The sequence below is a fragment of the Jaculus jaculus genome, chromosome X (assembly GCF_020740685.1).
Source record: "Jaculus jaculus isolate mJacJac1 chromosome X, mJacJac1.mat.Y.cur, whole genome shotgun sequence".
Classification (NCBI taxonomy): domain Eukaryota; kingdom Metazoa; phylum Chordata; class Mammalia; order Rodentia; family Dipodidae; genus Jaculus; species Jaculus jaculus.
The window spans coordinates 96,123,496-96,195,584 of record NC_059125.1 but is presented as its reverse complement, the minus strand read 5'-3'; the positions used below and the strand labels follow the sequence as shown (position 1 = coordinate 96,195,584).

The window sequence follows — 72,089 nt, the reverse complement described above, 5'->3', positions numbered from 1 at the left end:
AGTGAGAGAGTGAGTGAGTATGGGCACACAAGAGCATTGTGCCACTGCAAACAAAGTCTAGACTCTTGTGCTATTTTGTGCTTCTGTATTTATATAAGTACTAGAGAATTGAACACAGGCTTTCAGACTTTGCAAGCAAACACATTTGACTGCTATATTAGTCAGGGTTCTCTAGAGGAACAGAACTGCTAGGATGAATTATATTAAAAAGAGAATTTAGTGCTGGAGAGATGGCTTAGTGTTTAAGCACTTTCCTGTCAAGCCTAAGGACCCCGGTTCGAGGCTCGATTCCCCAAGACCCACGTTAGCCAGATGCACAAGGGGCACACACGTCTGGAGGGCCTTTGCAGTGGCTAGAGACCCTGGTGTGCCCATTCTCTATCTATCTATCTGCCTCTTTCTCTCCCTGTCTTTCGCTCTCAAATAAATAAATAAATAACTTTTTTTTTTTTAAAGAGAATTTATTGGATTAGCTTAAGGTAGTCCAATAGCAGTTGCAGACCGAGAATCACGGAACCTGTACCTACTCAGTCCACTTGGCCAGATGCCTCAGCAGTCCCAATCTGGCACTGAAGGCCTGTAGGCTTCCCGAGGAGCCCCTGGATTTTGATGCATGCAGGTCTTCAGTTGACACTGGTCTTCTGTCTGTGCTGGTCTTCAATCCACACTGGAAAGCAGCAAGCAGCTCTGGCAGTCAAGTGGAAGGAAGGGACTTTTTCACCCAGAGCTTCCTTATATAAAGTTCCTATCTGAGAGGGGCCACCAGCTTTGGGGTAAGGGCTCACTCTGGGGGAAGGACTTCCTTCTTCAGCTAATCCTTCCTGGAAGAAACCTCAGGGACCCACCCAAAAAGGATTTCTGTGGATTACTAAACAGATCAAATTGACAGCACCTTAACCATCACAACTGCTGTACCATCTCTCTAGCTCCCAACATATATTTTTACAGTATAATTCATTAGTAATGTATAGCAATTACACTTCTGCATTAGAATACAAAGAGCGTTCTTGAATAAGGATGATTAAAAGAGTTCAAGTGTCACCTAAGTTACAGTAATCTTGAAAGAGCATAATTTCCACCCTGTGTAGGAAGACAGGACAACATAATCAAAATTTGACTTGAATCCATCAGACAAGTTAGACTGAATGCCATGCAGGGATGCCATCTCCAAGGAGACTGGATGCACATACCTGAGTATACCATCATAAAAGGGAGCGCTATCCATATACGTTAGAATAAATTGACAGAATATTTTGATGATTTGTTAATGATGAAGTATAGGATAGTATGGAAGTATGAAATCTCAGAAGTTCTAGACACACATGTGTCCACTGTTATTTTCAAGCTTTTATTGCATGGACATTTTTAGGATTCTCACAAGATGGTTGTGAAACAGGATATGAGATCAGAGGGAACCAAAGTATTCAGTGAATTTGTCACTCCAATATCAGGTAAACATGCTTTGCATGAAAAAGTTGGAAGAAGCAAACCATGATAACAAGAACAAGAAAGAGCCATAGGTACACATCCTCTACAGTAACATTGGAGATTCTACCCTACTGAAGAGACAGTGGCAGAAAACTCATAATCATAAATACAAACCAATAATTTGGTTGACTCATGGAAATGAGACAGTAAAGCTAATATATAGCTCACATTGTGGAGACATACACATGCACAGGTTTTGCTTGTGATTGAACCTGGACCAGGAGAATATAAAATAATCCTCCTATTAGCATCAGGCTAACAAGCATTCTATAGAAGAAAGACATTTACGAATGTAAGAAGTGTGAACATGAGGCAACAGAACCTGCCTGAGGGAATGACATTCAGGAATGATTACAAGTGGAAGACATGGAAGGGACACTCAAAAGCTTTTAGGCTGAATATGGTTGTACAGGCCTGTAACCTTGGTACGCTGTATGCTGAGGTAGGAGGATTTGAGTTGACAACCATTTTACCATGAGACATGACTGTTTTCACGATGTTTCTTCTTAGTCATCAGTCTTACAAGATTTAGGTACTTAAGACAGAGAGCACATGTGCTTGTTGCATAGTATAATGAAAACAATGTTTCCCTTTCCTGGAAAGCATAGTCATGAATGCTAGTAGTCCTTTGTAAAGGATTAGTACTTCCTCTTATCAATGTTCCTCATCCATGATGCAACCTGTGTTCACAGCTCTCATCTGGGACTATGAATAGAAGGAAACAAGCACAAAATATAAATGTCATTCTGTCTGCTGAGTTGTGAAAACAAAGGCTTTTTCTGACCCTGTTGTTTCCTATCTTCTGCCAGAATCTAGTAGACTTCAGCAAAGTAACTGTATAAGTAGAATAAAGTAACATACCCTTGGTAGTTTTTGACAGCTTTAATTATGAAGATTGGATGTTGTCAAAGACATGTTTCAGAAAGAATGCAGGGTAAGGCAATTTTCACAGGTTAAGGGATGTAAATTAGATCCCTAGAAACTTGTTCTGAATAATCTCACCTCAAGTGGTAAGTAAAGGATCTGTGATTAACGATTCTTACCTGTCTGACTTGTAATGTGTGCATCATGTCTGAGAGACAGAGGTAGCCTTGAAACAAGCTGCAGTGAACATGTCATTACTTGGTGCTGAGTCTCTTCTAGGTGAAATGAGCAAGGAATGGTGAAGGGACAGCATGAAATTCATTGTGAATTCCCACCACTCTACACAATTTCGATGCATTTTCTTTGCTTTTTTAACGGCTGATGGTATCTCTTGATAATTTTTTCAATATTGATATGTATAATTTATCTGCTTTCTTCTTATGTAAACTGATTTTTATCACATGCCAAAAAATTATCAATCCACAGTTATGACAAGTACCCCTTGTTTTCTTCTTCCAAAAGATTTTATAATTTTACCTCTTACACATTTCTTTTATCCACTTAGCATTAGTTTTTGGTAGTTGAGACAAAGTACAAGCTTATCTACATTCTTGTGCATATGGATATCCAGCATTCTCAGAAAAATTTGCTGACAAGATTATCCTGTCCTTACAAAGTGGCAATAATATCAATAACTTTATTCTTGAAAATTATTTGGCAATAGGTACAAAGGTTTCCTTTGAGATTCTCATCCAGTTCCATTCTGCTCTATTACATGTCTAATCTTTTAAACCATTGTTTTAATTTCATTATTAGTAATTTGTATTTTTCTTTCAAAAATGAGTTTATGTAGAGTCTTCAAGATTCATGTTTTCAGATAGATTTTTATATTTATGAAAAAAAGAATCGTTGGCATTTGGTTTTGATTGCAATGAATCTATAGATGGCTTTGTGTAGTATTGAAACCTAAAAATTATTATATTTCCCTGTCCATGAATAATTATTAATAATTTATTACTTCAAAGTGTTTAAGAGGCTGCGAAGGTGAGTTTTTGGGTAAGAGTGTTTGCTGCACATGCATGGGGCCAGAGGGTGCCTGACTTGCCCATACTTTGATTCCTAGCACACACATAAACCCCTGAGTATGGAAACGCATAATTGTCACCTCAGTCCCATGGTGAACAGAGACTCAAACTTCTGGGACTTGCAACAAATGACAGCTCAGCTGTCAGAAACATGATGATGAGCATTAAGAGGAAACCCATTGTTCTCTGGCCTTTGTTCATACAATGAGCATGCATGTATCTGCACATACATATGCATACAGCACACACACACACACACATGCACCATGCCATACATAACACACACACATGCAAAAATGTTTAAATGCATTCAGAATAAAAGCGATTAACTCCATTGTTTTTTTTTCCACTACTCTATTATTTTTATTATTCTTCTGTAATCTTGATTGTGAACTTAATGGGTTTTAGAATTATCATGAAACAAATATCTGGGTATGTATGTGGTTAGATTAGGTTAGATTAGGTTAGATGATGGAAAGATCCACCCTAACTTTAGTCAGCACTGTTACATGGGCTGGAGTCTTGGAACTGAATAAGGAGAAAGCCAGCTGAGCATCAGCATTCATTGTCTTAGCTTCCTAACGAAAGATAAAATGTGCCCACCAGATTTATGCGCTTGTCACCATAACTTTCCCACCATAAAGAACTGTAATTTCAAAATATGAGACAAAATAAACCCCCCTTTTTTAAAGTTGCTTTTGACAGCATTTTGTAGCAATGAGGAAAATAACTAATACACAAAATTAGGGATATATGAAAAGGGGGGGGGCTAGGAGGAGGGTTAATCAAACCTAAAGATGTTATGAATAAGCCATATGGAAACCCACTTATTTGCTACTTAAATATTATATATGTTAATAAAGAGAGTTTATACAGAAGTACCCTGTGGGGGTGAATAATGCTAGGTCCAGAGTCCATACCCTGTTACAAAAAGCTTTCAGTGCCATTGGTGGGATATCTTCAAGGGATGCCCATGATGCCTCCAAAATATTATATACAATTGCCAAGGCTCTTATTTTACCACCAGAACTAGGTGGATAAGACCCTATTCCTGAAGACACACATGCTTTGGCTACAGGTCACTGAGAAATCAAGTTGTATCTCAGATAAAGGTCCCTTTCCTGTTAACTAGCTGTCAGGATGCTGCAAAGACCTATGCAACTTGTTGGGGAAGAAAAGTTATCAATAATCTTAACCAGCAATGGACCCGATAAGCTTTACAGATGGATAGCATAGCCAGATCAAATATGATAGCTGTTGCAATAGTGGCATGTATGGTCTGGGGGAAAACTGCTCTCTGACTGGATCTGAGACCCACTTCATGGGAGGGAATTCATGTCAGTTACTGAGATCCTAATCAAAAGCCTGTGGCTGGAATCATGAGCCACAGGAGGGAAGCTACTACTGTTGTCTGGATAAATAGATGTATTATGTCCACCAAACTTCCCTCTGCATACGTAGGTTTATGCTGATATATTAATATACCTCTTGCTTTTGGTTAAAGAAGCTTCTCTTTTCATATGGTAGTGACCACTAAGGAGACTCTAAACTCACCAAAGAGCTGAGAATCAATGACACTGGAATATTCAGTACTAAGTGAGATATCTCTATCACACCCTCCAAAACTCAGGGACCATTGCAGAAGAGGTGGTAGAAAGAATGTAAGAGCCTAAAGAAGAGGAGGAATGCCTTGCATGTGTCTTCCAGACACAAAGTGGCTGTGGTATTCATGGTCTCCCAAGGACTGACACTACCTACACATGACCTGCATACTAGGACAGGAAAATATGGACATCAAAATAGAAGAGAAACTAGTTGGAAAGAAGATTCAGTGGAGGAGAGGCTTGGGAGGGGGAAAAGAGAGGGTAGTGGGAGGGGATTATGATCATGTTATATTGTCATTAAAAAATTTAAAAAGAAAAGAAGGGCTGGAGAGATGGCTTAGCGGTTAAGCACTTGCCTGTGAAGCCTAAGGACCCCGGTTCAAGGCTCGGTTCCCCAGATCCCACGTTAGCCAGATGCACAAGGGGGCGCACGCATCTGGAGTTCATTTGCAGAGGCTGGAAGCCCTGGCGCGCCCATTCTCTCTCTCTCCCTCTCTCTGTCTTTCCCTCTGTGTCTGTCGCTCTCAAATAAATAAATTTTAAAAAAAAGACTTTAAAAAGAAAAGAAAATTAGTACCAACAAGTAAAGCCATTGCTCTGATAAAACTGACTTTGTGGTTCATAGGCCTTCAGAATTGTATGAGGAACCTGGAAGAGTTTGGAAATTTGAGCTACTAAAGCCCTAGAATGCTATAAATATAGCTTAATGGGTCAGTCTGGTTAGAGTTGGGATGACCAGAATTCTGAGATGAATGCAGACACTAAAGGCTTATAGCATGAGATTTCAGAGAATTAAGACTCGTTTTAAAATTTTCTTGATTTTATTTGTATTCACAAGCAAAGAAGTGGGGAGGGAAGGTAGAGAGAGAGAGGATGGGAACACCAGGGCCTCCTGCTGCTGTAAACTCCAAACACGTGTGCCCCTTAGTATCTGGAGAATATCAAACTCAAGCCATCAGATTTTATAAGCAATTCCTTTAACCACTAAGACATTTCTCCAGCCCAAGACGCTTAAGAGGAATTAGGTTACAGGTAATTCTTGCTACATTCTGGATAATAACCAACCTTTATTTAACAAGTGAAGTGAAACTTCAGTGAGGATGAAATGAAAAGTACCTGACTTGTTGGTTTGGGTGACTGGAACAATCTCAAGGCAGCATATTATTCAAAGTGTGGCAATGTTACTGGTTAGTGTTCTTATTGATCTATAAGAAGAGCAAAACTATATGAAAATCTGGGAGTTTTGTAAGAAAAATTTGGTGATCAAGTTTAAATTCAACTTAAGATAAAAATAGATAGTAATGAATTTATAATTAAAAGAATCAGCAACATTAAAAAAGAAACTACTGCTCTTTCCTGAGACAATAGGAAAAGTGCCCTGAGACTTAGACCATACCTATTGAAAAATACATTTTATTAAAATCCAAAGTCTTATGAAAGGAGAAGAGAATGTCATTAAAGGTGGTCCCTGATCAAAAATAACCACTGAGGAAAGGATTTCCCCAGGGTCAGCATTGATTGTAACTATTGTCCAAAGGGGGCAGACTCCATCTTAAGCTAGTAGAACTTGGCTTCATTGTCCACATGATAGTGATTTTGCAGGCACAAAAGTTGCAGAGATGAGGAGGTCATGGACTATTGTGCCACAATTTAACAGAGATACTGAAGTCAAGCAATGTGTGTCAAGGTCATAGTACCAGTAAGGAGGCCCTAAAGAGACATTGCATAAAGCTAATAAGGTGTAACCTAAGTGGCAATGATAAGCCTAGGATATTGGAGATGCCAGGATATTGACTGAGGAAAGCTGCATGAACAGAGTGGAGAAGACACAAGGCCTAGGCTGCGTGCAGAAAAGGAGAGAGGGGTTAGCTAGTCCTTTTGACCCAGGTGATTCCAGCTTGAGCCCTATTTTCCAGGTATCAACTTGTAGAATTTTGTGTTTTCTCTACTGTGTTTCAGTCTTACTTTGGTCTGACTTGCCATTGCTATACCTCCATTTCTCCATTTTGAAATGGGAATATTTACTCTACCATTGTATGCAACTCTTAAATTTTTAATTGGGCTCTTAGTTAAGCTTTTATGTTTGGACCTTTGAAAAAAGTGTTTGGACTATTAAAGACTTTAGGATTATTTTGGGCTGAGCATATGGCCCAGTCATTAATGATGCTTCCTTACAAAGACTTTTTCCCTGGGTTCAATTTTCAAACCCATACAAAGCTACATGGACAAAATGGTACATGTATCCGGAGCTCTTTGCAAAGAATCCCTGACATTCTCTCTCTCTTTCCCAAATAAATTAAAAATTCCATTTACTACAAGTGTTTTATTATGAGAAGATTCCAAACTTTAGTCACTGATGTAAATGTTTACATCCCTTCTATTTTTTTTAATTTTTTTTCTTTGTTTATTTATTTGAGAGCGACAGACACAGAAAGACAGATAGAGGGAGAGAGAGAGAATGGGCGCGCCAGGGCTTCCAGCCTCTGCAAACGAACTCCAGACGCGTGCGCCCCCTTGTGCATCTGGCTAACGTGGGACCTGGGGAACCGAGCCTCGAACCGGGGTCCTTGGGCTTCAGAGGCAAGCGCTTAACCGCTAAGCCATCTCTCCAGCCCTACATCCCTTCTATTTTTGGTTTTTCGAGATAAGGTCTTGCTGTATCCCAGGCTGACACGGAATTCACTATGGAGTCTCTGTCTGGCCTCAATCTCACATCAATCCCCCTACATCAGCCTCCCCACTGCTGGAATTAAAAGCATGTGCCACCATGCTCAAGAGATAAAGAAAGAGAGAGAGAGAGAGAGAGAGAGAGAGAGAAAATGGGTGTGCCAGGGCCTCCAGCCACTGCAAATGAACTTCAAACACTTGTACCACCTTGTGCATCTGGTTTATGTGGGTACTGGAGAACTGAACCTGAGTACTTAGGCTTTGCAGGCAAATGCCTTAACAACTAAGCCATCTCTCCAGTCCCTGTTTTTCTTTTCCTATTAATTTTCTATGCTGCATTAATATACTTTCATGTGTTTTACCATCATTGCACAGTGAATATATCCCCTTTGTCACAATTTAGAATGTTTTCAATATATTGGTGATTTCTTAGTATTTTGTGGAATTTTCTTTACATTGATGTTAATAAAGGATACTGGGCTGTGGTCTTATCTACTAGTGGCCTTGACTACCTAGGGTACAAGAATAATAATAACACATTCAGTTCTACAGAAATTTTAAAAAGTGTCTGTTAATTATTCTTCAGAGCTTTCCTAGTTTTTTCAAAGAAGCCACTGGGTTCATGATTTCCTTTTTTAGGGTTTTGTTTTCTAATTCAGTCCCCTTACTAGTTATAGATTTTTTTTCTATTTTCATTAATTAATGACATTGCTGGTAGGATATATGGGGACAATTAGTTTTTAAAAATTTTTCATGGTCTTTTCTATCTGAAATATTTGCCAAAGTTATTTGTGTTAAAGGATTTACCACTAGGCCTAGCATCTATTGAGAGGTAGTGGGAACTTTTAAGACCTAATGGGAGGAATCCAGGTCATTGAATGCATTTACTTCAAGTGGATACTGAGACTGTGGATACTTAATCAGTCTTTGTGGCTCCTGGCAACTATGAAATGAATCCACCATGTAGTCCTGCTGTGATAAATTTTATGGCCACCACAGAACAAAAACAACTGTGGGCCGGATATGATGACACGCATCTTTAATCTCAGCACTCAAAAATTAGAGGTTGTGATTTCAAGGCCAGCCTAGGACTATATAGTGAATTCCTGGTCAGGTTGAGCTAGAATGAAACCCTACCTTGAAGAATCAAGAAAATCAACTGTGGGATGAGCTTGTTGTATCGTTTTTTTTGTACTGCTGTGTAGAATTCCACTGTGTATATACACCACATCTTAGTTATCCATCCTTCTAGCGATGGATATCTGGGTTGATTCCAGCTCTTAGCTATTATGAATTGAGCTGCTATAAACATGGTTGAGAAAATCTCTCTGGACTAAGGCTTGAAAGTACTAGGGCACATGCCCAGTAAGGGAATAACTAGGTCTGTTGGTAACTATATAGTCACCTTTTTTAGGAGTCTCCATATTGCTTTCCAAAGTGGTTGTACCATCTTACATTCCCACCAACAGTGGATGAGGGTTCCTACTTCTCCACATTCTTCACAGCATTGGTTTTTTTTTTTTTTTTTTTTTTTTTTTTTGATGTTTGCTATCCTTACTGGGATATGTTTGGATCTTATAATTGTTTTAATTTGCATTTCCTTGATGATTAGAGATGATGAACATTTTCTTAAGTGTGTGTTTGTCATTTGTATTTCTTCCTCTGTGAACTGCCTGTCTAGCTCTTTGCCCCATTTTGTGTTTGGCTTGTTTGACTTTTTATTGTTTAGGTTTTTGAGTTCTTTGTAGATTCTAGTGATTAGGCCTCTGTCAGTTGGCTATTCAGCAAATATTTTCTCCCATTCTGTGGATAATCTATTGGCTTTGCTTATTGTATGTTTGTCTGTGAAGAAATTCTTCAGCTTCATGTCATCCCATTGGTTAAGTAATTATTTAACTCCTGTGCTATTGGGGTTTTGTTCAGTAAGTCTTTTTCCATTCCTATCTCATGGAAATTTCCTCCTATATTTTCTTCCAGTAGTAGCCAAGTTTCTGGTCTTATATTGAGGTCTATGATTCATTTGGACTTGAATGTTGTGAATGGCAAGATATCTGGATCAAGTTTCAGTTTCCTGCATATGTTTATTTAGTTTGTCCAGCACCATTTATTGAAGATGATGTCTTTTTTTCCAGCCTTTGTCAAGTAGCAAGTAGCTGTAGTTGCTTGACGTAAAATCCTGGTTCTCAATTCTATTCAATTGGTCTATACTCCTGTTTTTATGCCCGTACCATGTTTTTTGTATTACTATGGCTTTGTAATATAGCTTTAGATCAGGTATGGTGATGCCTCAATAGGTATTTCTTTTGCTGAGGATGTGCTTGGATATCTGAGGCCTTCTGCCTCTCCATATGAATTTTGAAATCATTGAGTACTATTAGCTATGGCCCAGGAGGAATTCATCCACTGTTAGAGGACAGCAATCTATTTTTCTGGATGCTCTTTGAACATGATGTGGTCATTTTTGAGAACTAGAGAGCTCAAAGGGACTAAAACTGTGTCCATTTCCACCATGGGCATCTTACCTTTAACAATTTGGTGATAACCTGCTCTCTGGATGTTACTATATTGGTGATAAATTTAGTGTGTGTATTTCAGTTCAGAACTCCTAGATTTGGTGATCCTTTTCAATTTTTAGAATAGCCAGAAATATAGGAGCTACACACACACACACACACACACACACACACACACATTCCTAATCTTGATGCTAATACACTTGACCAAAAATTGCATGACCTCTAGCTATTTCCTTCCTGTGACCCAGTACTTTTTTAAATGCTCATGTGAGAAAGCTCAATACTGCTATAGAGAATTTTCTGATTTATCCATCTCAAACTTGCTTTAAGGCAGCTAGGACCTTGAAATAGATCTTAGAGAAGTTAATGTAGCAAGTTTATAATTTAAAAATTTTCAATACTTATTGGTATAATTCTACCATCAAAATTTTTCATATAAGGAAATGAGATCCTCTCTGAATTTCAAGCTTTAGGGAAATATTTATTACTTGACACTCAGTCCCTATTGACATAACAGATGTTTTCCTCTCTGAGCCTCATTTCTTTTACTTAGAATTCTATCTGATAGGTTTATCCATATTGTTCAAAATTACAGAAGTTATTTGTGTGAGACCAGATGGAATTCTATCAAGTATAAATACTATACTACAATAATCAAGCCAAAATCACATTATGCATTTACTATTTTAGACACTATGAATAGGAAAATATGTCAAATTATAGCTGCACATTGAAAACAAGATCACATATTTAGAAATTGTGAACAGTCTACCAAATGGGAAGGGTGTTAATAATGAGACAATAGGAAACAGAAAACAACATAGTCTCTCAGGAAACTAATACGTATATTTAATAGAAAATTAAATCTATATTTTCTAGTCTTTGAGTCCAAAACATCAAAAGAAATATATTACCAATGTTTCTTGACACTTGTAATCATTTTACTACATATGTATGCATATAAAATATCATACAGCATAAATATATATAATAAACAAATTTACTAATGAAAGTATAGCCTTAACTACACAAAGAACAAATAATAAATTATACATAGTAAATAGTAAAAACAATTTCATGTATTTGACATTTTGAATGAAATAGAAAAAAATTCTTGAGAGATACAAATAATACAAAAGAATTTTAAACTTTCCACTTCTAACTCCATTATTGAATTACTAATTAAAAATCCTATTAAAGTGGAATATCCCTGTGAATTTTGTAGATCGAATAAATATGGCATAGTTCAGATCTTCCAGGACATAGACATGATCTGATTTATTTGTTTCCTTATTTATTTTTGGTTTATAGAGGTAGGGTCTCACTCTAGGTCAGGCTCACCTGGAATTCACTATGTAGTCTCAGGGTGTCCTTGAACTCACAGTAATCCCCTACCTCTGCCTCCTGAGTGCTGGGATTAAAGTCGTGCACCACCACAACCGGCTTACATTCTAATTTTTAATTCATTACATGAGTCCAGCCTGTCTGTGTAACACAATCAAAGACATTATGAAAAAAATGGCACTCGAGGAGGCTCAAACCTCATCAAAGAAGAAATTAAGAGACTGTTGACATCTCAATATTAAAGTAGACTTCTAATGCACAATCTGAGGCTATGAGAACACTGGAAGGAGAAGGCAGAAAGAATGTAACAGCCAGTGGTGAGAAGGACGACTGTGGGGCATTGTCTTCCCTATAGGAACTGACTAGTAAAATTATGACCCCACAGAGACTACAGACCCACTGAAGAGAGCCATCCAGGAAATGGGGAGAGGGGAGAGGAGACATAAGAGGATACTAATCTGCATTATGTTCACAAATTAAAATTCCCAATAAAATTTAAATTTAAAAATTAGATTACCGCTGGAGTGGTTGCTTAGCAGTTAAAGCATATGCATGTGAAGCCTAAAGATCCAGGTTCAATTCTCCAGGCCCTACATAAGCCAGATGCACATTGTGGCACATGTGTCTGGAATTTGTCTGCAGTGGCTGGAAGCCCTGGTGTGCCCATTCTCTCTCTCTCTTTCTCTCCTCCTTTCTCTGTCTCTAATAAATAAGTGAAACAGATAAATTAAATGTTAAAAAATTAGATTAATATGCTTGTATACAGATGGGAAATCTTCAACAAAACATTAGGAAATTGCATCCATCAGTACATTAGATATAATACACCATCAATTGACTGTTATCCAAGAAATACAATACTGATTCAACTTCTGAAAATTGACCAGTAATTAACTATATTAATACACTTAAGAAAAAAATCATTTAATTTCCTTAATAGACATGGGGGAAAATTGATGACTACCCTTGCACCAAATATTTGGAATAGAATATAACATTTTTGAAACATGGTTAAATTGTGCAGCCCAGTTTTATTTCAAATAACAAGACTGAAGAGATACACTGCTATTCAACCTCTCAAATTTTGTTATTATGAGAATTTTAAGTCCCTTCTTAGCTCATAGGAGAACCAAGGTCATTTATGTATTACCACTTTCAAGTGAATATTCAACGATTAGTAAGTGGAAATCCCCTGCTACTTTCTGCATTCAAGTAGAAAAAATTAGTTCTCTGGCTTGAGAATTGGGCTGGGAGGACTTCTGGGGGATCAGTGTTGTGTTCACTTGCACAGATGTGTTTTGGGATCACTAATCATCTAAAAAGACGTCATCAGGTGTGAGGGCACTGAATCAGAACCTTCTAGAATCTGATGCAGTGGGAACCACCCTCCATTGGGTGGGACAGGAATTGGCCCCTCCCCAGGCAGTGAAAGACCAGAAGAATCTAGACAGGAAGTCACCTGACCCAAGCCCAGCCAATTGGAGTCCTGTAGGGGGGCGTACTTATTTTGTGAGGTTCTGGTTGAGGAGCAGACACCGCCAAGCCTGTGTGGGTGTTTGCGGCTGGCTCGGGTTTGCAAGCAGGAGGCGGACACTGCTGAGTTCCTGGGTGAGTCACAAGGGTTTCCTGTTCCTCACAATTAGGATGGGTTTAACAGTGTCCTTGCATAAATTGACCATGGTGTGGCTGAATCCCCTAGGGCCGAAGGTGAGACACACATAGGGCAAATGACTCAGTGATTCGGGTGCCATGTGTCCTTTTCTCTCTCTCTCTCTCTCTCACTGGCTTGAGGCAACCCATTCACATGGCTTCTGAGGTGTGAGCAGCTTCTGTTGTGGAACAGGTATTTTCTTAGAGTAGTCTTTATCATTGCAAAAATCTCTTTAAAATTCTACAAACAGCTTTTCTTTTCTGATGGTGGGGGAAATGTATGCTGCCAAGCTGGGCATTGTGGCACATGCGCCACAAGAACACCATTTCAGAGGCTGGGCATTTGGAATTCTGTGCGCCTCTCTCGCCGCCCCCCACATACACAATGAGATGCATCTATCCTTCATACTTACTATTATTTCTTTGAGTGTGTATGGGATATGTGTGCTGTGTGATGTGCACAAGATATGTAAAAGCAGGATGTGAGGACTTGCTGAAAACAGAGAACATTCGGGAGCATCTTAAAACAGAAAACATCTGTGCTCTTCCTTGACTCTTTTCTGGTGTTTACTTGAGTAGAACCTCACTGAACTCAATGCTTCTCTTTTCTCCTTTTTATTTATTCATTTGAGAGGTAGAATGAGCATGCCAGGAAGCTCCAGCTATTGCAAAGAAACTCCAAATGTACGCAGCACCTTGTGCATCTGGCTTTAAGTGGTTACTGTGAAATCAAACCCAGGTCCTTAGTCTTCATAGGCAAGAGACTTAACCACTAAGCAATCTCTCCAGCCCTGTTTTCATACGTTCTCCCTATTCAGCAATTCCAAGTGATTCTCCAGTTTCTGTCCCTGTAGAATCAGGGTCACAGACTTAAAACACGTTCAGTTTATGTGGGAGCCAGGGAACTAACCCCCTTATCCATCTCCTCAGCCCTGCATGTTCATTAAATTTTCATAAATCAGTGTTCTCTTTTCTCGCATCTGAGCGTTTCCTGGAGAAGATTAAATCCAAAGCTGCCATTTTCCAGGAAGCCCCATTTATTCTCTGGTCTCTAACCTCAGGGTACTGGGATTACAGACATGGATGATTACATAACCAATTTCTGTGTGTGGTAGAGAACTCAACAACGTGTAAATGCTAATCCTTTGCCTAGTCATCTTGTTCTTGTTAATTTTTCAGCAGCCAGCTTTTTAAAACAAAGACCTTTATGGACTGAACTGTATGGGTAGTTACTTCCCCTTCTACTTATTTAAAAACACTTTTTATATCAGAAGACCAAATACATGTTCATCTGATGTAATTGGTTTCATTTCTTATAATGGTCTCTCTAAAGCATTTAAAATCTTTTAGACATTGTTGCTATATAGTTACAGGTTGGCCTGTTAATTTGTGACCCCCCCCCCTCCCTCAGCCTCCTGAGTGCTGGGAGTATAGGTTACAGGTATATAGCTCCTCATCCTTAGCTTGTTAAATTTTGAAATTGTTACAGGCCTGCAAGAGTATCTTCAGGTTGATTTCCATAGTGTAGTCATGTTATGAAGTCATAGACATTACCAAAATTAGGAGATGACCATTTTGGAATTATTAAAAAGTTATCTACAAGTTTTGATTTAAACTTAATGAATTACTTCAGTAATGTTCTCTTTGTATTCCAGTACCCATTAAGGATACATAATTTCATTTGCTCATCATTTCTCCTTAGCCTCACCCAATGTGGCAGTACCTTAATCTTTACCAGAATTATTATTATTTGAGAGAAAGAGGGAGATAGAGAGAGAAAGGAGGAGAGACTACCTTAAAACATTTTTAAAAAAACGGATTAGAGAAATGACTTAGTGGTTAATGCACTTGCCTGTAAAGCCAAAGGACCCAGGTTCAATTCCTCAGGACCCAGTAAGCCAATTCATCTACAGTTCATTTGCAGAGCTGAAGGCCCTGGAATGCGCTCTCTCTCTCTTTCTCTCTCTCTCTCTCTCTCTCTCTCTCTGTGTGTGTGTGTGTGTGTGTGTCTCTCTCTTTCCCTCACTCTCAAGAAAATAGTTTAAAAAAAACAACAAAACAAACCAAAATAACCACTTCAAAAGAGTATCTTTATGCTGTTTTGATTAATACTGCTCTCACTTTTACTTAGAGAATCTTCTTTTTACAGATGGCAACAAATATGGGGAGATCCAAGAATCATCAAAATGACAAGAAAGGAAATCCCAGTGCTTAGCACTGAAGAATTTATAACATGCTCATATAACTATATACTAAATTTAAAAATCACTGCATCAACAAATTACAAAAGAATTGGACAGCTCACAAAAAGAAGACAATTTAAAAGACCAATAAGGATATAGAAAAATGTTTGAAATCCATAGCCAGTTTTCAAGGCTGTGGGTCTCACTCTAGCACAGGCTGACATGGAATTCACTATGTAGTCTCAGGCTGGCCTCGAAATCACAGTGATTTTCCGACCTCAGCCTCTCAAGTGCTAGGATTAAAGGCATGAATTACCACATCTGGCTGAACTTTTTTTTTTTTGTACTCAGTGAATACAGTAAAGTTGGTACCATGTTAGAATCCTTGCTGTCCTCCCCCCTCCACAGGGACCCTTCTTGTTGGCCTATATGTGTCATGCATTGTGGAGTTAGCCATCAGTTAGGAGGAGGAGGAAATGTCTCTGTGTATCATGACACAACTGTTTTTTTTTAATAAGTTTATTTTTATTTATTTATTTGAGACAGAGAGAGAAAGAGAGAGAGAGAGGGATAGAGAATGGGCACACCATGACTTCCAGCCACTGCAAACAAACTCCAGATGCATGTGCCACCTTGTACATCTGGCTTACATAGGTCTTGGGGAATCAATCCAAGGTCCTTTGGCTTTGCAGGCAGGCACTTTAACCACTAAGCAATCTCTCTAGCCCCTGAAGTGTTTTTTAAAAATATTTTTTTATTTATTTATGATAGAGAACAAAAGACAGACTATAGACATGCCAGTACCTCTTGCAAGTGCAAATGAACTCCATACACATGTGCCACTTTGTGCATCTGGCTTTATGTGGATATTGCAAAGTAGATTTATGGCTTCCCTTTTGGGTCTATGACATTCCAAGTCATACGATTTTCACTTGTGTCTTAAGTACGAGGCGGGAATTCAGTTTCGCTGAGTGAGGCCTCATATCTCTAATCAGAGAGCAGTTGATTACCTCCATAATTTATGTTCTGCTATTGTACCCATGAATACATCTTTTCCCGGCTAGTTGATTTTGTACCTTGCAGGATCCACTGATTATTAAGACTATAGATGACTTCCCCTCCCCCAGCAGCTCATATAGTGCTTTCTAGCATGGAAGCAAGTAGACAGGGACATGGCTTCTGTCTTAGTTTAGTGTGATTTCTCAATTTCCTGTAACTGTAACCTGTAGTATATCAGCAATACGGACTTACCATTTAGTTCTAGTCAGTAACCAAGCATTTGGGCAATGGCCTACATTGTTTTGGAGGCTCATGGGCCTCCATGACCATCAGCTCACTGTAGGTGTTGACCCGTTGCAGGCACTGAGATTTACCTGCAACAAATTATGGATTCATGGTAATGCTTTTCCACTTCAACAAGGTTCATCTGCCTTAACACTCTTTTTAAAAATACATCTTTTTAAATTAGCTAATAAAGTAGGTATCCATGGTACTTATACCATCTTTAGTTTAGTATATCCTTCTCACTCCACTCACATCCTACCCCCCTCATCCTCAAATAGATATTTCCACACCCTGTATTCTGTTCCTCCACTTGCCTGTCTACTATCCCCCCTCCCCTAATCCTTACCTGCTGCTCTCCTTGAGCCTCATTCTAGCAACATGACCACTATAATGATGCTTGCTACAACTTACAAATAAATCTGAACTATATTTTTTCTTCACAGGCCTGTGTTATCTCATATATATATCAAATTCATCCATTTTCCCATGAATTGCATAACTTCATTTTCCTTTACCACTGAATAGAACTCCATTGTGTTTATGTACCACATGTTCAGTATACATTTGTCAGTTGATGGGCATCTTGGGCTGATTCCATTTCCTAGCTGTTGTGAACAGAGCAACAACAAATGTGGCTGAGCAAATGCATCCACAACAAAGTATAGAATCTTGAGTGTGTATGCCTAGGAGTGGTACAGCAGGATTATATGGTAGATAATTGAGAAACTTTCATACTTATTTTTGTAGTGGTTGCACCAGTTTACACTCCCTCCAATAGTGAATAAGTCTTCCTCTTTCCCCTTACCCACACTAGCATTTGTTGTCATTTGATTTTTGCATGGTATGTGTTGTGGTTGAATCAGATATCCCAATGAACACTTGGGTTCTGAATGTTTAGTTCCCAGTTCATGGAAATTTAGAAGATGGAGCCTTGCTATAAGTGGTGGGTCCCTGGTGGCACTCATTGAGGTTTATTAGTCCCCAGCTTGGCAGGGCCAGCTTACCTCCCATGTGCTCTTGTCTTCTACTTGCTGTGGGAAATTGCAATGTCCAACCTGTGCTCATGTCATGCTTTACTCTTGTCATAATGGAGCTTCCCCTCATTTCTGTAAGAAAAAATAAACCCTTTCCTCCCATGAGGTGCTATTGGTCAGATGTTCTATCCCAATAACATGAAGGTAACCATAACAGAAAATTGTTAATAGTTGAGTGAAGTCATTATTTCTAGAAACTTTATCATATGTCTTTAGTATTTTGGAAATAATTCATGGAAGAATTTGGAAGGATTTGAAACCTTAGACTGAGAGACAGTTTGTTGTCCTTTGAGTAGAGTGTTAAGGACTCTTGCGAGAGTTGAAATTCAAAAAGAACTGGACTGTGAGTCTTAGGTTATGAGGGGAAAACTTTGTAGGGCCTAGGCTAGAGGCATTTTGTATGAGAGGTTAGTTGATATTGGCCTGTGTCCTGAGTATCTGAGCAGGGTTACATTTAGAAGAAATGGACTAGTGTTGACAGAAGGATATAGCACAGAAGTAAATGAAAGTTTTGGGCTAGAGACTATAGCCTAGTTCAGCTGTAATTGTTTGAGAGATTATCATCATTGAGTTTGGGCCTGCTGTTATTCATTGGGACTGTAGGAAGAATGCTGTCTCTTGAAAGTAGGGAGCTTGAAGGTAGAATACTGATAAGATTTTTTTTTTTCTGTTCTTCAAAGTTGGCTTTAGTCCCCCAGTTAAAAAAATGGTAGGTAACCTGGTACTAGATTTGAAAGTATAACAAATGCTATAAAGAAGGGGTTGTTGGATTTGCAACACATTTTTTTTTGGAAATGACCACTGGCAATATGAACCTGGATTGTTGTACTCTATATTGAGGCCTTGGGAGCCTTTAATTTGGATTTCAGTGGAGACTCCAGGATTTTGGAGATGCCAAAATGACATAACTATCACCAAAGATAGGTACTGGCTCAAGGTGGAGTTTTCCCTGAACTGTGAGGTTGAAGGGATATGCCACCATGCTTGGCTACCTGTCCCATTTTTGACTGGGTTGATTATTATTTTTTTTCATTGCTTAGTTTTTTTTTTTGAATTCTTTGTATGTTCTACATACTAACCTGGTCAAATACATAGCTGGTCAAGATTTTCTCCCATTGTGTAGTCTGTGTATTGATTTGATTGATAGTTTACACAACTTTCCGATAGCTTTTTAGTTTCATGAGATCCCATTAGTTCACTATTTGTTTTATTACCTGTTCTACTTGAGTTTTGTTCAGAAAGTCTTTACTGATGTCTGTATCTTGAAGTGTTTCTCCTACTTTTTCCTCTAGTTATTTCACAATATTAGTTCTTAAATTGAGGTCTTTCATCCATTTGGAGTTGTTTTTTGTGCAAGGTAACAGAAAGGGTCTACATTGATTCTTTTACATGTAGTTGTTGAAAATACTCTTTTCTCCAGTATGTGTTTTGGGCCACTTTGTCAAAAATCAGGTGGCTGTAGTTACTTGAACTTACACAGGGATCTTTTATTCTATTCCATTGATCTACATGTCTGTTTTTGTTCCAGTACTATGCTGTTTTTGTCACTATGGTTTGCAGTATAACTTGAAATCAGGTATGGTGACACCACCAGCAACATTGTGCTTGCTGAGAATATTTTTGGTTATCGGAGGCCTTTTTGCTTCCATATGAACTTTAAGATTATTATTTCTAATTCTTTGAAGTATAGTGCTAGAATTGTGATTGGATTTGCATTAAATATGGATGGTAGTTTTCATATGATGGTCATTTTCATGATAGCATTTTTTTTTCCAATCTATGAGCATGGGAGACTTTTCCAACTTCGGTTGTCTTCCTCAGTTTCTTTTTCAGTGTTCTTTCACTTCCTTGGTTAGAGACATTCCAAGTTTAAGACATTTGATTTTGTGGTTTTTGAAATGAAAATCTTTCTTTATTTGTTTCTCAGTATGTTATTGGTATATATGAAGGTAACTGATTTTTGTGTGTTAATTTTATACCCTGCCACTTTGCTTAAAAAGACTGTCAACCCTAGGCTTTTGGTGGAGCTTCTAGGGTCTTTCAAGTACAGAATAATATGCGCAAATAAAGCTAGCTTGATACCTTCTTTTCCAATTAGTATACTTTTTGTTATTTTCTCTTGTCTTATTGCTCTAAGACTGCATGTACTATTTTAAATAGCAGTGTGTTGAGTAGATATCCTTGTCTCATTCCAATCCTTAGTGAAAATGCTTCAAGTTTTTATCCCATTTAAGTGTGATTTAGTCTTTAGTTTTGTCTTTTTTGTTTTTCTTTTTCTTTGGTTCTGAGGACCGAACCCAGGGTCTTGGCTTGCTAGGCAAGTGCTCATCCACTGGGTTAAATCTCCAATCCTTAGTTTTGTTATGTATAACCTTTAGTATGTTGAGATATAATTCCTCCAACTCCCATATCTCCACTTTTTAATTTTTAAAATATTTTAATTATTTATTAGCAAGGAGAGAGAAAGAAGACAGACTCTGGGAAAGCAGGCCTTCCATCTGCTGGAAATGAGCCCCAGATATATGTGCCATTTTGTGCATCCATTTTTATGTGGGTACTGGGAAGTCAATCCTATATCATTAGGCTTTATAGGAAAGCACCTTTAACTGCTGTGCCATTTCTCCAGTCCCCCAATATTTTACTTTTTTTCTGAAGAGATAATGAATTTTCTAGAAGGAATTTTCTGCATCTATTAAGATGATCATATGATTTCTGTTTACATATTTTTCATATGTTGAAACAGCCTTGCATCCCTTGAATGAAACCTTTTTGATCAAGGTAGATGAACTATTTATGTGCTCTTTAATTGATTTGTAGGAATTTTATTGAGAATTTTTGTGTCTAGGTTCATCAGAAATACTGGTACATAATTTCTCTGTTTGTTATGTATCTGGCTGGTTTTGGTTTCAGTATAATGTTATCTTCATAGGATTTATGGAACACTTCCTCCTTTTCAGTTTTATGAAATAACATGAGAAGCAGCGGTTTCAGATCTTCTATAAAGATCTGCAAGTATTCAGCAGTGACTATGTCCTGGCCTGGACTCTTCTGGGTTGAGAGATTTTTAATTGAAGGTTTTATTTCATTATTTTTTATAACACTTTAATATTTGTATTTATTTGCAAGCAGAGTGAAGCAGAAGAGAGAAAGAATGTACTCACCAGGGCCTCTAGCCACTGTAAATGAATTCAAGATGCATGTGCCACCTTGTGCATTTGGCTTGCCTAGGAAATAGGGAATAAAACTTGGATCCTTAAGCTTCACAGGCAAGCACATTAACTGCTAAGCCATTTCTCCAGCCTCATAACTCTTATTTACATTATTTATCTCCTCTGCGTTTAACTTTGTTAGATCGTATGTGTCAATAATATTATCTCATTTCTTTTAAATTTTCTAGTTTGGTGGAATATAGGTTTAAAAATATGTCCTTATGATTCTCTCAATTTTATTTAGTCAGTTGTAATATCTTTTTATCTTTATTTTTTAAATATTTATTTATTTGAGAGAAACAGATAATTTCATATTTAATCTTGTTTATTTATCTGAGACAGAGAGAGAGGGAGAAAGAAAGAAAGAGTGCAAGAAAGCATGCCAGGGCCTCTAACCACTCCAGATGCATGTGCTACCTTGTGCATCAGGTTTACATGGGTACTGGGGAATCAAACCTTGGGTCTTTAGGCTTCATTGGGAAAGCCATCTCTCTGGCCCCACATCTGCAATTTTTTTTTGTTGTTGTTGTTGTTTTTCAAGGTAGGGTCTTACTCTAGTCCAGGCTGACCTGGAATTCACTGTGTAGTCTCAAGGTGGCCTCGAACTCATGGTGATCCTCCTACCTCTGCCTCCCGAGTGCTGGAATTAAAGGCATGCGCCACCACGCCCGGCTGCATCTGCAATTTTTAATAGTGTGTCGAGATTGTAAAACCTATGGAGACTTTTGACATTTGAGTGAACATATTTTGCCTTTTGAGATGGGTACGAGTTTTTCAGTTGAAGGGATGGAAGGTTATGGTTTTAAAATGTTAGGCTTGATCCAGGCATGGTGGCACACTCCTTTAGTTATAGCACTTGGGAGGCCCAGATAAGAGGATCACCATGTGCTCAAGTCCACCCTTAGTCTACAGAGTGAATTCCAGGTCAGCCTGGGCTAGAGAGACCCTACCTCAAAAAACAAAATAACTAAATAAAAAGAGCAAAAGAAAGGAAAGAAAGAAAAACCAACACAAAAAAATGTTAAGTTTGATTGCCAAGATGATAAGGGGTAGACTTGAGATGGTTAATCTCTGGTTGTCAATTTGAAAGGATTTAGCATCACCATGGAAACAAATCTCATACTTGCCTGTTAGGAATTATTTTTAGGTTACATTAATTGAGATGGGAAAACATAACCTAACTGTAGGTGGCACCTTTCCATGGGTTGGGAGTGCTTGACTGTGTAAAAAGGAGAAAACTACCTGAGAACCAGCATTCATTACTCTGTGCTTCTTCCTTCCTGAGGACTGAATGTGACCAGTAGCTTAATTCCCCTGCCACCATTCCTTCCATGACACTTTGGATTCTATCACTTTGAACTGTATTGTGACATAAACCCTTTCTTTTTTTTTAAATTTAATTTATTAGTTTTCTTTTCAGTAAATACAGGCAGTTTGGTACCATTATTTAGGGTCATCTGTGATCTACCCCTTCCCATTAGATCCTCCTTGTTAATGAAAATGGGTCGTGCATTGTGGAGTTAGCCCCCAGTTATTGGTATGATAAATGTCTCTGCAAATCATGACCCAACATGTGACTCTGACATTCTTTCCGCCCCTCTTCCGCAAAATTTCCCTGAGCCGTGTTGGGTTCATTTTTGGTCTGCTTCAGTGCTGAGGTGTTGGGGACCTCTGAGGCTCTGGCTCTCTGCTTTGGTAGGAGTTGATTTTTCTCTGCATTGATCTCCTTCCCCTTTGTGCTGGTATCCGGTTCACAGAAAAACATCACCCTTGCTTATTTCGCCAGTTGTCCTTAGTTTCAGTTGGGCCCCTTTTGAGGTATCATAAACCCTTTCTTAAGTTGCTTTTGGTCATGTATTTGATCACATCAGTGATAAAGTAGCTAATAGTGCTTACTCCTGTTCACTGGCTTATTATTCACTTTCTCCTGAATTAGCACGTTTAGCAATGTATGCAGTGAATAATTTTGTTAACTCCTATAAACTTTCAGAAGTTTTAAGTGTAAGAGTTATTTTAAAATTTGATTTTCTTCAGGGTCTAATTGATGTTAACAATATACTAGCTGTAGATTGACTTGTGGAAGCAATGTACAAATTACACAGTAAAAAGAAGACAGTTTAGGGCTGGAGAAATGGTTTAGAGTTTAAGTGCTTGCCTGTGAATCCTAAGGACCCTGGTTCAAGGCTTGATTCCCCAGGACCCATGTTAGCCAGATGCACAAGGGGTCACACACGTCTGGAATTTGTTTGCAGGGGCTTGAGGCCCTGGCGTGCCCATTCTATCTCCCTCCCCCCCCCCCTCTCTGCCTCTTTCTCTGTCTGTCACTCTCAAATAAATAAATAAAAAGAAACAAAAAATAAAAAGAAGACAGTTTGGATGTCTATACATCCAAAAATAATCTGACAATGTTTTCCAAGGCACAGTTTATATGTGTGTGTGTTGCCTTGAACACATAGGGGGGAGAAAAGCAACCTTGGTTAAACTTAAGTTTTCTCCTTTTAATTTTAAAGTTTGAACTACAACACCATTGCTTATTGTTGTCATGATCTTCACATTCAGCAGTGTTCCAAACTTACCTAGAGAGTCACATTACACAAATGATGCCTTGAGTGGATACCCAGTTTACAGCCCCTCCCATCTCATGAGCTGACTAATCCAAGATAATAAATATTATAGTGTGCTGAGGGTGGAATATACTGAGTACATTGACAAGAGAGCCTTCTTTGTAGGAAAAAAATAAGATTCTTGAGGACAATATCTATGAGGATAAATTCAGAGCTAATGATTTCTTCTATATGCTGTTTGTAGTATGTAAGCCACATTAACTTTCTACAGCCACCAGTTGAATTCCACATATTCATATTTAAACCAATAGAATTTCAATATTTGTGGTTAGTTTAATAGCATTTGTTGATGCACTGTAACTTTTCTGTCTCAATTAAAAATTTTTTTTTTCATTTATTTGAGAGCATGAAAAACAGGAATAGTGCAGGAGAGAGAGAGGGAATGTGCATGCCATTGTATCCAGCCACTTCAGACAAACTCTAGACACATGCACCCCCTTGTGCATCCTGCTTATGTGGGTCCTGGGGAATTGAACCTGGGTTCATTGGCTTTTCAGGAAAGTGCCTTAGCTGCTCACCCATCACTTCAGCTCTCTGTCTCACTTTTCTGTGTTAGGTACAGTTATTGCTCTTAAAGCTACTACGGCTGATTTTCCAAACAACCACCACTAAACCAAAAGGTAAAGAAAGAAAGGGTGCATCAATCTGGCTCATAAAAAGCCTCAGTGCCTAACAAATTTAGTGCCTCAATGTCCCACAGATATTCCAATCTTTACCCATAGAATTAAGCTCATCCCATTGCCTATATATATTAGAGAATGCAGACAGATCTCTACTAATGTAATTTTAAAAAAAATCTTGAACTGGGCATGGTGGTGCATGCCTTTAATCCCAGCTCTTGAATTTGGGAGGCAGAGGTAGGAGGATCATTGTGCGTTTGAGGACAGCCTGAGACTACATAGTGAATTCCAGGTCACCTTGTGCTAGAGCAAGGTGCTGATTCAAAACACAACTAAAAAAAAAAAAAAACCCTAAATAAATAAATAAATAAAAACTTGAAAATCTCTCACTTATCTCGGAGAAAGATTAAGTGGTACTGATACTGGAGAGGGTAGAAATGAGACTAGACCATGTAGTATAAACACGTCAGGAAAGGTGTCATTACTGGAACAGGAGCTCATGGATAGAAGGGAGCTGACACTAGTCAAGAAGACAATCAGACTACAGAGGCTTAAAAGGAGAGCAGCAGGTCTTCACTGACTCTTTGGAGGAGGCTAATCAGAAAACATTCTATTAGTCTTGAGTATATTTTTGAAAGATGTTATTTTCAAACCTGATGTTGGATGTGGTCAGGTGATAGGTGCCTAATTTAGGTCAGAAACCGTAGAGTTACTCTCATAGTTGCTACCATTGTCCTTTATATACATTCCTGTCTCATGAGCCTTATAAGTAAACCCGAGGGACTTGTTTCCTGAACTAATTATAAAGGACAATGTTGAAAAAGAAGAAACATATACCAGTTATGATGGGCAATAAGCCACGTAACTCTGTATCATAGTCTTGGATCAATGATTTGAATAATGATGAGCATGTTTATGTGTAGAAGTAAGTATACTCTGGCACAGATGTGATGAAAGCAAAGGCTATAAACACAAAATATGGGGAGAAATGTCAAACTTTTAGCCTATTTTAATAGATAATTAGACATGTGGAAGCTCCAGTAAAGTATTTATATCGAGATCAGCCTTCAAGATTTTGAAAAGTAACCTAAGCTACTGCTATCATACTCCACACAACAGTATTTTTATCTGGTTCTCCAAAATCAGTGATAGTTAAGTTACCAAAGATCTATAGGTTTTACATAGGTTTTTGTTTTTATACTAATAGAAATATTGCTTACGGATGACCTGTATTTTTTTCTGTGACAGACTGTTTAATGTTTCAATTGATTTCAGAAGTTGACTGAGGACATTTTGGGGGACAGCCTTATCTCAATAGTGATCCCATTTATTTTCTTGTCCCTGGTGCTCATTTGTTTGGCCATCTAAGCTTGGTTTAGTCATGAGGAGCTCTTGGTTAAACTTTATGGGCTTGTGACCCAATCCTGTGTTTTATATCAAAGTTGGTGAAGACATAGTTTTAATGATTAACAGGTTAAGGGCCAAAGTTCATTTTCTTTCTGTTTTCTTGAGGTAGCTACTATCCATCTCAGTGTTATGAGCACATATAACAAAATTTGGCTTGACAGGGAATTAGAATTAGATCCTCAAAATCAGTCTTTTGGTGAAAAAGTTGATGCTCAGTCACTATCAATATTGCATAAGCTTTAGTTGAGCATAAATAGCTTAGATTTTATTGTTTTGTATTTTTCATTGGCATGCTGTTCATCCCCATGGAATCAGAGGATCTATATTTGGGGCAATTACCAGATCTTGAAGTAGAATTCCACCCTTAATTATACACTGGTAATTTCTTTTTTTTTTTTTAAATATTTACTTCCAAGGAGAGAGAGAAAAAGAAGAAAGGGAGGGGGACAGGAAGAAAGAGTGAGTGTGTGTGTGTGTGTGTACGCGCGCGCGCGCGCTTGCCACCACAAATGAACTCCAGATGCATGTGTCACTTTATGCATCTGGCTTTATGTGATACTCGGGAATCGGACCTGAGCCATCAGGCTATGCAAGCAAACGTCTTTAACCACTGAGCCATCTCTTCATCACTCATGATAATTTCTAAATACAACTTGAAATATGGTAGGCTCTGTTGCAAATGTTTAGTTTCATTCTTTCATTCTTTACTTATGTACATCCTATAAATCAGTGTCCAGTATGATATCAGATCCACTGATTTATACAAACACCCATTTTCCTTTCTAGTCTTCAATCCACAGCTGTAGTTCCCTGATGTAGCTGTAGAACTATGAGCACCATCAGTTGTTCTCATGGACACAGTCAGCTTTATTTACAATGAAAATTTTTGCCTGATATTTTGGCCTCATTCATGTAATGATGACACATTGAAACACCCTAGCAAGACAATCCCAACATTTTTATAGCATTGTTTGCCTAAACCAATTTCACAGAGAAATGATATTCAGCTTATTTTGGACATATTGCAATACTATTTCCCATATAAATAATCAAAAGAAGTGTTAGTAATATTAAAAACTGAAAAATTCTTGAAATATGCCTTCTCCTTTTCCTTTCTGTGTTGCAACTGGAGAGACATGATATAAACTATGAAATATAACATTCAGGTTTCCTCCATTCATATTTCTTGCAGTTTATGGAAGAGTAGGGTATGATATTTAGTCAGTGTTCCAATATATCTCTTTTCATTGTATTTGTTTGTTTATTTTTTTTGAGGGAAATCAACAGACCGGCCTTTTTTTTTTTTTTGTGTGTGTGTGTGTGTGAGAGAGAGAGAGAGAAAGAGAGAGAGAGAGAGAGAGAGAGAGAGAGAGAGAGAGAGAGAGAATTGGCATGCCAAGCACTCCAGCCCCTACAATTGACCTCCAGATGCATGTGCCCCCTTGTGCTCATGTACAACCTTGCACACTTGCGTTACTTTTTGCATCTAGCTTACATGGGACTTAGAGAGTTGAATATGAGTCCTTGGGCTTCACAGGCAAGTGCCTTAACCACAAAGTCATCTCTCCAGCCCTCTGTATTTGCTAAATAAGGAAATGTTTTCAATGAATACCTGGAACAAACCTCAGCCCCAAAGCCATGTAGGCAAAATACTATGTAAGGTGGTGTGGTGATAATGTGTACTGTTAACTCATGTCTTCCCCTCACCTTATCAGGCTCATTGTTCTCATCACACTGTTCTCAGATGTGGGAAGAGGGTGAATCAAACTCTGTGGATGGGTGCTATACAGCTACAGAGTATGTAAAATCATCATGAGGCAGGCAAAGGCCTTATAGTCAGGGAAGTACCTCAACTAGCCAATAAACACTGTTCTTGAAATCACATGCCACATTACTATCTCAGAAGAAGAGGTTGTCTGAGACCTGTGCTAGGCTGGTTTACATAGTTAACCCCAAGGTTTGGCCTGTTTAGTTTGAGGATGCATATTTGTCCGCCCAAATCTATAGATGCCTATCTTCGGAGCCACAGCCCGTGCCTGGGCCAGGGATGAAATTTGAGCAGATTCCACCTCAGATTCCAACTTTTCTTTGAAGTTTTATGTCCTGCTGACTGAAGATACTAGTTTTATGAGTAGAAGATCCATTAATGGGTACCATAGGTTTACTTACATTTCACTTTGGTTTTAAGGGGTAAGAAAGTAGCTGCTGACATCTGAAGGAGTGAGACAGAGGAGGTTGGGTGGACAGCTGGGGAGGACTTCTTGAATTTCTGCACTCCTAACCCCAAAATAGTGTGTGTGCATTCTGGGTTTGGGGTAGGATGGTAGTGGATGTTTGACCTGATGCTGGATTCACAGGGTGTCTACTTGGCTGCCTACCTCACCTCGTCCATCTTCCATCCCCTACCCTCTCCCTTAAGCCCTACCTGGTTTTCTGCCTTTGCTGAAGTGGAATGCTCCCTGACTATTATTTTTAAGAACACTGGAGGCATTCTAGATTCCAGTTGAGGAAGAGAATGTCCATGTCCTTTTTAAAAACTGCAGAAACATTCTAGATTCCAGTGCAGGCAGAGAATTGATTCCAATTTTAGTCTTAATGATATCTAACTTTTTAATGATTCTATAATGATTGTTGGATTGGAAATATCAAATACTTTAATTTCCTGACATGGTGGTGCTCAACTTTAATCCTAGAATTCTGGAGGATTTTTGTTTGTTTGTTTGTCAGACACAAATGACTATTTGAGTTCTCTTGACAAATTTTCTAACATAGCTTTCTAAATAAAACATTTACTCTGGGGAGGAGCAGTTTCAGGAAGGGAGAAGAGACAGGAGCTGGGAGAGAGGAGAAGAACAGACAGAGGGAGGTAAAAGAGTGATGGAATTTTTTCCAGGTAGGATGTCACTCCAGCCCAGGCTATAATGGAACTCACTATGTAGTCTCAGGATGGTCTTGTACTCACAGGAATCCTCCCCCTTCCATCTCAGTGGGAGCAAGTGCTTGGATTAAAGCCATGCACCACCATACCAGTATATTTTTAAGTACTTGATATTCCCATAAAATTTTCATGGTAGCCATAATGTGAAAATTTTAAATGTATTACACTTAATTTGAAGTTCCTTTATTTTACCAGGTTCATTTGGGAGAGTATTGATAGTTTGTATTCATGATACCAAAGCAGGCTAGCCACATGCTATTTGGTTGCAACTTTCCTTTGATTTTCTAAGCATTTTTGTTTATTTTTAGTTATTTATTTGAGAGAAACAGAGAGGTAGAGAGAGAGAGGGTGCACCAGGGCCTCCAACCACTGAAGATGAATTCCAGATGCATGCACCACCTTGTGCATCTGGCTTTTGTGGGTCCTGGGGAATCAAGCCTCTAACTGGGGTCCCTAGGCTTCACAGGCAAGCACTTAACCACTAAGCCATCTTCCCAACCCTTGTAAGCATTTTTTAGAAAGTATTTATTTATTTGGAAGCAGAGAGAGAGAGACAAGAGATGAGAGTCAGACAGAGATAATAGGTGTTTCAAGGCCTCCAGCCACTGGCACCAGACTCCAGACATGTTCTACTTTTTGCATATGGCTTTATGTGGGTACTGGGGAAACCAACTCAGGTTGTTAAGCACTGCAGCAAGTGCCTTAACCACTAACCCAGCTCTTCAGTTCTTGTAAGCATTGTTCTTAGATTTCATCCTGAAAGCTTCTTTGTGTTTCTTTATATGGAAAGTGATAATGAATAGGTTTAAGAAACTCTATCAGACAAAATCAAAGGTGATACATTGGGTACATCATGAAAGGTGCATTGGATGAAGAAAGTTGAGAAAGTAGCAAGTACATTATCTTGGTGGAGTTAAAAAAATATTGCCATATAGTCTATTATGCATAGCTTAAATAATCTATGTTACTTACCCTCTTTTCTGCATTTCCAAAATTTCTCTTGAAGAACTCTTAAGTCCAAGAGACAGGAACAACAAAGATGTACCCTAATGAAAAGAAGCGGGGGACCAACAGACATGAAGGTAAATAACTTTCCATAATGAAGAACATGCTTTTAGATAGTATGCTGATGTACAAAATGATAATCTGAAAAAAAAGAGTATTCCCTCAGCTCTGTGGGAATGAATGATTTCTCCACAGAGCCTTTGTAGTATTAGAATTTTTCAGAAAATAGAGAAACCCTATTCAAATTAAATCTACTAGTACTTTAATCATCTGCTGTTGTTTACTAAAGAACACTGAAGTGTGTGTATATTATTGCAGTCAGGTTTGCATTGCTGATAGGAGTCACCCAACCAAGAGCAGCTTGTGGGAAAAAGGAGGTTTATTTTGGCTTACAGGCTCAAGGAAAAGCTCCATGATGGCAAGGAAATCAATGACATCACCCCCTTGCCAACATAAGGTGCACAATAGCAACAGGAGAGTGTGCCAAACACCGTCATGGGAAAACTGGCTATAACACCCATAAGCCTGCCCCCAACAATACACTGACTCCAACAAGCATTAATTTTCCAATTGCCATCAGCACCCAGAACACCTAGGTTTATGGGGGATACCTGAATCAAACCACCATATATAGTAATTATAATTTGATCTTCTCATTAAGAAATCATAGACTGCCTGATTTGGTGGCACATGCCCCCTTTAATTCCAGCACTCAGGAGGCAGAGGTAAGAGATAAGCAAATCGCCACGAGTTTGAGGCCACCTTGACACTACATAGTTAATTCCAGGAAAGTGAAACCCTACCTTGAAAAAACAAAAACAAAACAAACAAAAAAAATGAAAACAGAAAAAAGAAAGAAATCATAGACTGTTCTTTAATTCATTTCATCTTATCTCATCCTGTGTTTCTCTTGCTTGAATATTTTCCTCCTTCAAAGATAGCTCTAGTTTACAAGGGTGTTTCTGATATCATTGTGGTGAAAACTGCACAATTTTAAGCATTATAAACTATTATTTACTGAAGCAAACAGAGTGACTCACTCTTGACAGCAGGATACAACTGAAGTACCAGGCTAAGCAGATGCATTACTGATCCTTGGATATAAACCATCCATACCTCTTTAATCCCATTTTAGTATCATTTAATACTGCAGCTTCTATATTGAGTCCATGGTGGATAGCCAGCACTGTGGTAACCTTGTCATGTAAGTTTCCTCATTTCTGCAAGGGTGAAACTCTAAAAGGCAATTTGCCAATGAGATTTGTGTAATGAAGGGATAAGTAATACTGTGGTTATAGACATCCCCCAGACTTTATTGGTTTATTTCTCACTGTATTGTCTGTCCATAATAGATACATGTCCTTCACAATGGTGGCTACTTGGGCCTGGAATATTTTTACTGAAATGAATTTGGGACCCAAACAAATGGAATAGCATGGCCATCCTAAGACAAAGACAGCCAGGAAGGGAAGTTCCAATCAAGTGAATGCCCAGCAGAAGGGAGAGTAAAAATACTTGGCAAATAGCAGTACTGACTTTTCCAAAGAGGAATGGGAACCTGGACAGATTAATGACTCATATGCAGTCACAAAGGCTATAAGCGATGGTATTTGAACTTGAATACACACCAGACCAATTTCAAATTTAGTGTCTTTTACACATTTTCCTGAGTCACATGTTCAATGATGTTCATGAAAATTCCTTTACTTCAGTGATGCACTATTATCTTTCTTAATCATCTGATATCCAGATTGTAGACTTGAATAGACATGATGATATGTAACAGATAGCACTACTGAATAAGCCATGGGCCTTTTCCAAAAACTGAATGCATTGGTTGTTTTGGATGTTCACTGGATTGAAAGATAGAAATTATAAAAAGTAAAAATCTGGTAGTAGAAGAAATAGCTATCCATTTATCCTTTACTTAGGAAAAAATAATCATTCCTTTCCACCTGGTCATGAGAAAATAATGAAAATAGGAGCATAGATTAAGTGAATCCTGTGTGAGATGATACAGGGTTGAAAAAGTGTGATATGCCATTGTTTCAGAAGTACAGGATGCTAGTAAAATTTCTGGCAACCTGGGTGAAAAAAAATTAGAGGGGAAGTACCAAAGGGAATGAAGAGGCTGTCATGGTTAAAGTTTAGAATAGATGAGGCATTATGAAAAGAGATATAATGATAATTTATAATTTTTAAATTTCATAGGTGTACCTGAAGGGAGAAATGACTTTTTAAACCAACACTAAACTAAATTCAGTAAGGGCCAAAGCAGATAATGTAGAATGGCACAGTTATACTTTATCCCAAACACATGAACAAAACCAGTTGATCATATTAAATGATACATAATGTAATTTAAATTACATACTACCACTGTTGCAGATAGTCAGGAACCCAGGGTCAGGAAAGTACAGTGCAAACTCAACAAATTCAGTGCCTGGCACTGAGTACTACTACACTTACGTCTTCTAATAATAAAATGGAAAATGGTAGAAACAATTGTAAGCTTGGACACCTCCACAGAAGTGATAAAGGGTGGCAGAGAGAGAAAGGAAAAAACAACAGAGGTGATAAAAGTGATAAAGATGAGGTTATGGGACAAAGCTTGGCATGCAATCCCTTTAGCTACTGAGCTATCTCCTCAGCCCAATAACTATGTATTATCTCTCTTTAAGATATTTGAGAAACAGTGTTTTCTCACATTTTCAAATGTAAAACAATTTAGGAAAATTTACCTCCACATTGTTTTAATATTTTATTAAACATTTTATTAAAGTATTAATTCTTTATTCTTTTAATTCTTTTAAGGAACTCACGGGTTATCTTGATTTGAAATACTATAATATTAAACACAATTAAGTTTAAATGAGCATCTATTTTTTAAGCTAGTTGAAGAGAAAAACTACTTGGCAAAATTTGTTTCTAGAAATCAGTACTTTCTAAAATAAAGTGATATAATGCCAGCTACTTGATACTTAGGAAAATTACTTGTTGAAAAATGTGCATGCTGAAAAGTGAATCCAAGAAAAATTCTCCAAGTACACTTATTTTTTTTGTTACATATAAGTTAAAAATAATCAGATATATTTAGCAATATTTCCAAATATCTTACAATTATCCAAAGGCCTAAGCAGTCCTTGAATCCTTGAAAAGAGTACTGTGTAAATGTTTACACCATATTACACTGGTTTTGATATTGTAAAATGTTAGTAACAAACATTTTGTTGTTGATGCAGAGAAAATGGGAATAAACTCTAAAATCTTATAATACAAAAAAAAGAGATGAGGTTCATATTCATTTTTGAGGAATAAAGACAGTCAAAGAAAGATGGCACACTGAACTCAAGGATCTACTCTCTTTTTGTACATTTTTTTTAAATTTAGAACATTAATATGTGAACATAGTATAATCTGATCCTATTCCTATCCCATTGTCCTCTTTTGCCTCCCCTCCTCAACCTTTGTTCCACAGAGGACCTTCCTCTTGCCAAGTACTCTATACTCTGTTTTGATGTCTCCTTTCTTTTATTTTTTTATTTTTTTTATTTTATTTATTTGCGAGCGACAGACACAGAGAGAAAGACAGATAGAGGGAGAGAGAGAGAGAATGGGCGCACCAGGGCTTCCAGCCTCTGCAAACGAACTCCAGACGCGTGCGCCCCCTTGTGCATCTGGCTAACGTGGGACCTGGGGAACCGAGCCTCGAACCGAGGTCCTTAGGTTTCACAGGCAAGTGCTTAACCGCTAAGCCATCTCTCCAGCCCTTGATGTCTCCTTTCATCCTTTGTTCTCTACATCAAAATGTTGAAAGTAGATATTTACAAGGATCTCTTTTCAAGAAACTACATTAAAACAATGCTAAAAGTCATATAACTGTGGCCCCTCGGCACAGTGGAATATGACTAGCAGTAACAAGTTAAATGGATGGTTGGATAACCCAAACTTTATGGTGATTTAGGGAGCTAGACACAAAGGAGCATGGGGTGTCTAATCCTATTTATACTAAATTGTTAAACAGTAAAAAGTGTAGAAACATGAAGCAGATGCAGTTATGCCTGGAACCAGAGAATAAAATGGTTAACAGGGAACCTGCTAGGGTGTTGTAAATGTTCTACATCTAGGTGAGGTGGTGGACTATCCCAAATCTCTGCTTTTTGTAGGTGAGTTACTTATGGGGTCAAAACAAGACAGGTGAATTGTAGAAAGTGAGGTAGTTAATAAGAGGACTGGAGAGATGTCTCAGCAGTTAAAGTTCTTACCTGCAAAGCCTAATGACCTGGGTTCAATTCCCTAGTACCCACCTAAATTAGATGTACATGGTAGCACATGTGTCTGGAGCTCATTTGCAGTGGCTAGAGTCTCTGGCATGCCCTTTCTTATTCCTTCAATTCCTCCCTTCCTCCCCCCTTCCTCTCTCAAATAAATAAAGTATTTTTAAAAGAGAGAAGATACTCATATGTGATTTTATCAATAATATATTGTTTGTATTTCACTCTATAGAAGTCCAGTGTCTTGCCAAACACCTGCCATAAACTTGATTTCATACAAGTTGAACATAGCTGTGAAAGCAGAAATATTCTACATTCTAATCACCCTTCTATGTTTAAGGATGACATTCTCAGTGCTTCCTTTTCCTTATTTTTCCATGTTTATATTTACATAAAATAGTAAATCTTCCATTAAGGAATCATACAGCAAGTATATATTTTTATACTCTAATGATCATTTCTTTTATTTTTGTATCTTGTAGTACAAAACAATTCTACTTCCGGTTGTTTACTACTTATACCTGAGCCAGTTCTTGAACAGAAATATTTTTCTTCATAAAGACTGAAAATGAGGCCAACTGTGGTAGCACATACCTGTAATCCTATCCTTGAGGAGGCTGAGGCAGGAGAAGAATGATTTTGAGGTCCCCCTTTCTAACAGAGAGATATGCAGGGTTTTTTATTCTTTTATTTCTATTTCTTTACAAATGTAAATTCTATAGTTTTGCTGCAGTGTTTCTTTGGGAAATTTATGCAGTCTTTATTTTGAAGCATACATATGTTGAGGCAAGATGAACAGTTTTAACATTTATAGAAATGTTTCCATCTTTAAGAATGGTGCATAAGTTTCTTTTCCTCTGTGAACTTAGATCAAACTTATCAGAAGTTTTAGTATTTTGTTTTTCTTGTTTCATCCTGAATTATTATATAAAAATAACTATTCCCTTATTAAAATCGTGTCATAAACAAAACATTGTATAGTACATTTTTAAAAGGATTATAAATGTTCACTTAAGTCCATCCATCACACTAAACCCTTCCATATGGTTAAGTTGGTGTCTTAGCTTTTCATTGTAGTTCCCTAAACTGTATGCCAGATCATTTTCCCCTAAGACCACTGTGTTCTGCCACTGCCATTTTGTTACATGCACTAATAGCCGACTCAGCAAGCTGTTCCTATTTATCCATCTGCTTTAGTTCTCCTCTATAGGAGGATTAAAAAGCATAAACACAGTTAAACATCTATCATGTACCAAACGTCAAGCATTGTAATGTGTACTTGGCCTCACCAACCTATTTACACACTAGATAGTAAGTCAAATGATTTATCCCATTTCTTTGTATGTGTTTTGATATATTAACTCACTTTTTTTTTTGTTTTGTTTTGTTTTTCGAGGTAGTGTTTTGTTCTATTCCAGGCTGACCTGAAATTCACTATTTAGTCTCAAGGTGGCTTCAAGCTCATTGTGATCTACCTTTATTTGTCTCTGAAGTGCTGGGATTAAAGGTGTGAACCACTGTGCCTGGCTTTAACTCACTTTTGTGCAATAATCCAGAGACATTAACAATAACTATAAGTGTATTAGAGAAACAATGACTGACCAAACAACCTTTCCTGACAATGCAGTCAGTGGTAGTGGTCCAGGACCAAAGAATTGAGCACCAGTATTCAAATTTTGGTCCATCTGACCTCAGACAGACCCTATGTCCAGAACCCCTGACCTATGATTGTGAGTTAGGACTGAAATGACCATAAAGAAAGGGCTGTCTCAGATCCTGGAGGGTGGTAATGGGTATAGTGACTAGAAGCAATGTGTCCAGCTGCCAGATCTTAACAGGAGACCCATAAATAACTGCTTGCTCCCTACTGTGTCTCTTCTTTCTTAGTCTTGTGTTTACCACTGGTCACATAGGTGAAATAAAAGAGACTGGTAAGATATACATGGAAAGAAAGGATGATTTGAAAAGAGGTGCTTATTGTCAGGTTGAATTCACTTCCTCTGAGGCTTTTTCAGCATGATTTCCATGCTCTTGCTAGTGCTTACCTTCCCCATTCAGACCTACAAGTGTATACATACCAAAGAACAGACCATCACAGTGCTTGAAAGCACTGATGGAGCTCAAAGGAAAAAAAAAAAAAAACTCATTTCACAGTGAAAGTTGATTCTTTCAGCACCCCATTTCCTAGAAATTCTGGACAGAAAGTCATCAAGGATACAGAAGATCAGATTAAAATGATACAATAACAGTAGCATACATGTAATGCTCTGCACAAGCACAGATCATGACTTCTGTTTATTTCTCAAGTGCCTTTGTAGCATTTGCAATGATAGAGCATCTTCTATGCCATTAAGCTGAGCATAGCACATTGTAAATAGCTAATCACACAGAGTATGTTCCCTGATCACAATGGAATCAAGTTAGAAATTAGTAACATTTGGCAATTGTGCTTGATACTTCTCATTTCAGTTAGTCTTTCAGACTTCTGTCACAGAAGAGCTGAATTTAGAAAGGATTGTCCTCTGGGCTGGAAGCATTATAGCTGGGCAGAGAGAAAGCATGCTCTGGATAGCTGAAGCTGAGTATTGTTGAAGGCAAGGTAGAAAGAAGCAGGGGGAAGATTGGCATGCTATTGGATCAATTCCTGTTGTTAATAAAGTTTGTAGGACGTGAACAAAGGAAGTATAGGTTGTTGATTATCTGCAGAATCAGTCCGGTGGTTGAACCTTTTAAATTGGATTTGGAAAGTGGGAGGTTGCCCCTCAGCTGTTGGCATGGCTGTTAGATTATGGAATCCTGAGAAGGCAGGTTTAGAACAGTTTTCCAGGTGTGTGAGGCTTGTACCTAGTCTAGCCCATGTTGACACAAAACTATGCCTTTAATAAACCTTGTACTACCAGGGTAAGAGGCTCAGAATGCTCGATTCATCTGGACATGCAGGAGTTTGCTTTCTGGGTTTTGGGTGATTTGTCCTTTGGACATGTTAGTACTTTTTTTGCCCTACCATGATGTGGTGTTTTGTAATGTTGATATGTCTTCAAACTTGTATTGTTCCCAATTTCAGAATCCCCCAGTGAGGAAAACAGTCTTCTTCAAGGAAGAAGGAAAGATGGAATTTCTTCCCAGGGGAATATTAACAAAATGAAAGATTGTGTGCATACTGGGTCCCTGCTTTCAAAACTCCAGGAGGATAATGAAACTGTGGAGATGAGGGATGTTCACGAGAACTACAAAGTACGATAGTAAGTGACCAGGCAGCCTAGTTTGCACACAGCAGCTTCTGTAAATGCACAAGTCTTTCCTGCTCTTGGTCATCATATGCTCTGACTGGAAAACAAAAGAATGGTAGATTTGGAATACTAACTGTAACAGCAAGGTGGGTGGGGTGTCCCTAGGAGACTTTCTTAGCATTTTTGGCTACCTTCTGCTTTTTCTCCCTTTCTCAGCAGCCCTTACTCCTTCGAAAACAAGAGGAACTGGAAGCATCATAAGAAAGACCAAGTCCAATGTACTGTGTATAAAGATGAAAACTCTCCGGAAGTAGAAATGGGGCATGATTCAGAAGATGAAGCCACAGCGAGCTGGTACAGAGTCACAGTGAGTGTCTTGGCAGAGACTGCGTTAGAGTATTCTGGAACCTAAGAAAAGGAAGATCACATTGACACTATAATTTTTTTTGTTGTTTTCTATAGAAGAACTTATGCATGAAGAAAAAATGGGTTTATGAAATCAGTATCTGGCACAACAGCAAGGAACTATGTCAATGGTCCCTTTGGAAGTTCTTTAAAGCAAGCTAGGATATTGGGAAAGAGTACTTGATTGGGTCTGTTCTTCATCTGGATTTCATGCACTCTCATTTTGTCCTATTCTTATTTCTACATTTAGATTCCATGTGGGAGAAAGTCTGACAAGGCATTGTTAATGAAATCAATCCAGAGCCTTTGCAGTGTGCCCTTCACCCCGGTTGATGTAAGAGAGGATGGAAAAGCCAGCTGAGTTGCACACAGAGGGAGGAGAGGCCAGGCTCAAACAGGCCCATTGGCCTCTGACATCTTTGCTTCTGTCTTCCATTGCTTGTAGTTACACTATGAAAGAAGTCGGATCCAGTTCTTTGTCCAGCATTCAAACACTGCTTCTGCATTGAAAAATGTCAGCTTTAAGATTTGTAGTGATGAGAGCAGGAAGGTGTGTGCTGAAGGCTTTTTCTTTATTAGTCCTGGGACAGGTGGTGATGGGCCAGGATCTTGGTCACATCTTTGGGATTAGAGGTCCTGGAACTTATTCTGCCTCTTCTTCTCACAGATAAGTATCTTTGTCAATCCTTCGGATGTACCCTACTCTGTGCAGAACAAGTTCAGGCCAGAACAGATGGAACTGCTAAAGGTAATGCAGACTTAAGACAGATTGTGTGTCCACTTCCAAGACCCACCTAGTTTTCCTTCACTCCTGAAGTCCCTGGTACCATGAACCTTTCAAAGTCTCAGAGCTGATCTCTTCATTTTGTGCCTACAGCTGGCTATGAGAAAAAGATATGATGTCTCCCATCAAGCCCTAGACCTACAAAGGTTCCGCTTTGACCCAGGTATGACTAACTACAGTATTGTAGGTAATGGTTCTGCCTGGGAAGAAAACGTAAAGATGATAAGTAAGGAAGAACCTGCGTTGGTGATGGTTCAAATGGACTCTTTATACCTTCTAATTCATTCCCCATCTCCGCATTAAGACTTGTTGGACTGCGGTGTTGACATGAAGCTAAATCAAAGAAGCTGCATGAGTGCCACACTGAAGATTATCCAAGAGAATTTTCCTGAGGTAAGGTCGTAGATCTAGTGCACGTAGAGGTCTGGAAGGCATGGGGTGCAGGAAAGATTTGTCTTGAAGGCACTAGATAGTAACAATTGCTTAATAACTTTCCCTGTAAAAAGCTTCTATCCCTGAACTTGCGAAACAACAAACTGTACCAGTTGGACAGCCTGATTACTGTGGTAAAAATGGCACCACACGTCAAGATCCTGAATCTTTCTAAAAATGAGGTGAGATGAGACTTGGAGGACTGGGGGTAAGTGAATACCTTGATGCTTGGTGGCAAGAAACAGGCATTTGTACCCATGGGTGAGATGGGTGGTCCTGATATCCACGTTTTTCTCATTCTCTGGGACATTATTAGTTCTACCACTCTCTCTTTCTCAGCTAAAGTCAGCATGGGAGTTGGAGAAGGTGAAAGAGCTGCAGCTAGAAGAGCTGTGGCTAGAAGGAAACCCTTTCTGCAGCACATTCTCAGATGAACGTGCTTATGTCAGGTAGAAAATACTTGTTAACACTTTTTTTTTTTTTTTTTTTTTTTTTTTTTGGTTTTGCGAGGTACGGTCTCACTCTGGTCCAGGCTGACCTGGAATTAACTCTGTAGTCTCAGGGTGGCCTCGAACTCATGGCGATCCTCCTACCTCCGCCTCCCGAGTGCTGGGATTAAAGGCGTGTGCCACCACGCCCGGTCTTGTTAACACTTATTTCTCCTCCCATGCACCATTGCACCACTCCCCTGGCAATATGACCATTTGTAACAGAATAATGCATCCCTGATACCCTTTGAGGGTGACAGGCTCTGCTGCTTCTCCTCAACTGTGCCCACAGAATCCCTTTCCTCCTATTCTGCCCTCATTTCATTTTCATCCAGTCTGGAGTATGTTGCTCACATGTGAGCACATGTCCTCCTCCAGTATTCCCTCATGTGAGTAGTTCAGATGGAACTAGCTTTCATCCTCTGTCCACAGAGAAGCCTTCCTGTCTTTCCTCCTGAAAGTTCCCTTCACCTGTCCCATGCTGCCCTTGAGTCTCTCCTGACCAACATTATGGTGTGGCATAATGTATATGATCCTGGGGCATCTTTGGGAGCTGTGCCCTCCTTGGTTAAGAAATCTGGGCTAAGCTAGGTGCAGTGGCTCACGCCTTTAATCCCAGTACTCAGGAGGCAGAGGTAGGAGGGTCGCCATGAGTTCAAGGCTACCATAAGTACAGAATTAATTCCAGGTCAGCCTGGACCAAAGAGAAATCCTACCTCGAAAAACCAAGAAAGGAAGGAAGGAAGGAAGGAAGGAAGGAAGGAGGGAGGGAGGGAGGGAGGGAGGGAGGGAGGGAGGGAGGGAGGGAGGGAGGGAGGAAGGAAGGAAGGAAGGAAGGAAGGAAGGAGGGAAGGAAGGAGGGAAGAAAGAAAGAAAGAAATCTGGGCTAGATGAGTCAAGGATTGGGAAGTCAGTCATCTCTCAGTTACAGAGTACTTACAGGGGACTTCATGAACTAGAGAGGCAGGAAGAGGACAGAAGAGATCGAGACAGGAATGCCCTTTGGGAGGCCTCCATTATCCCTTTCTCCTTTCTCCCTTTGTTGCCTCTCCTTCCTCCCCAACTTCCCTCTTCCTTACCATCCCTCCATAGCACATCTTCCTACCTAGTGTATTCTAGGAGCCCTGAGTATCCAATGTCAAGGCCACCACTCAGAGAGGCACAGGTTCACTGGGTCCCTCAGGAGAGAACAAAGTATCCAAATGAAGATATTACAGTCTTTCCATCTCATGATAAGCTGGGTACTATCCTTCACTCCTTCTGGCTCTGGGATATGGTTCCTCCCCAATGAGAGGCTCAGGTTCTTATGGTGGCCTACCATGGGGACAAACTTTCAATCTAAATCCATTGGGATCTTGGCAAATAAGGGGCATGTTTACATTCTTAACATGGGCCCTAGGGTCAGCCAGAGGCAGGTGAAGGAAAGGGATATAGCAGGAATCCCTTATCAGTGATCACCACCACCAAGGTAGATAGAGCATTTTCCCCATCCCTTTGCTGCTGCTTTCTCCATGTCTAACTTTCCAATGTGCCCCTCAATTCTCCCTCTCCTAATATCACACCCATTGATGTCATTATCCCCTGCCTTATTCCTCCTGCCTTCCAGCCTGACTCCTTAACATCTCTTCCCCAATGTCCTTCAGGATACTGGACACCCAGCAGTGTGGTAGATCCTAGGCTTTTATCACATCCCCTGCTTCCTGCACAGCCTTCTGTTGAGTCTCCAAGGAGGGAATATAAGTCAGGAGGAGGAATTGAGCACTGGATTCTGGGCTCCCGATGTAACTTTTTGTGACTGTAGAAGGGAGTCAGGGCAGTGTGGGTGGAAACTTCCTAGTAGAAAGAAAAGAAGGACTACCTGGGAGAGAAAAGATGCCTAAATATGAACTGTCAGTAACTTGTTTTATATTTTGGCTTTTGGACAGTGCTATTCAGAAATGTTTCCCTAAGTTGTTGTACCTGGTAAGTACCTATCTTTATCTTTTTCTCCTCTTCCTCACATGCATAGCCTCCACACCTGCTCCTTAGATCTTTGTGTCTTACCTAGATTTTGTTTGATTCAGACTTATTATCAATTGACGTGGGTTCCCATGAGTGTTTAGACAGACAAGCAGACATGCACACAAGCACACATACACATGCACACTCATATTTACACACAGACCCCCATGTACACAAAGGTTGCACATGATACATAATAGTAGAGATGTTCAGTACTCAATCATGTGGATGCTCAGTGTGAGGTTGCTTCTGGAATATACAGGGCCTTTTCACACATGGTATCCAACTGATCTTTTATGCAAATGGTGTCTCTTCATTTTTTTGAGTATCTAATGCCACCTCCCTAATATGCATGGCTAACTTCCTCTTCATTTCGTCAGGATGGCAGGAAGCTACCAACCCCAATTCAAGTGGACACTGATAGCCCTCAGTTCATGCAATCCTGCAAGGTGAGGAAGCAAGCTCAAGAAAGCCTTACAATGTTGCAGGGGAGCCCTTAGTGAACACACAGTCTAAAAACAGGTTTTACTACAGGAAAACTTGAGAGAACCCAAACCCATAAAAGATCGAGTTCTGCAATTCCTTCAGGAGTAAGTGACCAGGAGACCCTGAGGAAGGGGAGAGTTGGGCCAGGTTGGGGTGGTTTTGCACAGGGGCTTGGACCAAAAGATAGTTTGTCCCCTCCACTTCTACATCCCACAGGTATTACTTGATTTATGACTATGGAGATCGGTATGGTCTCCTCAGTGCTTACCATGATGAAGCCTGCTTCTCCCTGACGGTTCCCTTGAATCCCAGTGACCAAGACCCGTGAGTATCACACCTCAAGCTCTCCCAGAACACGCAGATGAGCTGGAAACACAAATACAGCCTGGGTCACCACCTCCTTTTCCATTTTCTCCTAGAAGCAGCTTTTGTGAGTACTTTTAAGTATGACAGGGATATGAAAATGCTCAAGGGATCTTGTAAGTGTGGGATGGGGAAGACTGGGTGGCATAAGGAGGTACAAAGGGAACAATTGTAGAGGCCATATGCCAGAATATGGTGGTCCACAGATCTTTTTTTGTTAACTCTATAGACACAAATGGGCAGCTGCTGAAGTACAAGAAACATGACATTGTGGACTGCCTCCGTATGTTGCCCAAAACTCAGCACGACTTCAGCTCCTTTGGTGTGGTCATACGTTACCAAACGGTAAGCACCGCTTCCTATGTCAGGCATATCTGGAAAGATAGAGATAGTTAGGTTATTAAACAGCATCCTGAGCTGCTCCTACCTTCTTCCTTTTCAGGAAACCATGCTGTGCTTCTCTGTCAATGGGAAGTTCAAGGCAGGTTAGTGTCCATGTAATCCACTCAAGATCCCTTGATGCTCCTTCCCCTGGGTAGACAATCACTAACAACTCTCCCAGTTTTTCTGATTTTGTGCTATTCCTTCCTATCTTCCCTTCTGTTGCCTTGCAAACAAAACAAACCATCCTGGTCTGGCTTAACTCTATGACTGTCTGCCTCACAGCTCAGGAGTTGCAACATAGGCTATGGGGTTTGATGGCTCTTATTCTAGTTTCTTGGTGTGTGCTTGTGGACCAGTTACTTAATCTTTTTGCTTTCCCATTTGCAAAATGAGACTAATTCAGTAGATGTGAAATACATCAAGAACATTGGAAGTGATGTTTACAGGACCATACATGTGATAGGGAACCAATCATTCTACTATTTCCTTATCCATTCCTTATCCATTCCTTCCCCATTCTCCTGACTCCAAGCAAAGAATTGTCTGAGCTTGTGCCCTTCAACCTAAGACCAAGAGTGGGGAAATTTGTGTGAACATGTCACCACATGCAATTCTAAGGGAGTATTGTTTATTTTCCTTGAAGTGGGAGGAATGACTCAGGGACGTGTCTATGCCTTCACCCGGACCTTCATCACTATCTCTGGCAGTTCAAGGTCAGTGCTGTGTTGTGGGTAGGACCTCTTAACCTAGCCTGGTGTTAGCAGTGTGGCAATGTGGTGGTTCAGTTTTTCAATAGTCTTAATATTGTAGAAGAATAGTAGTTCCAAGGAGCAGTCTAATCTACTTGTGAAGAGCATGGAAACCATAGTTGGAACTTCAGGTATTTTCCTGATTTCATCTGTGAGTAATTTGTCTCCTTGGCCAAATTACTTAGCTTCCCTACAACTCAGTCTTTCTCTGAAAAATGGGAATAAGAGTAACCAGGATCTGGAATCACTGTGTAGGCCAAAGGTATTGAGAGGTTAAATCTACAAACCTAGTGAAGCAAGTGGGTATTCCCTCTCAGAGTGACTGTCTGGGTGAAAGCAAGGAGTCTATGAGGCAGGTAAAGTGAGCATAATGAAGGAATTAAGTTGTTGAGTAGCAGTGTCTGAAGAGAATCTTGTTTTGGGCAATGTGAGTGGGAGATTGTTCACCTGTCTAGTTGTCTCACAACTGTTTCTCCTACAGCCTGTATATCGTGAATGACCAACTGTTGGTGAGGGATAGCCACTCTGATGAAGTCGAGAGTGCCTTTGCCATGACCATGTTCATGCCCCACATGAACTCCAATCCCATCCTTTCCCTAGACCAGCAAAAAATGGTTCACACTTTCTCTACCCAGTCTGGGATGAAACTGGAATGGTCTCAGAAGTAAGTATGCAGTGCCCATGAGAGAGGGAGATGGGGGAATTGAGATAGCAAGCAAACGAACAACAGAAACTCATAACAGGTTTGAAAAATTAACTGTCTGAGTATTTTGTTTGTGAAGTAGATGGGCCTATGAAAAACACCACCATACATTTGTCCTGTGGTATGGGTAGAATTTTAAAAAATACTATATTGCTGAAACAACATCAACTTCTATATGGGAAATAGAATTTATTCTACAAATTTGGCTTTGGTTTTAGGATACAAGATCAATATAAAGATAATCATTTGTATTTCAAATTTAAGAAACAAGTATGTTTATAACTGCAACAAAAGAGCAACCACTTAGGAAAATGATAGCCAAATAAAACCAAATTTCCTAAGCTAAAGTTTGCAAAATGTGGCTGAAAATAAAGAGGACATATATAACTGGAAAGGTATCTCATGTTCACAGGCATCTCATACTCACAGGTATTTTGATGGTAATGCTATCCAATGGAACCTTCAAATTCATTGTAAACCCTATCAAATTCACATAGGACTTTGAAAAATTTAGAAGGTATTAATGATCATTGGGAAATGGAGTAAACTCAGAATAGCAAAAACAAACTCAAATAATTTAAGACCCACACTTCCAATTTCAAAACTTCTTTCAAAGTTACAGTGCTAAAGACTGTGGTACCACAAAAGGACAGTTGTATACATAACTGTCAGCTTAGTTCATACATGGTTACATAAACATGGTACCTTAAACAGTAGGATATCATGCAGGCATAGAAATGAATATGTTCATAATACATGGTGATAAGTGGAAGAAGCCAGTGACTGAAGGTCATGCGTTGTATTCACCATCTTGTGAAGACACTAGAAAACCACTGAACTATTCACCTTCAGATAGTAAATGGTTACATATATATCTTATGTCTTAATTTAACAATCACTGTGTAAAAATATTTTTGAAATTTTTCCATTTTAATTGTTCATTTTATTTTTTTATTTTTTTAAATTTATTGATTAGTTTTGTATTCAGCACATACAGTCAGTTTAGTACCATTATTAGGCTCATCCATGACCTACCTCCTCCCCTTGGCCCCTCCTGGTTGAGGTATATGGGTCATGCATTGTGGAGTTAGCCCACATTTATGGGTAGGATAAACGTCTCTGCATATCATGACCCAACATGTGGCTCTGACATTCTTTCCACCCCCTCTTCAGCAAAATTTCCCTGAGCCATGTTGGGTTCATTTTTGGTCTGCTTCAGTGCTGAGGTGTTGGGGGCTTCTGGGTCTCTGGCTCTCTGATTTGGTAGCAGTTGATTTTTCTCTGTGTTGATCTCCTTCCCCTTGGTGCTGGTACCCAGTTCACCAGGAAAACAGCACCCTTACTTGTTTCGCCAATTTTTCTTAGTTTCAGCTGGAGCCCTTTTGAGGTATGATGGGGAGGCTCTCTCCTTAGGATCTACATCTATCTGAAAAAGAGAAGCAGATTATTCAATGGAGAGTAAGTTAGCACCAGGACAAATGAGATAACCCTTACTTTTTTATAGAGAATTTAATAGGTGTAGGCCTTCTTGTAGCCCACAATTAATGGTAGCTTGATAATGGAGAGCTATGGGTTCTGTACCACTGAGGGGATCAGTTAGCCAAATCAAGAGCAGTTGGTTCCCCACCATGGCTGTGTGCCACTATTGCACTTGTGTGGGCATCACAACAGGTTATTTGCTGCTAAGTAGGGTAGGCCATGAGTTGCTTGGACAGATATTGGTCATTTTCCCCCAGTCGCCCATGTAGCACCTTCTGGCACTAGACGTGCTGACTGTCTGGGGATTGACTACCTTCCAGCTTTATTTCTTGTTTAATTGAGCATCTTTATTTCTCAAATGTGTATATGAAACACTATTATTATTTGGACACCGTTAGTTTTCCTATTTGAATTTCTCAAAAAATATTTTTAATGGGCATGCCAGGGCCACTGCAAATGAATGCCAGACACATGTACCACATTGTGTATCTGCTTTATGTGGCTGATGGTTAAATCAAACCCACATCCTTAGGCTTTGCAGACAAGTGCCTTAACTATTAAGCTAGTTCTCCAGTCCCTGATTTGAATTTTATTCAACATGAATGGTGGTAACAGACACTGGTTTGTATCAGGTTTTTCTTCAGGATTCCAAAGACATTTATTCTGTCATATGTCTCCCAGCATAAGTGTGTCACATTGTGTTTCAGCCTTCTGTCCTGTGGTAGTAATGGAGATTACTTGTTGTTCTGATATACCAGGTGCCTTGAAGACAATGAATGGAACTATACCAAAGCTGCTGAGATCTTCTGTATGCTCCAGGTGAGGTCTGGGAATTCCATGGATGAAAGACACCCTTGGCCTTCTGGAAGGAATGAAACTTGATGGCCTGGAAATGGAACTCCGGAAATCTGGCTCTTGTAACATCCTATCTTTCCCTCCAGAATATAGGCAAGATCCCAAAGGAATTCTTCAGACCGATGTCCTAAAAGGAGCCCTTGGATGTTGTCTTCCTCTTGATCCACATGAGTGTTTTCATTGTTTGTTTCTTAGTCCTTACCCATGACTGGGTTAAAAGTGTAGCTGACTAGAATAGCAAATTTAACTTGTAGTCTAAGTAACATAATTACCCACAGGGTCAGTTGTTCCTTGCATTTCTCTCTAGAATTTCCTGTTTTTGTTGTTATTTTCTTAATAAAAAGTGACATTGCACATTTTGTTCTTGATTTGTCTTCTTCTGCCCCAGCCAAAGCCATAGGTTCCATTACTGAAAGAACCTGGACACTCCTATTCCCACCCTGGCTGTCCTTACGCAGATCCACCAGACTTCTATGGTTACTCTGTGAATAAATCTGCATAATAAAGGACAAATACTGCTCTTTGAAGGATTTGTGGTTCAGATGCTCCGTCTGGTGGCCTGCTGATGTGGTCATGTCATCTGGTACACAAAGAATGCCTCCTGGTTGCTAGTCATTTGAACATTTTCGTAGTCTATACCATGAATTGTATTACGATTTTCACATAGGTGTAAGGCAACTGGGCCTTAAATAGCTCTCCCTACGCTTCCATCTGTCTTCCCACCCACCTCCCAGTCACTCCCCTTCTTTGGGCAGGAGAGTCAGCATGTCTGGCCAGAGTCTACATCCCTCACAGAGCTAACAGAGGCTAGTGCTTTATGTCCATATTCTTGCAAATGAACTGTAGGCATGTGCACAACTTTGTGCTTATTATGTTAACATGGGTACTGAGGAATTGAACCCAGCCTGACAGGCTCTTCAAGCAAGCACTTTTAACTGCTGAACCATATCTACAGCTATAGGATTTGGTGTTTGCCTCATTCGGTTTCAGTCTTGCTTTGGTCCAATCTTTCCTGGCTGTGCCTGCATTTCTCTTTTTTGGAATGTTTACCCTATGCCATAGATGTATATTAGAATATGTGACGAGTTTTAATTTACAGAGGGTTGCAGTTAAGAGACTGCTTTGTGTCTTAGAAGAGAGTTTGGACTTTGTTATTGTGAACAATGTAGAGCTGGTAAAAGACAATGGGAACCTTAAAAATTGTACTGCATCATGAGATGGTCATGGAGCCTATGAGGGTCAGAAGTGAAATTTTGTAGTTGGAAGTTAAATGTTTTTCATTAGCTCATGTGTTTGAAAATTTGGTACCCAGCTAGTAGCACTGTGTGGTATGGTTGTGGATTTTGTAGGAGGTGGATCCTTGCTGGAAGAAGTGTGTCACTGGAATAAGGCTTTGAGATTTTGTAGTCCAAGTAAATTTTATGTTCCCCTCTGCTTCCTGAATGTGCTTCACTGTTGTAACAACTTCCAGCACCCTGTTACCATGCCTTCCCCCCATAAATCTTCCTCTAGAAACTAAGCCAATAGTAAATGCAAATATTGCTTCTGCTCAGGTATTTGTTTACAATGAGAAAGTTACACATACCAGATTATTAGAGATCATCTTAAATAACTATACCCAAGAAATTTGGCAACATAGAAGAAATTATCAAATTATTGCACCGAAATAGCAAGTTGAATTATGGAACAATAAAACACGTGAGCAATAATAAGAAATGTGGTTGAATCTGTAATGAGAAGAAGCATCAAGGGAAACTTTTGACTAGAAGCCCTCATTACTGAATTCTCTCAAGTATTTAGTAAGCAAAAATACCATTATGAATCACATAATCTCAAAACTTAAAGTGGAAAAAAAATCCCAGGCTCATTCAGAGACCATCCTGACCCTTATGCCAAAACAAAGTGAAGATACAATAACTAAAGTAGAAAGTTACAGGCCAATAATTTTGATGAATATAGATGCAAAGATTATCAATAAAATAGTTGCAAATCGAATAAGAGTATCAAATATGTAATTCACCATTATCAAGTACTATTTATCTCATATGCAAGAATGTTTCAACAAATGGAAATCAATCATAGTACATCAGAATGAGTTAACACAAAGAACATAGGATTATCTTTTTTTTTTTTTTTTATTTGAGAGCGACAGACACAGAGAGAAAGACAGATAGAGGGAGAGAGAGAGAATGAGCGCGCCAGGGCTTCCAGCCTCTGCAAACGAACTCCAGACGTGTGCGCCCCCTTGTGCATCTGGCTAACGTGAGACCTGGGGAACCGAGCCTCGAACCGGGGTCCTTAGGCTTCACAGGCAAGCGCTTAACTGCTAAGCCATCTCTCCATCCCAGGATTATCTTAATAGAAGTAGAAAGAGCATTTGATAAAATGCAGTATCCTTTCATGATAAAAACTCTGAATGGTGTGGAGGGATGGCTTAGTGTTTAAGGTGCTTGCCTGAAAAGCCTAAAGACCCAGGTTCAATTCTCCAATACCCATATAAGGCAGATGCACAAAGTGGTGCATGCTTCTGGAATTCATTTGCAGTGATTAAATGCCCTGGTTTGCCCATTCTTTCTCCCTCTTTCCGTCTCTGTTCTATTTCTCTCTCCTTCTAAATATTTAAATACATGGAATTTCAAAGGGGAAAGTGTCAGGGGGGAGGGAGGGAATTACCATGGGATATTTTTATAATCATGGAAAATGTTAATAAAAATTTAAAAATTAAAAAAAATACTAAAAATTAAAAAAAGATTTTCAATTAAAAATAAATAAGTAAATAAATACATACAGAAAACTCTGAATAAATTATTTATTACTGAAAATAATTATATTTAACGTAATAAAGTTCATATATATAAACCAATGACTAATATCATAGTAAATTGAGAACAAGTCTATACCTTTCTTTGTATGATACTCAACAAAACAAGAAGCATAGAACTTGCCACCCAGTATGATGACCAGAATTTAGATTTCAAGCACCAAGTAAAAAACAAAAATCCAGGTGGGCATAGCAGCCCCTTTACTCCCAGTGCATGAGTCACAGAGTCAGGGAATCCTTGGGGCAAGCTGGCTGTCTAGATTAGGTGAATCAGCATGTTCTGGACTCAAATGAGATACCGTGACTCAGTAAAGAGGAGAATAAACCAGAAAGACTCAGTGTCAACCTCTGGTCTGTGTGCATGTATGCACATGGACACACACACACAGGTGCACATGCAGCCAAAAACACAAACCAACAGACACTAGACTACACCAAATGCACATGTGAGAACGATGAAATCAAAGCCCTAAATATAATACGCCAATCCATGAAACTGCTAGGACAAAACTGGGGACATTGGAATGCACAATGATTTTTTTTTTCAATAAATTTCACCAACTCAAAAGTAGCTAAATAGGATTGGAGAGATGGCTTTCTAGTTAAGGCACTTGCCTATGCCAGATGCACAGAGTGGTCCACGCACCTGGAGTTTATTTGCAATGGCCAGAGCCCCTGCTTTTGTTTTAGATGTGGCCTCATTTAGTCAAAGCTAGTCTCAAAATTATTATATAGCCACAATGACTTTCTACTCCTTATCAACCTGCATCTGGCCCATATTTAGCTTTAGTTCAATATGTTTTAATTTTATTTATTTATTGGGGGGGGGATTGCATAGCATCCAGCCATTGCAAATGAGTTTCTGATGCATGTGCCACCTGTGCATCTGGCTTATGTGGGTCATGGGGAATGAAGCCTGAGTCCTCAGGCTTTGCAGGCAAGTTCCTTAACCTTTAAGTCATCTCTCCAGCTCAGAAGAACCATTTGTTGATCATTTTGCATATCTGAGTCCATTATGAAACCCATTGACTTCTTACCAATCCATCTCTATTCAGTGTCCACCATTTTATGTGCCAAGATGGATGTTGGATGGATCAAGAATTTTGTGAGTATTGTAAACAAGAAACCATTTTGGTCTCCTCAATTTCCTTCTTATCTCAGTATCCACTACTAGGGCCTTTGTTTATGTGCACCTTTAGAGACCAGAAACAATTTCTTGATCTTCTTTTTTTTTTTTAATCAGATGCCCTTATTCTACTTTACAATGAGGCCTGCTTCAAAGTCATCATTCATTTTCTTCAAAATCAACTGCAGTCTCTGGTCACTATAGCTATTTCAAGCTCCTAGTGGAAGGAGGGTGAAGAAAAGATATTGTGGTCCCAGATATGGAGTTACTGACAAGACCTGCACTCCACATTTGTGGTGTTTCTGCTTCTCATCACTCCTACTTCTATTTTGCCCTTCTTGGACTTTTGTCTCCCTCAGATATTGTACAATCACAGGTTACTAAGAGATCCCAACTTCATGATTTTCAATATGAGGCCCGTTGAATGCTCCTCCATAGAAGTCATCCAATTTTTGCATCCAATAGATTAAAGGATAAAGGGTAAGACAGAGAAAACCCAGTCCTAAAACCCTAGATTTTACTCTTTGCTACCCCCATTGAAATCAGCATCCACCAATCTATTAAATGAGTATATTACTTTCTTTCTTCTTTAGGGAAACAGGCCTTCTACCTTTAATAACACTTCCAAAAATGACCACAATTAGGAGAGAAAACTCACTCAAGCTCTGGGTCTTGTAAGGGGCATGCAATTGTGAGTTCAGATTTTCAACTTCCATTAAAACCTACAACATGGGGCACCTACAACAGCTGCAGAGGCGGCGGCAGCGGCTCAGTTTGCCCCGTAGGAAAAGCAAGTGCCCAGCTCCAGAAATCAGAACAGCAGCCCGACGACCCAGGCAGCAACTTGACTGAGACCACAATCACCCAAGGTAACTGGGATTGCACCAGGGAAGGGTCTCACCTGGTCACAAGCTGACTTGGATACCTCAACAGACCAGAAATCTAAACCTCTTTGTTGATAGAGGATCTGGTCATTATAATAACTACTCTTGCATACATACTCGGGGCTGTTTTTGATGGAATGGGTACAGTGTTTAGCTAAATTTTAGAATCTACCAGTATATTATTCCACTCAGCCTGCTTGAATACTCCTATAGCAGGAAAACTCAACCCCTAAGAACATCTTTGTAGATACTCTGAGAGTCTTAAGAGCCACACCTAATACCTTAAGGTCCTACCCTGAAAATATATTACACCAAATCAATTGATACAGCTAAGAATACACAGCTAGCTAGAAAATCCAAGCATTAACTTAATCCAAGATGCAAAAATATATACATTATAACACAAGAAACACTAAAAAGCAAGACGATATAAATCCACCTAAAAGTATTAATGCATCAGAAATGTCCTCCAGTGAGAAAGAGTTAGAGGAAATGCCTGAGAAAGAGTTCAAAAGAATAATTATAAATATGTTCAAAGAGGTCAAAGAACACATGAAAACAATCAAAGAAGAAATCAAAGAGGAAATCAAAGGAATCAAAGAAGAGGCAGGACACCAATTTAATGAAATAAAGAAGGCAATACAAGACATAAATAGAGAAATAGAAATAATAAAGAAAAACCAGTCAGAATTACTAGCAATGAAGAACACAGTTAATGAAATAAAAAACTCTGTAGAAAATCTCACCAGTAGGATGGATGAGGGAGAGGACAGAATATCTAAGCTAGAAGATCAGGTGGCAGACCTAATGCAGTCCAACAAAGAGAAAGACAAACTTATAGAAAAGTATGAGTGGGAAGTTCAAGATATTCGGGACACTATGAAAAGATCCAATATAAGAATTCAGGGCATAGTAGAAGGAGAAGAATTCCACTCCAGAGGCATAGTAGGCATCTTCAACAAAATCATAGAGGAAAATTTTCCCCAAATTGGGAAAGAGGTGCCAATACAGATACAGGAAGCCTTTAGAACCCCAGCCAGACAAAACCCAGAAAGAAACTCTCCTCGCCACATTATACTCAAACTTCCAAACACACAAACCAAAGAAAAAATATTGAAAGCAGTTAGAGAGAAAAATCAAGTTACCTACAAAAGCAAGCCCATCAGGATTACAGCAGATTATTCAACACAAACTTTTAAAGCCAGAAGGGCCTGGAGTGATATATTCCAAGTTCTGAAAGATAACAACTGTCAACCAAGGTTACTTTATCCTGCAAAGTTATCCATCCAAATAGATGGAGAAATAAAGACATTCCATGACAAAAGCAGGTTAAAGGAATATCTGAAGACAAAACCAGCTCTACAGAAAATACTTGATAGAATCCTCCATGCTGAACAAAAGGAAAAGCACACATATAAGGAACCTAGAAAAAACCAGCCATACTCAAATACCAGTTAACAGAAGAGAGCACAGGTAGAACAAGTAACACACACACACACACACAAATGGCAAACATAAATACACACCTTTCAATAATATCTCTTAATATCAACGGTCTCAATGCCCCAACGAAAAGACATAGATTTGCAGACTGGGTTAAAAAGCAGGATCCTACAATTTGTTGTCTTCAAGAAACTCACCTTTCTACAAAGGATAGACATTATCTTAGGGTGAAAGGTTGGAAGACGGTGTTTCAAGCAAATGGGCCTAGAAAACAAGCAGGGGTTGCTATCCTAATATCAGACAGGGTGGACTTTAGTCCGAAGTTAGTCAAAAAAGATAAGGAAGGTCACTTTATATTGATTAAGGGCACACTCCAACAGGAGGACATTACAATCCTAAACATATATGCACCTAACATGGGGGCTCCCAAATTCGTCAAACAAACACTATTAGAACTAAGGGCACAGATAACACCAAACACGGTGGTGGTGGGTGACTTTAACACCCCACTCTCATCAATTGACAGGTCATCCAGGGAAAGAATAAACAGAGAGGCATCTGGACTAAATGAGGTCATAGAAGATATGGACCTAACAGATATATACAGGACATTTCATCCAAAGGCTGCAGAATATACATTCTTTTCAGCAGCACATGGAACATTCTCTAAAATAGACCATATATTAGGACACAAAGCAAATCTTAACAAATTCAGGAAAATTGAAATAATTCCTTGCATTCTATCTGACCACAATGGAATTAAACTACAAATCAGTAGCAAGAAAGGCTATAGAGCATACACAAAATCATGGAAGCTAAACAATACACTACTAAATGATGAGTGGGTCAATGAAGAAATCAAAAAGGAAATCAAAAAATTTATAGAGTCAAATGATAATGAGAACACAACATACCAAAATCTCTGGGACACAATGAAGGCAGTTCTAAGAGGTAAATTTATAGCCTTAAGTGCCTATATTAAGAAATTAGAAAGGTCGCAAGTAAACGACCTAATGCTTCGCCTTAAAGCCTTGGAAAAAGAAGAACAAGGCAAACCAAAAAGTAGTAGACGGGAAAAAATAATAAAGATTAGGGCAGAAATTAATGAAATAGAAACAAAAAGAACAATCCAAAGAATTAATGAAACAAAGAGTTGGTTCTTTGAAAGGATAAACAAGATTGATAAACCCTTAGCAAATCTGACCAAAAGAAAGAGAGAAGAGACACAAATTAATAAAATCAGAGATGAACAAGGTAACATCACAACAGATTCCAGAGAAATTCAAAAAATTATAGGGACATACTATAAAAGCATATACTCCACAAAGTATGAAAATCTGAAAGAAATGGATGATTTCCTTGATCTATATGACCTACCTAAATTAAATCAAAATGAGATTAATCACTTAAATAGACCTATAACAAACATGGAGATCAGAGCAGTTATCAATAATCTCCCAACTAAAAAAAGCCCAGGCCCGGATGGATTCACTGCTGAATTTTACCAGACTTTTAAGGAAGAGCTAACACCATTGCTTCTTAAGCTTTTCCAGGAAATAGAAAAAGAAGGAATCCTACCAAACTCCTTCTATGAGGCCAGCATCACCCTGATACCAAAACCAGGCAAAGATAGAACAAAAAAAGAAAATTACAGACCAATCTCCCTCATGAACATAGATGCAAAAATTCTCAACAAAATATTGGCAAACAGAATACAAGAGTATATCAAAAAGATCATTCACCCTGACCAAGTAGGCTTTATCCCAGAGATGCAGGGATGGTTCAACATACGCAAATCTATAAATGTAATACATTACATAAATGGGTTGAAGGACAAAAATCACATGATCATCTCATTAGATGCAGAGAAAGCATTTGACAAAATCCAACATCCCTTCATGATAAAAGTCCTACAGAGACTGGGAATAGAAGGAACATATCTCAATATAATAAAGGCTATTTATGACAAGCCTACAGCCAACATATTACTAAATGGGGAAAAACTGGAAGCTTTTCCACTAAAATCAGGAACAAGACAAGGGTGTCCACTGTCTCCACTTCTATTTAATATAGTTTTGGAAGTCTTAGCCATAGCAATAAGGCAAGAGACACACATAAAAGGGATACAAATTGGAAAGGAAGAAATCAAGTTATCACTATTTGCAGATGACATGATTCTATACATAAAGGACCCTAAAGACTCTACTAGCAAGCTGTTAGAGCTAATCAAAACCTACAGCAATGTAGCAGGATACAAAATAAATACACAGAAATCAGTAGCCTTCATATATGCTAACAACAAACACACAGAGGATGAGATCAGAGAATCACTCCCATTCACAATTGCATCAAAAAAAAATAAAATACCTTGGAATAAACCTAACTAAGGAAGTAAAGAATCTATACAATGAGAACTTTAAGACACTCAAGCGAGAAATTGCAGAAGACACTAGAAAGTGGAGAAACATCCCTTGTTCCTGGCTTGGAAGAATCAATATCGTGAAAATGGCAATCTTACCTAAAGCAATCTACACATTTAATGCAATCCCTATCAAAATTCCAAAGGCTTTCTTCATGGAAATAGAAAAAACAATCCAAAAATTCATTTGGAATCATAAAAAACCTCGAATATCTAAAATAATACTGAGCAACAAAAAAGAGGCTGGTGGTATCACCATACCTGATTTTAACCTATACTACAGAGCCATAGTAACAAAAACAGCATGGTACTGGCACAAAAACAGACATGTAGATCAGTGGAACAGAATAGAGGACCCATATGTAAGCCCAAGTAGCTATAGCCACCTGATATTCGATAAAAATGCCAAAAATACTCATTGGAGAAGAGACAGCCTCTTCAGCAAATGGTGTTTTGAAAACTGGATAAATATCTGCAGAAGGATGAAAATAGATTCTTCTCTCTCGCCATGCACAAGAATTAAGTCCAAATGGATTAAAGACCTTAACATCAGACCGGAAACTTTGAAACTGCTAGAGGAAAAAGTAGGGGAAACCCTCCAACATATTGGTCTTGGCAAAGACTTTCTAAATACAACCCCAATTGCTCAGGCAATAAAACCACAGATTAACCACTGGGACCTAATGAAATTACAAAGATTTTGCACCGCAAAGGACACAGTGAAAAAAGCAAAGAGGCAACCTACAGAATGGGAAAAAATCTTCGCCAGCTATATATCTGATAAAGGATTAATATCTAGGATATACAAAGAACTCAAAAAGTTAACTAATAAGGAATCAAACAGGCCAATCAAAAAATGGGCTAAGGAGCTAAATAGAGAGTTCTCAAAGGAAGAAATACGAATGGCATATAAGCACCTAAAAAAATGTTCTACGTCACTAGTCATCAGGGAAATGCAGATTAAAACTACATTGAGATTCCATCTCACTCCTGTCAGATTGGCCACCATCATGAAAACAAATGATCATAAATGTTGGCGGGGATGTGGAAAAAAAGGAACCCTTCTGCACTGCTGGTGGGAATGCAATCTGGTCCAGCCATTGTGGAAAACAGTGTGGAGGTTCCTAAAGCAGCTAGAGATTGATCTACCATATGACCCAGCTATAGCACTCCTAGGCATATATCCAAAGGACTCATCTCATTTCCTTAGAAGTACATGCTCAACCATGTTTATTGCTGCTCAATTTATAATAGCTGGGAAATGGAACCAGCCTAGATGTCCCTCAACAGATGAGTGGATAATGAAGATGTGGTACATTTATACAATGGAGTTCTACTCAGCGGTAAAGAAAAATGAAGTTATGAAATTTGCAGAAAAATGGATGGACCTGGAAAGTATTATACTAAGTCAGGTAACCCAGGCCCAGAAAGCCAAGCGCCACATGTTCTCCCTCATATGGGGATCCTAGCTACAGATGACTGGGCTTCTGTGTGAGAATGAAAATACTTAGTAGCAGAGGCCAGTAAGTTGAAAAGGAGACATAAAGGGTGGAGAAAGGAAGGGAGGAGGATACTTAATAGGTTGATATTGTATATATGTAATTACAATGATTGTAATGGGGAGGTAATATGATTGAGAATGGAATTTCAAACGGGAAAGTGTGGGGGTGGGGAGGGAGGGAATTACCATGGGATATATTTTATAATCATGGAAAATGTTAATAAAAATTTAAAAAAAAAAAAAAAAACTACAACATGGCAGAAGGTTAGGAACAGAACCATAGATGGGACCACCTTTCTCATTTTTCCCTTTTTCACTACTACCAGAAGCTTCAGGATGTACTCAGTATTGGTTTTCCACTTACTACTCCCAGAGTCCAAATGATAATGGTTGTTCTTCTTTTTTTTTTCTTTCATTGTTTTATTCATTTATTTTTTCTCAATTTTTTTTTTAGAATTAACATTCTTTTTTTAAAAAAATTTTTATTTATTTATTTGAAAGCGACAGAGACAGAGAGAAAGACAGATAGAGGGAGAGAGAGAGAATGGGCACGCCAGGGCTTCCAGCCTCTGCAAACGAACTCCAGACGCGTGCGCCCCCTTGTGCAACTGGCTAACGTGGGACCTGGGGAACCGAGCCTCGAACTGGGGTCCTTAGGCTTCAGAGGCAAGCGCTTAACCGCTAAGCCATCTCTCCAGCCCCTTTTTACTCAATTTTTATTAACATCTTCCATGATTATAAAAAATATCCCATGGTAATACCCTCCCTCTCCCCACTTTCCCATTTGGAATTCCATTCTCCATCATATCCCCTCCCCATCTCAATCAGTCTTTCTTTAATTTTGATGTCATGATCTTTTCTTTCTCTTATGGTGGTCTTGTGTAGGTAGTGTCAGACACTGTGAGGTCATGGATATCCAGGCCATTTTATCTCTGGAGGGAGCAAATTGTAAGGAGTCCTACCCTGCCTTTGGCTCTTAAATACATTCTGCCACCTCTTCGGCATTAGACCCTGAGCCTTGGAAGGTGGCTATAGCTACATGGACTTACATCTGGGTCCTCTATTCTCTTCCATTGATCTACATGTCTGCTTTTGTGCCAGTACCATGCTGTTTTTGTTACTAGTATAGGTTAAAATCAGGCACAGTGATACCACCAGCCTTATTTCTGTTGCTCAGTATTGTTTTAGATATTCAAGGTTTTTTTGTGATTCCAAATGAATTTTTGGATTGTTTTTTTTTTTCTATTTCCATGAAGAATGCCATTGGAATTTTTACGGGGATTGCAGTAAATGTGTAGATTGCTTTTGGTAAGATTGCCATTTTCACAATATTGATTCTTCTGATCCAGGAACAAGGGATATTTTTCCATTTCCTACTGTCTTCAATTTCTCACTTGAGTGTTTTACAGTTTTCATTGTAGAGATCTTTTACTTCCTTGGTGAGGTTTATTCCAAAGTACTTTATTTTCTTTGATGCAGTTGTGAATGGGAGTGATTCTGTGATTTCATCCTCTGTGTGCTTATTGTTAGCATATAGGAAGGCTACTGATTTCTGTGCATTTATTTTGTATCCTGCTACATGGCTGTAGGTGTTTATCAGCTCTAACAGTTTATTGGTAGAGTCTTTAGGGTCCTTTATATATAGAATCATGCCATCTGATAATAATAACTTGATCTCTTCCTTTCCAATTCATATCCTTTTATATGTGTCTCTTGCCTTATTGCTAGGGCTAAGACTTCCAAAACTATATTAAATAAAAGTGGGGACAATGGAAATCCTTGTCTTGTTCCTGATTTTAGTGGAAAAGCTTCCAGTTTTTTTCCCATTTTGTAATATGTTGGCTGTATGCTGGTCATAAATAGCCTTTATTATATTGAGATATATTCCTTCTATTCCCAGTCTCTGTATGACTTTTATCATGAAGGTTTGTTGCATTTTGTCAAATGCTTTCTCTGTTCCTAATGAGATGATCATGTGATTTTTGTCCTTCAGTTCATTTATATGATGTATTACATTTATAGATTTCCATATGCTGAACCATCCCTGCATCTCTGAGATAAAGCCTACTTGGTCAGGTTGAATGATCTTTCTGATATATTGTTGTATACTGTTTGCCAATATTTTGTTGAGAATTTTTGCATCTATGTTCATGAGGGAGATTGGTCTGTAATTTTCTGTTTTTGTTCTATCTTTGCATGATTTTGGTATCACGGTGATGCTGCCTTCATAGAAGGAGTTTGGTAGGATTCCTTCTTTTTATATTTTATGGAAAAGCTTAAGAATAAATAAATAAATAAATAAAAGGTCTGGTAAATTTACCAGTGAATCCATCTGGTCCTGGATATTTTTTAGTTGGCAGGGTTTTGATAACTGCTTGGATCTCCATGCTTGCTATAGGTCTATTTAAGTGATTAATCTCATCTTGATTTAATTTAGGTAGGTCATATAAATCAAGAAAATCATCCATTTCTTTCAGATTTTCATACTTAGTGGAGTATACGCTTTTATAGTATGTGATTTTTTGAATTTCTCTGGCATCTCTTGTGATATTACCTTTTTCAACTTTAATTTTATTAATTTGTGTCTCTTCTCTCTCTTTTTTGTTTTTGGTCAGATTTGTTAAGGGTTTATCAATCTTGTTTATCCTTTCACAGAACCAACTCTTTGTTTCATTGATTCTTTGGATTGTTTTTTTTGGATTCTATTTCATTAATTTGTGCCATAAACTTTATTATTTCTTCCCATCTACTGAGTTTTGGTTTGCCTGTTCTTCTTTCTCCCAAGGCTTTAAGGTGAAGCATTAGTTGTTTACTTGTGACCTTTCTAATTTCTTAATATAGGCACTGAAAGCTATAAATTTACCTCTTAGGAATGCCTTCATTGTGTCCCAGAGATTTTGGTATGTTGTGTTCTCATTATCGTTTGACTCTATAATTTATTTTATTTCCTTCTTGATTTCATCATTGACCCATTCATCATTTAGTAGTATGTTGTTTAGTTTCCATGATTTTGTGTATGCTCTATAGCCTGTCTTGCTTCTGATTTGTAGTTTAATTCCATTGTGGTCAGATAGAATGCAAGGAATTATTTCAATTTTCCTGTATTTGTTAAGATCTGCTTTGTGTCCTATTACATGGTCCATTTTAGAGAATGTTCCATGTGCTGCTGAAAAGAATGTATATTCTGCAGCATTTGGATGAAATGTCCTGTATATATCTGTTAGGTCCATTTCTTCTATGACTTCATTTAGTCCAGATGACTCTCTGTTTATTTTTTTCCTGGGATGACCTGTCAATTGATGAGAGTGGGGTGTTGAAGTCACCCACTACCACTGTGTTTGGTGTTATCTTAATTCTAATAGCATTTGTTTGATGATTTTGGGGGCCCCCATGTTAGGTGCATATATGTTTAGGGTTGTAATGTCCTTCTGTTGGAGTGTGCCCTTAATCAATATAAAGTGACCTTCCTTATCTTTCTTGACTAACGTTGAACTAAATTGTACCTTGTCACATATTAGAATAGCAACTCCTGCTTGTTTTCTAGGTCCATTTGTTTGAAACACAGTTTTCCAACCTTTCACCCTCAGATAGTGTCCATCCTTTGTAGAAAGGTGGGTTTCTTGGAGGCAACAAACTGAAGGATCCTGCTTTTTACCCCGATCTGCAAACCTATGTCTTTTGGTTGTGGCATTGAGACCATGGATTATTAAGAGATATTATTGAAAGTTGTGTATTTATTTTTGCCATTTTTTTTTGTAGTTCTTCCAGTTTTACCTTTACTTTCTTGTGTTAACTAGTATTTAAGTATTGCTTGTTTTGTCCAGGTTCCTTATATGTGTGCTTTTCCTTTTCTTCAGCATGGAGGATTTTTTCAAGTATTTTATGTAGAGCTGGTTTTGTCTTCAACGAGTACTTTAGCCTGCTTTTATTGAGGAATGTCCTTATCTCTCTGTCTATTTGAATGGATAGCTTTGCAGGATAAAGTAACCTTGGTTGACAGTTGTTATCTTTCAGAACTTACAATACATCATTCCAAGCCCTTCTGGTTTTTAAAGTTTGTGTTGAGTAATCAGCTGTAATCCTGATAGGCTTGCCTTTGTAGGTAAGTTGATTTTTCTCTCTAATAGCTTTCAGTTGTTTTTTTTTTTTCCCCCCCCTTTGGTTTGTGTGTTTGGTAGTTTGATTATAATATGGCGAGGAGAGGTTCTTTCCAGGTTTTGTCTGGCTGTTGTTCTAAAGGTTTTCTGTATCTACATTTGTATCTTTCCAAATTTTGGGGAAATTTTCTTCTATGATTTTGTTGAAGACACCTACTATACCTTTGGAATGAAATTCTTCTTCTTCTCCTATGCCCTGAATTCTTATGTTTGATCTGTTCATAGTGTCCCTATTATCTTGAAGTTCCCATTCATACTTTTCTATTAGTTGGTCTTTTGCTTTGATGAACTGTATTAGATCTGCTACCTGGTCTTCTAGCTTAGATATTCTGTCCTCTCCTTCATCCATTCTACTGGTGAGATTTTCTACAGGGTTTTTTTTTTTTTATTTCATTAACTGTGTTCTTTATTGCTAGTAATTCTAGCTGGATTTTCTTTATTATTTCTATTTCCTTATTTATGTCTAGTATTGACCTCTTTATTTCATTAAATTGGCATCCTGTGTCTTCTTTGATTCCTTTGATTTCTTTTTTGACTTCTTTGAACATGTTTATAATCATTCTTTTGAAATCTTTCTCAGGTATTTCCTCTAACTCATTCTCACTAGAGGTCATTTTTGTTCCATTAATATTTTTTGGTGGATTTATATGGTCTTGATTTTTGGTGTTTCTTGTGTTATAATATATGTATTTGCATACTGGATTATTTAATGTTTGGATATTATAGTTAGCTGGGATGTATTATTCAATCTGATGTTATATATCTTCAGGGTAGGAGTTTATGGTGCTAGGTGTAGTTCTCCAGACTCTCAGAGTATCTACACAACTGACCCTAGGTGTTGGGTTTGCCTCCTATGACAGTACTCAAGTAGGCTGAGTTGAACAAATTACAGATAGTTTCTAAAATTTAACTAAACAATGTATACTTTCAATGAAAAACAGCACAAAGTTTTTATCCAAGAATAGTTATTATGATAACCAGATCCTCTGTCCCTCAGGGCATGTGATGCCCCACCCCCTCGCTTAATCCTGACAACTAGAAAGTTAAGATTTCTGGTCTGTTGAGGGTTCCAAGTCAGCTTGTGACTAGGTGAGACTGTTACATAATGTGTAACAGAAGATGAAACAAAGCCACTATAAATCAAGAAACACCAAATAACAAGCCCAAATTATAGTTGATTTAAGAATGGCAAATCTGACTATCCATCACATTTAACACATAATTTATCCTGATATAGAAGGTGTAATTAGTGTTTCTGGTTCAGGCCTATATGCCAGGTTTATTAGGCAGGTACTGACCTGGTGTAATCTCAGTTACCTTTTGGGATGATTTTGGTCTCATTTATGCTGAGCTTCTTCTTGGGTCCCTCTTTGATGTGTTGTGGCTTCAAGTATGCTGACTGGGTTGCTGGATCACTGCTGTGTTTGCTGGAGCTGGGCACTGGCAGAGCTAGGCACTGGTGCTGGGGGAAGGTAGGCTGCCAATGCTGCTCTAGTTCTCTCACTGGTTCACATGTTCTTCTACCTTGCGACCTGCCCCTTCATTGTTCACTACCGTTCTCCCTTTACATTTCGTGAGTTTGTGGAGTGCTCTGGTGTGAGTGGAAAACCCCCTCACCTGGCTTTTCCTGAGGCTCAAGGAGAGCCTGGCGGTTGTGGTCCAGTGGACCTGGCACCGCCGCTGCTGGAGCCACTTCTGCTGGCCTATGTGGGCTCTGGATCTCTCCTACTTCTCTGCTGCCTTTTCAATTTCCTATACACCTCACTTTTTAGTAAAAGTGTGTATTTTGCTATTTTTTTTTCCGCTTTCCCCCCCTAGGCTGCTTTGGCGTGGTTCCTACACAGCCATCGTAACTGGAAGTCTAGGTGTGGGGATTTTGTAAAGTAACATAAACAGGTTTGTGGTGTTGAGCTATTAAGGGATGTTCAATGTCCCATACTGATATATTAATAGTGATGATAGGGGGAAGAGAGAGGGATTGGGTTTTAAGAGCGCTCCCATCTAGGTTCATCTGGAGAAAAAAAAAAGGGGGGGGTAATTGTATCAGTCGTAGGAATATGGACCAAGACTTTGAGTTAGAGCTGGAGGCCACTAGGCCTGAAGAACAGCAGTCTAGGGTGCTGCTAAACTAAGTTCAGGCTTTATTTTAATGATTTTTGATGGAGTGTTGGATGGATGAGGGATCAAATGGCAAGAGGACCCTGCTGGAGATCAGTATAGATGGGAAAGGAAAGTGTGTAGGGAGCCCAGAGAGTTCTAAAAGACTGGAGGCTGAGTTTACTCAAAAGTATCAATAAGATTCCCCAAATATACATCACTTATGAAGATCAAAGTTGCAAAAGCTAAAGGTTCAGGTAGCATACTAGCAACTGTTAAGCCTGTCTAGTAAGCATGGTGGACATTTGACCTTTTGATAGAACCCAGTATGAAAGGAAGGAGAAAGGGTTATAGAAAGCACAGTCTTGTAGACTACCCAGGCTGGCGGTCAGAGGCTGGGCTGACTTCAGCAAAGGATTTTGGAAAAACGTCAAGGAATAGGGCTAGCCAGAGATTCTGCAGTCTCCTTAGCCAACCTTACACAATCTGGCAGATGGGTTGAGTAAAGGTTGAGTGTGGGAGAGGCTGGGGCCCAAGGACTCCAAAACCCAAACAGATATTTTAGCATGAATTGTAGGATCGGAGGTAGGGCTGAACCAACCAGGTAGATGTAGAAATGCAGAGAGAGAGAGAGAGAGAGAGAGAGAGAGAGAGAGAGAGTACATGACCACAACAGCAGGATATTCTTTTTGTTTTAATTAAAATAAGTGTAAGCATTTCTGTTTATTTATTTATTTGAGAGAGAAAGACAGAGAGAAAGAGAACAGGTGCACCAGGGCCTCCAGTGACTGCAAACCAACTCCAGACGCATGTGCCACTTAGTGCATCTCACTTTATGTGGGTCCAGGAGAATCAGACTGGGGTCCTTTGGCTTTGCAGGTAAGTGCCTTAATTGCTAAGCCATCTGTCTAGCCCCAGGCTATTCTTTACTGGAGAACAGACAATAGCAAAGAATGGCAAGCCTTCCGCAGGTATGAAGCTGCCATGTTCAGATGCATCTGAGTTGTATACTTGAAGGGAAGGGACATGCAGGGCAGAGAATGGGGGAAGAAAAAGAAAAAAAAAAGAATAAAACTGGGGCTGGAGAGATGGCTTAGAGGTTAAGATGCATGCTTATAAAGCCTATGGACCCAGGTTTGATTCTCCAGGTCCCATATAAGTCAGATGCACATGGTGGCATATGTGTCTGGAGTCTTTAGTGGCTAGAAGCCCTGGCATGCTCATTCTCACTTCGCTCCCCACCCCCCACCTCTGATAAATAAGTAAATAAAAATAAATCTTCAAAAAAAAAAAAAAAAAGGAATGCAACTAGAACGGGGCTGTTTCCTTTGTTGACTTGTTTTCCCAGAGTTGACTTTTATGTCTGGCTCACTAGTTTTTAACGATAGTCTGTTTGCATGGTTTGGGGAAGTGTCTCCTGTGTAGCCTGGGACAATGCTTCCTGTGCTTCACCTTATCAGGCTTATCAGGCTATGGTTTAAGAAGTTATTTACAACCCCACAATTTCCTCTGTTAAAGCCTGTTCCAGGTCAGCATGTCTCAGTAATTTCTGTGACTCATTTAATGATTGCTAGGATTCCCCAGACTTTTATTAACCCTTACAGTCTGTCTGATTACTTTGACTTCTACTGCTTGGATCTGGATAGGTTTAATAGGAGGCAAAGGGGGCTATTCTCTCTCATTAGAAACTGGAGTAGATGAAAGGTTAAGGGTTATGCTTTGGGTAGGTAGACTAGTTGTAATTCAAAGACTATAGTAGGATCTTTTCCAGGTACATTATTCCTCAACCTATATTTTTGGATCACTGTAGGCATGCTACTTTTAAATGAGGGGTTATCAATAACCAGAAGAGGATTGCATTGTAAAACCTTGTAGTTTGAGGCAGGAGTGTCCCTGTGAATTTGAATTTTGCTTATTAATATTTATTTATTAATATCTTTATATCACTTGTGCTGTTACATGTATTCCCAATGAACACAACCATAACTGGCAAAAATGGGAGAGGGGCGTGAGAAGGATGATGGTATGGACACATATATATCCTATAACTTGGTAGACACTCTGTTCTTGTAGGTCTCCACAGGGAAAGACCTGACAAGCATTAAACTTAATAGTCAAAGGTGAAACCTTCAGTTATATTTATAATGAAATGGAAAGTAACAGGGGAGAACGGAATAAAGCATGCGATTAAACTCCTCACAAGGTGAGCTTGGTATTTGATGATCCAGAATGTACCATCCATCATTCTATGGAGCCTGGTGAAGAAATCTTCACTGAGGTGTGGTGAATCTAACCTTGTTCTGCAGTCCTGACAACAATGTCTATGGTTATGAGCATGACTAAAGAACAGTCCCAAGCAGGTACTAGTTTATCTTATTTTCAGAATTTGATCAATATGTGGTCTTCCAGCTGCTGGGAGTTGACTTGTCGTGTTTGTTCCAAGAGGCTCATTTCCCTAGGAGAAAATAGAGCAGAAGATAAATATATTGTACCTGATAAACTGGTCTTTGTATTCAAAGATTGGTAGGTCTATGGTTGTATTATGAAAGTTTATCTTGGGCTGGAAAGATGGCTTAAGAGTTAAAATGCTTGCCTGTGAAGTCTAAGGACCCAGGTTCCATTCCCCAGTACCCATATAAGCTAGATATACAAGGTGACATATGCATCTGGAGAGTTTTCAGGACTAGAGGCCCTGATAATTACATTCTCTCTCTGCAAATAAATAAATAAAATATTTTTAAAAAGAGTTAAGCAAAGAAACTTTGTCCAGGGCAATTGAGTCTCTAAAATTAATTTGGTTATATAAGTTTTGATTATCTGATTCATCCATTCAACCTTTCCAGTGTAAGGAGGGTGCTATGGGGTGCAACATTTCCAGTTAATCCCTAGATTCTGCATGATACCTATAATAACATGAGCAGTTAAGTGACTTCTATTATCAGAATCTATGTTATCAATGATTCAAAGCTTAGGCACAATATTTTCTAGTAAGCATTTAATGATGTTATTGGCTTTAGCTCTGGGCAGAGGGAATGATCCACTATTACTAAAAGGTGTTTGAGTTGGCCTACCTTTGGCATCTTGTTATAGTCAATTTGAATACTTTGAAAATGTCTGAGACCTGGATATTTTCCCCTAAGACATGCTCACCTTGGTCTTGTTTATTAGATTTCGAACATGTGAGGCATCCTTATGATTTGTGTAGCTGAAGTATATAACCCCATATAGCCATAAAAGTGAGGAACTGTGTCACATATGACCTTAGGACTCCAGTGACTCTTGATGAAGCTGGGTGTGGATTTCCCTCATTAAAGCTTTAGATAGCATTTACCTCCTCCATTTTTTTAAATTATTTATTTGTAAGCCAATCGATAACCCACAGAATGGGAGAGAAATCTTTGCCAGCTATACCACTGACAGGACCCTAATATATAGAATCTACAAAGAATTCAAAAACCTAAACAATAAAAAATCAAAAAACCCACTCCAAAAGTGGGACAGAGTATTAAATAGGGAGTTCTCAGAGGAAAAATTATAAATGGCTAACACACACTAAAAAAAAATGTTCAACATCCCTAACCACTAAGGAAATGAAAGAATGAACTACAAAAATAACCAAGAAAATCAGAATTCAAAAGAGATGGACATTATATAACACAACACAACAGAAAACAAAAGTCAAATGTAATTTATGTAAAACCCTCACCCACAGAGTTAATCATGTGGAAGACAGAAATTCTGACCTGGAAGACAAGACAGAAGAAATTGATTGGAAGGCCATAAACTTTGCTAAGTTCAAGAAATCAAGCTGGGCATGGTGGCACATGCCTTTAATCCCAGCACTCGAGAGGCAAAGGTAGGAGGATTGCCATAAGTTTGAGGCCACCCTGAGACTACATAGTTAATTCCAGGTCAGCCTGGGCCAGAGTGAGACCCTATGTCGAAAAAACAGAAAAAGAAAAAAAAAAAAAAAGAATCAAGTGAACAGAATACGAGGGAACTGTGGGACACACTAAAATGACCAAAGCTGGATCATGGGTTTATCAGAAGGTGAGGGATTCCAGACCAGAGGCATCAGAAACATACTCAACAACAGTATTAAAGAAAAAATTACAAATCTTGCAAAAGAAAGGCCCATCCAGATACAAGAAGCCCAGAGAACACAGAACAGCCCAAGTTGGTGACATAACTGAATAGCATCTTAAGGATTTGACCATAGGGAGGGTAGGGATTGGGGGAAGGGATAGAGTGTGTGGTGGGGGACAAAATCTGAACCCAAATTGAACTGGTACTTATACACTGGAAATCAGACTAAAAGATAGAACCCTCAAGCCGATGTTAGAGGGAGTACCTGAATCGAAGGGCCCTGAAGAAAGTGAGATAAAACCTAACCTCAAATTTATCTGGTTTCTTTTTCTTCTCTGGCTCTTTTTTTTTTTTCCCTTGGCACTGGCCTGTACTTTCCTGGACCAGGATGTAGTACAAATCCAGAATGAGCTGTTGATCAGAGAGACCTACTATACCTCCCAAAACAAACATGACAGACTTCTGTCAGAGCACTTGATTGCCCCACCAGAGGTTAATGGTAAGACCCTACTGCTGAAGACACCAAATGCTTTAGGCACAGACCATGGAAAGACCTGGTTGGAATCCAGAGGAGAGCCAGTCCTCAGATAATTAGTCCATCTAGTGCTGGAAGGTGCTCCATTAGCTACCAAGAGAAAGTGGCCAACATCTGTCCAAGCAACTCAAAGTCTAAGTGACTCTGAAGCAAACAACCTGACATGATGCTCACAGCAATGCAAAAGTGGCACACAACCGTGGTGGTTAACCAGCTTCTCTTGGATTTGCTAACAGACCTGCCCAGTAGAAAGGAAGCCATATCTGGAAGTGGGAAACAAGTTATAATCATATCCAGATAACGATTCTTCTTTCCAGTGTCAAGATCCACTAATCTTAAGACTATAAAAGTGTCTAAATCCTTTTAATTCTCTCTAAATTAATAATGGTTATGCCTTTTAACTGGAGCTCATTCACTCTCTTTTTCAGATGGGAACTAGACTTGAGGAGATAAACAACCCAGAGCACTCCACCCTAGGCCTAGCCCCAGCTGAAATTACAGAGGAATTGGGAGAATGAGTAATAATGCTTCTCTATCAGTTAAGCTGATATCAGTACAAAGGTGATGGAGAAAGATACTGAGGATACTCAACACCTACCAAACCAGACATCTAGATACTCCTAAGTGCCTATCACTGAAGTAGACTTAAAAAATGCTCCCAGCATGGCTCAGGGAATTTTGCAGAAGAGGGGGCAGAAAGATTGTTAGAACCACAAGTTGAGACATTTTGCACAGAGACATTGCCTCTCCTCCATAACTGACTTCTATCCCCATAATGCATGACCCACAATCCCTATGGGGTTGACCTGCATCCCCAGTGAAGAAAGCTTCTTCAGAAAAGGGGCAGGGAGGAGGGAAAGGATGGTACCAGCATGTGATGTTTACATGCAAAATATGTCCATATCTAAAAATAGTAATAATAAATACAGTAGCAGTAATAAGGGCCTATTTTAAATCTATTTACTTAATTTCCTCTGGAGTCCAGAGGAGTGGATCTGGTCCATATTGGGTTAATTTAAGGAGTAGTCCATCTAAAGGCAGCAATATCCAATCAGACTTAGGAATTTCCTAATGTCTCACCTTTCCACATTGTAAACATTTTTTCTCTCCTCCTTTGTATCCCTTGACCTCTGGGTCCTCTTTGCATCCCAGGGTCTGGAGGTTGTGGGTAAATGGAGGCTCTGAAATTGGGGGTCCTTCTTTTTGTAATGTGTCGGCTCTTCCTTGGTCTCTCATTACAGATACTTTTTGTACCTCCCTCAGTAATTCTTCTATTGGTTTGTTCATCCAATTTTCTACCTTCTAGAGTTTCTTTGCAATATCTAGCCAGGTGTTGGTGACAAAGTGGAGTTCTCCCTTTCCTTGACTTAGAAGGTTTTCTAGTCCTGTACTGGTCTTTGAATCTATTTAACACAGCAGAATTCTTTTTTCTTAGACACATTCTGGGACTGAGGGACTACTTCACAGATTCCCTTTATAATTATCTTTCTATGGCCTCCCTTAAGTTTTTGATGGACCTGGTAATTATTATCCCAGTGGGGATCTTGATTGGGGAAGTTGGTATCTGCTGTTGGGATTCCCAGTCTGGGTGAATATTCTCATTCTTAATTAATCTTAGTTCTCTTTTGATCATGCCTCTCACCTTTCCAGAAAACAGGAGGCCCATAATTGATAATGGATATTATTTCAGACCAAGTATACATTTAGTTTTCCCAAAACTGACCTGCTCTGCCATCCCAAAGGGGCTACCAAGGAGGGATCATAACTCCTTGAAATTTCTAAATTCTGAGCTAGTGGGGGTACATTTACAAGGCCAGTTCATATATATACAACTTCTATGCTTACAAATAACAAACCATGGTAGGTTACTATAAGCCCTTGACCCACAGCTTACAGGGAGACACAGTTAGGTCACCCAGAGCCTAATGCTGCCCTTCACAGTAGGAGTAACTACAGAACTGTGGATCAGGGCTTTACACTTATTTTGGGTATGTGACCCATCTCACACACAAGCAGAATCACCAAGGAAATCTTTCATCATCCCTGTGATGTTTCCTACTATGGCCTGTGCACATTTTCCTGGTTGCTGTGGTGCTTTTGGGGGGCCTGTCATCTGTGTGATTGAAAAATCCTCACATCTGAGTTGCACTAGCCTGGAAGACTTCAGAGGCCCAGCACTCGGGCCACTGCAATAAAGCATCTCCCCAAAGTGTGGAGAGGACCTGTCACCCTTGAGTGGTCTACGGTGATCCCAGAGAAACTCCCATGCTGTTGAAAATGTGAGACCCTCTCCCCATAGGATGTCTCCATAAGGCAAATTTTGCTTTTGAAGTGGCTATAGTAGTATGGCAATTTTGGAAGTAGTCTCGCTGTAAAATATGTGCTGTTGGATATTATAGCCAGATCCCCCTTGCTAGAGTTCAACTCAGTCTCCTGCTGCTATTTTTCATTTGCTGTGGCAGAGGTGATGTCCAGCCTCTGTTCATGCCATGTTTTCCCCTGGTGTTGTGAAGCTTACTTTGAGACTGTAAGCCAAATTTTGCTCCCATCAGCTGATTTTCTTTGGTTATGTTATCCTAGAAAAAGGGAAGATAACTTCAACAGTTGACTCATCATATCTTATTCAGGATTTTTTATTTATATTTATTTATTTGAGTGAGAGAGAATGGGGAAGAGGCAGACAGAAAGACAGACAAAGAGATTGGGCATGCCAGGGTCTCCAGCCACTGCAAAGGAATTCCAGACACATGTGCCACCTTGTGCATGTGGCTTACGTGGGTACTGGGGACTCGAACGGAGGTCCTTTGGCTTTGCAGGCAAATGCCCTAACTGCTAAGCCATCTCTCCAGCCCTTATTCAGGGTTTTTATCATGAAGAGATCAGCACCTTTTCCAGAAGTTTTTCTGCATTTGTTGAGTTCACCATATGTTTTCTGAAACTATGTGATATATTGATTCATCCATATGTTCTCTGAAACTATGTGATATATTGATTCATAGATCTTGAAGTATGCTTATATTCTCACTTTACAAGTAGTTTTTTAATTGTTTTATATATGTATTCAGGGGAATTAGCCCATATGATTTTTAATGTATGTATGTAGTTTTAAATATACAATAAGTATTTCATTTAGTATGAACTTGCTATCATTAATTCAATTTCTGCTTCATTAGTTTCATCAAATAGTTCTAGGAGCATTGGGATTGGTTCTTTTCCAAGATCTAGTAGAAATTGGCATTACATCCATTTTTCCTTGAGCCTTAATATACTGGTAGACTAGACAGGTTAATTTTTATGGATTCACTTAAATATAATTCTTTTGATATAATTTTGGTAGGTCATATGTGTTTATAAATTTGTCCATTTCCTCTATTTCAGGAGTATGATTTCACACATTTTCCAGTGATTGCAATATCCCCCCTTTCACCTCTAATTTTATTAATTTTTGTTTTGTTATTCTTTTGTTTAATTTGACTAAGGTTTTTTAATAACATTTGTTTTTTCAAAGAAACAATTCTTTGTATTGCTTATTCTAAATACTATTTTTTTAGTCTCTGACTCATTTATTTTCAACCTATACTTGTTATTTCCATCAATATATGTAGGTATTTGCTTGTTTGTTTTTTCTTTAAGGTGTTGAGGTGTATCACTGAGTTATTTATACTTGGCTCCTACATGTTCCCCACTTTTTTGTTGTTTCCAGGCAGGGTCTTACTGTAGCACAGGCTGACCTGGAATTCACTATGTAATCTCAGGGTGGCCTTGAACTGATGATGATAAAACTACCTCTGCCTCCAAAGTGCTTTGATTAAAAGCTTGCATCACTATGTTCAGCTCCTACATGTCCTTTTGATATAATTCATCATAATTATAAACTTCCTTTTGGAAACTGACTTTGTTCTGTTCCCAAATGTTCTAGGAAGTTTTATTTTATTTTTCATTAGATTCTAGGAAATTTTAAGGTTCTTCCTAGATTTGTTCAATGAACAAGTGCTCATTGAAGAGCGGCTTGTGTAATTTTTGTAGCTTCATTTATTATTTGTGGTTTCTCTTGATACCTGTATCTGGTTTCACTCAGTTATGGTAATACTGAAATATAGGTTCTTATTTTTATTTTTTTATGATTATTGCCTTATTTTGTTGCCTAAAATGTCAACTATTTTAAGAACGCCTCATGGAGTGTTGAGAAGAACATGTCTTCTATAGCTATTGAATGGACCATTCAGTGACAACTGTTCACAAGTATTGGTCATATTAATATCTGCTGACTAATTTTGGCTTCAAATCTATGTTGTCAGAATTATTATTAAGTGGGATTTTCTATTTTTTTTGTAATTTTGTTGGCTGAGTTCCTTGTTGGTTTAAATGCTATTTTTTTCCTTTAATTCTCCCCTTTCTGCATTAGGAATCTTCTGGTTTACTGACTTCTATATAATTGATTATTTTTAAATTCACCTTTGTTAATCTTTGCAGCTCATGAAGTTAAATCTTTCATTTGCTCTTGATTGAGACTTTCTGTTCCTCCTCTATCTGCAAGGTTATTAAGTGTCTTGAAATGTAGGCTTGGTGGCCAATGGAATTGCACTGCCAGCAGTTAAGGTTGGTCTTCTAACCTCAATTAACCCAATCAAGGTAATCTCTCAAAAGCATGCACAAATCTTAACCTATTCAAGATGATCTCTTACAGGCAAGTCAGGAGGCTAATATAATTAAGATAATCCCTCACAGACTTGGCTAAAGGTTCCTTTTGTAAGTCATTCTAGGACCTTTCACAGTAATAGTGCAAAGCCACACAACCATGAAATTAACTCCATTAAATGTGTTCAGGGATTTTTGAAATATGAATTCGTTTTATATATTAGCAT

The 72,089-nt window shown here is 38.8% G+C and overlaps 1 protein-coding gene across 1 annotated transcript; it reads left to right on the top strand.

Annotated features, from left to right (window-relative positions):
- Nucleotides 1–29,556: 29,556 nt before the first annotated feature.
- On the top strand, nucleotides 29,557–46,286 carry LOC101615733 (nuclear RNA export factor 2). Its single transcript, XM_012948920.2, has 20 exons — nucleotides 29,557–29,599; nucleotides 36,861–37,038; nucleotides 37,243–37,393; nucleotides 37,682–37,765; nucleotides 37,877–37,981; nucleotides 38,099–38,179; nucleotides 38,309–38,378; nucleotides 38,520–38,608; nucleotides 38,722–38,829; nucleotides 38,987–39,096; nucleotides 41,061–41,097; nucleotides 41,517–41,585; nucleotides 41,671–41,726; nucleotides 41,839–41,946; nucleotides 42,042–42,052; nucleotides 42,215–42,330; nucleotides 42,428–42,466; nucleotides 43,574–43,782; nucleotides 46,059–46,119; nucleotides 46,242–46,286. The coding sequence occupies exons 1-20, from the start codon at nucleotides 29,557–29,559 to the stop codon at nucleotides 46,284–46,286; spliced, it is 1,770 nt and encodes a 589-aa protein (XP_012804374.2).
- The last annotated feature ends 25,803 nt before the right edge of the window (nucleotides 46,287–72,089 follow it).

Coding starts and splice junctions, on each gene's coding strand:
- LOC101615733 (XM_012948920.2), top strand. CDS start 29,557: ATGTACCCTAATGAAAAGAAGCGGGGGACCAACAGACATGAAG. Junction 38,379..38,519: donor AAGGTTCCGCTTTGACCCAG/GTATGACTAACT, acceptor CTCCGCATTAAG/ACTTGTTGGACTGCGGTGTT. Junction 41,586..41,670: donor AGTTCATGCAATCCTGCAAG/GTGAGGAAGCAA, acceptor GTTTTACTACAG/GAAAACTTGAGAGAACCCAA.